Below are 72,089 nucleotides of genomic sequence, written 5' to 3' on the forward strand. Positions count from 1 at the left end.
AAACTGCCCACAGAAACCAATCAAAGCTCCTCTTATATTTTTGCCAGAGCTGAAAGGTGAGCTGTGATTGGTTGCTGTGGGCAGTTTACACCAGGTGTATATTTACACCCTTTCATAAATCTCCCCCTAAGTGCTTAAACTTGCTGTGCTTAAGGAGGTGCTGGAGGAGTAGAAGAGTAGTGACGTAGTTGTAGAGAAGAGGAGTTTGTCAGAGGAGCTCCAACCCAATGTAGCTGTGTTCTCTGCTGGAACTTGAAGATATACATTATAGTGAGAAGTTTACTTGTAATTGTGTTTAGACTTTGGTCTGACCAGCTTTTGCCCTACAGTGTCGAGCTACTCGTCCTGTCAGGATACTACAAGCCCCAGCCGTGGTTATCTGGGCGTAGCTAAGTGTCCGGGGGTGTCCCAGTTACCTGCACTGAGAGATAGGATACCTATACAGTACCTTCTTTACACTAGTCCTATCCTGGATAGTTCCTCTTGTGTTCAGGATACTGCTCTGCTCCTTGTAGACGTGTTCTCGGCATGGGTTAGGGTGTTTCTTGATCCCTTTCGCTTCGAAAGTGCTTAGCACTACATACTGAACATAGTGGTAGTAGTAAAAAAACTGGTTTTCTCTAGCTGCATCTGTACACACTGGTGTCTGAACTAGACTAGGCTGCCTGTGTCCCTGACAGGAGTCCTGGCATCAGCCAGGCCCTGGCTTACCTACTGCAGTAACAGCTGTTTTTGCATCTTCCTTCTCTGAGAATCTGGATAAGACTGAACGTGCACGTCCTCCACCATGTAACTCCTCCTACAGGGGCCCAAAGTGAACCCCACTGTGAGTGGTGGGGATGAGTGTGTGCATAAGAAAGGAGAAAAGAGAGAGGTCAGAAGTAGAGAGCACCTCCTATTGGTCAAAAATAACACATGGTACACATAAAACCTTAACCCAATACTGACTTCAGCTGTGTAACACATATAAATATAAAATACTGACATCTAGTAGCGAAACTTCAGACTACCTCATCACCACTTTTTAATCTGAAAGAGGAAGCTTTTTGAGAGGTGCACAGAAAAGATAAAAACACCTGTGGTGGGATACCACATGTACATTTGTACAAACTTGGTCACCGGCTATTAGAATACTTACCTGATAGTATGCTGCTTATGGGTTTTTAACCTGAAGTCTGTAGTCCCCAAAAGCTGAGCTCTGTGAGCTTAACAGCCTGGACTCGACTCATACATTGTACTGTACATAGCTAATCCTGCTTACAGCTGAGAAGTGATACAGTTGTATCCAGTGTAGACAATGCTCTGTGAGCTTAACAGCCTGTCCCCCCTACATGCCATCCATCAGTGAGGAGCCATCTGTAGAGTTATCTTTATGGATAGAAACACAATCTATAGAACTATTCATTGTAATCGGAGGCGTCTGATGCCTCGCACCTCGGCACGCTTGGTACTCACTGGATCATTTCATCCCGTCCACAATGAGATGCATTTGGCAGAATCTGACTGTATATATGGCTTTTTCTCGCTGTATACTGCTTGTTATGATGACTCATGGATGTGATGAGAACATTGTGTATTGAAATAATGATGAAATGATTCACAGCATTTCGAGTGTATAATGTGAGCCTCAACTAGATTACAAAATTACTAAGGGAGCGGGAGGGGGGCACAAACATAGCACTTGCCAACATCCACAAATTTAAAGGGGACATTACATCTGTCATTGTTGTATCCAGTAATGGGTTTCGAGGATTATATTTGCACTAGGAGTAGTCCGAACCCTCCGAGGTTCGGGTTCGTATGAACCCGAACGCTCGGCATCAGATTCCCGTTGTCTGCCCGCTCCGTGGAGCGGGTGGATACAGTGGGAGGACCGCCTGGAAAACTGGGATACAGTCTATGGCTATGGCTGTATCCCAGTTTTCCAGGCGGTCCTACCGCTGGATCCGCCCGCTGCATGGAGCGGGCAGACAGCGGGAATCATTACCGAGAGTTCGGGTTCGTACGAACCCGAACCGAACTCGGTTCGGACCATCCCTAATTTGCACCCCTCTAATCAATGATGTTAGGTGGGTGGTCCGTTTCACAATAACAGCCACATAATACCAGGACACAAGGTCTACAGCAGAATATTCCCCATCACACTTACCCTGCCATCTTATCTTCTTCCCATAGTGCATCCTGGGGCCATCTCCTCCCTAAGTAAGTGACGCACACACCTGGCCGCCCAACGTGACCCATCAGACCAGATTTCTTCTTCCATGTGTAGTACCTCAGCATAGGGTGCTGTCCTTATGCACCTGTGTAAAGTTTTAGGAGATGGTGTAACTGTATTCTGTGTTTTCCCCACTAGGTGTCACTACTGTGTTTGTATGTAGCTTATTCTGTGCACAGCTGAGGAAAGTACTGGGTTAATAGTTCTATGTCACATGTTGTTCTTCACCCACTCACAGGTGCACGTGCTTTCTCTCTTTTTTATACCCTATCCTCTGTTCTCTTTCTCCTTATACAGACAGCCCCCACCAATCACAGGCAGAGTTATTTGGACCCCCTGTAGGAAAGACTTAGTTCCTGGTGGTAGGAGTTAGTCAGCTGTTGTCTGGAGTGAGTCGGAGAGAGGTACAACCAAGCAAGTCACAGTTCTTCCTTATGAGTAACACAACCAAGATGCAGTGTAAAGGAAGTACCAAGGGGAGAGAAACCAGATAGGGGACACCTTGTCAACGCCAGGAACCTCTCTTAAAGTGCAGGGCAGTTACCTCAGCAGTCACAGGAACTGACCCCAGTGGAACAAAGTTACCATAAGAGTCTAGGTATTCCACTGCACAGTGCAGGACGACCAGGACTGGCCTAACCTTACGCACCCGCACCCACAACCACACACACCTGTACACTTTCTTACTGTGCTGCTGCGGTGCCAAACTATCCAGGGTGGGTCCTACACCACTCCAGGCTACTGTGACAAGTGCCAAAGTGACCCTAGACTCACTCAGCTACCACACCACCGAACCAGCTTACCTTTCAGGGGGAGACCACCAAACCTCATTGCGGCACCGCACCACACATGCTCTAGTCCTGAGACCAATTGAAGATAGGGGTCTGGTGGGTGGGGCCCCATACACACCTTTCTATTATAGCCAACAGGAAGTTTTTCAGCACTCACACACACCAGGATCTGAAGGAGTTAAGTAACTATTATAATCAGGGGGGGATTAACTTTACCATGGGCCCCGGGCTGTTCACCAACCCTGGGCCCCCCCACCCCACTGTAACTATGGCGCCACTAGCCTGGCGTTCAAATTACAGTATAGATAATGTCATGATGTCCTTATTTGTGCAAAATTGCCATAAAAAAACTGTGATTTTCTGCAAATCATGGCGGAAGTGTAGCCAGGAGACAGTACACCACTGAAAGTATAAGTCTTTTTGGGTGGTCATGGGCCCCCAAGAGCTCAGGGCCCCTATTATAATCCGCTACTGATTATAATCCCAGTCTGTATTATCAGTCTCCCCTTATTTGCTCTGTATCCAAAGTCGGCAGAATCTTCTATATATCTGGGTTTGTTCTAGATAAGTATAAATATCCGTGCGGATCCTTCTAGACACAATACAAGGAAATCATATTTACATAAAGTGTTTTCCGAGCTGACTCATTAAACAAATTATTAATCCTTGTCATCCCTGCCGCCCCCTAACGTGATTCTCAGCGTCACAATGTATCTCACTTCAGTAACGCGCTCTAATTAAATTTACACTGCGGCGCGGCGTGTGAAATATGTAAATACGATATAAATATTACCGCATGTTTTCTATCACATCCACAAACGCTATTCCCTGAACATACGCGCAGACATAGGAAGAGTTTACCATACTAGGATTACCCATGTCTACATACCCCATAAACCTCCAAAAGGGGAGGCCCATATCCCACCTGGGAACCCCCTTTTCTCTATTAGCTGCAAAAAGCAGATAAGGCTAACCATATATTATATTCAATAAAGTATACTGCATGTAATACCATACTTCTCCTGTAGAGGCCACTACATGAGATTTGTCATCTCCTGGCAGTATGACACTATGGCTGAACAAGCAATATATAATAGTATTATTTGGATACTATAAGGGGGTATTATTTAGGCCCTGTATGGTGGAATAATTTTTTTCACTGTCTGTAATATGTTTTTAGCTATATGACAATGTTATCTGGGTAATATGTGACAGTATTATCTGGATATTATACAGAGGCATTACTTACCGTATGGCGGTATACTTTTTTTTACTGAATGGCTGTATTGTGCGTGATGAGGGCAATATAGTATATGGAGGCATTCTTTAGGCATTGCATGGCGGTATCATTTGAACACTTGTGTGTGGGCATTATATAGCAGTATCTGGCTATGAAAATTTAGGTTATGTAATTATATATAAACGAGAATGAACTTGTAGAGTTAATTCTAGAGTTCATTCTAGAATTCATTCTAGTGAACTAGTATGAAATTGGAGAGTGTGGGACCTACTGAGCTTCTTCCTAGGGTTTCATATTCTATAAAACTGGCCATCGATGGGGAATAGTGGATTTGTGTATTCTAAAACCCCCCGCTTATCTCAGAAACTTTCCTCAAATAGCCCGTAAATCCCTCTTTTATGTAGACATGCGTGAACAACCACACTTTTGAGGTATGTTCTTTCTTGTCCTGTAGAAAACTTACTTTGCCAGTGATCAGGAGCCTCAGCGATGTCGATAGATAACTACAAAACATAGATCAGGAACATTTAGTATTTAAAGGGTTAATTAATATTCTAGCTCTATTGGGAGCCTGTAGAGATTATTCTTGGAGGTCAGAGAACACCCATAATATCCTGCAGTCCTGGTGTGTAATAACATCCAGACTGTAGATCCAGCTCCTGACCAGCAGATGGCAGATTTCGCCAACTCTGACACAGAATTTTGGATGTCTGACTGACGTCTGCCTTTCAAACGTAATAAATAAAGGAATTTGCTGAAAACTGTAATTTTTTTTCTCCCTTTGTCTCCTACAGTCATCCGTCCTTCACCGCCACACAGGATATTTATAGATGGATGGGAGAAAATCTGGGGATATTGTCTATATAGGCCTGTACCCTGTAGATGGCGCTATCGGTGCATCAGTCTATAGAGAGGATGTTATGAGATTGGGAACATTTTGTACAAAACCCGGAATAATTATAGTCAATCTTCATTCAATACCTGTAAGTTCAGATGTGGCCTCAGTTTACCCCAATATCCCGGTTCTCGCCATGTCAAACTTGTATTTGTACAGGTAGCTGAGATATGAGGAGCTGTTTGCACTGTTATGCTTCCAATATAGGGTAGTCATATTTCCCCAAATGGTCACTGTAGGGTCCAAGCAAATATTTTTAACCCTTTGAAACCTAGGAAATTGCTAAGTATTTGAAACAGCAGACTGAGACCTGGGCCTCTGGACATTAAAGGTCATGCATTGATTCACGTCAGCAGAGGTGCCCCACAGACTCTAATGACTGGTTTTGACATATTGTTGATTATTCGCTTGTATAGAGGCAATATTTGTATGCACAGTATATACAGCAGATCTCCTTATATGTACAGTATATGGTGGTATTAAAAGTACAGTATATGATGGTACTACTTATATGTACAGTATATGGTGGCATTATTTATATGTACACTATATAATGGTACTATTTATAGGTACAGTATATGATGGTACTATTCATATGTACAGTATATGAGTGTATTGCGGTTTTATTTACATGTACGTTATATGGTTGCATTATTTATATGTTCTGTGTATAGTGGCATTATTTATATGAGCAGTGTATGATGTTACCATTTATATGTACAGTATATAGTGTTTTTATTTAGATGTACATTATATGGTGGCATTATGTGCACAATGGTATTACTTATATGTACAGTATATAGTGGTATTATTTACATGTACAGTATCTGGTGGTATTTGCATGTACAGCATATGGTGGCTCAATTTATACATACAGTATATGATGGAAATATTTTTATTCACAGTATATAGGTATTATTTATATATACAATATACGGTGGTACTATTTCTATGCAGAGTATATGACAGCATTATGTTTATGTACAGTATATGGTGGCACTATTAATCCGTACAGTATATAGTGCCATCATATGCATATTTGATACTGTTATATAACACTTTAATTTATGCAGCATCTGGCCCTATTACTTCTTGCAGTATAGGGACCAATGCCAGTCACTCTGTTGGGCCTAATGAAATCTATTCCAACATTGCCTGGGCACTTATGGGCAGCCTTAAAGGGGTAGTGCGGCGGTAAAGAATTATTCACAGACTAACACACATTACAAAGTTATACAACTTTGTAATGTATGTTATGTCTGTGAATGGCCCCCTTCCCTGTGTCCCACCACCCCCACCCGTGTACCCGGAAGTGTGGTGCGCTATACTCACCTGTCACGTGCTGACACCCGTCTCCGATCTTCAGCGAGTGACGTCTTCTTCGGGCGGACGGCGAACAGCTCCGACTGTCCCGAATGCCAGACGCCCTCTGCAACGTCATCCGATGCTCAGCTGCGATTGGCTGAGCATAACTGTGCCTTCTTTTAGGAGGGTCCCTTCTACTCAGCATTTAGGTTATGTGCACACTAAGGAAATCAAGCAGATAACTTGCCGCTGATTCCTTTGCTTGCCCCCGCTTCACTGTCCTCCCGTCCCATAGACTCCTTTCTATGGTCAGGCAGATTTCGCCATCTGCCCAAAGAATGGACAAGTTCATTCTTTAAGCGGATGGCGGAATCTGCCTGACCATAGAATGGACTCAATGGGATGGGTGGACAGTGAAGTGGGAGTGCATGGAGATGAGCAGCGGATTCTGTGGCATGTTATCAGCGAGAATTCCTTAGTGGACGTACCATTACTGGTAGAGCACCCATTTTCTATCAGATGCATTCCCCTATATAATATACAAATGCAGAAATTTTTCTACCACTAGGTGGAGCTTTAGTGTACTTTGCTAGTTCCAAGTGTACCATATGGTCAGACAAGGTATAGCAAGCAATTTATTTTTTTAACTGGGACTAAGATCCTGTTCAGTACACTCAACTTGTGTACAAACTGAGAAATCAGGGCACAGGCTTTGCCTTCCTCACTCAAGACTGGTTTTAGCTGGTAACATATTGGGAAACTGACCAGGACCCTTGTTTTCTAGATGGCCTTATTACAGGACAGGAACCTCTGAAGCAAAAAAAGCAACTAAGCATAACATGTGAATCAAGCGGCAGCCTTATTATTTGATTACTATCCATTAAGACCGTATTATATTGGCACTAAATGGTGGTATTATGTAAGCTAAATTTAAAGGAACTAATGCTTAAAATGAAAATACTCTGCATGTTGATTAATGCCTACTTGATCTACAATGTCCGAAATTGACCAGACTTAATACTGTATCTCAGTGTAATTATATCACTAGGGTAGTGAGGAGTGCGATAGGACCCCATTACTGTACCATAATATTACCGCCTAACATTTACACCCACTGCTATCGATTCCAACACAATTTTAAGATGGTTCAAGTCACTTACCGATACTATAAATTATAGAGGCAAAAGTTTTTCTAGCAGCGGGATAAGTTCAGGCTGGAACATCTCCAATTCCTCTGCACGTTATAATCTCCAGACAGTGGATGAAGTTGATTTATCCTAAATTTACCTAAATCTCCATTCTAATCCTCTGTTTGATTTAGAATTTCAATTGTCGAACAGCATTTCTATAATTGCATTTGTGTGCTGGCAGGATGGGTCTAATCCTTAGGATGATGAACCTTTCATTGCGATGTCTGCGTTATTCTGGGCCTCGCATTGTTCTAGATAGCGGCCGGGTCGCCTCTCTCCCCGGCTTCTCATAGCAATTATACAAATGCAGCCCGGTGATTATTTTGTCTCTTTCTCTTGTTTGACTTTGATCTCCATATAATTAGAGATTGATAAATCTAGTCCGACTCTAATGCAATTTATCAAGAGGAAATTAGAATGTTCTGCATATTAATGATGATAATAACAATAATTACAATGTCAATAATAACATATTATACATGATAGCAGCCTATTATAATAGAATTATGATCAGGGAGGGAGAGGAGGACGATGACGGACACATTTCTAAATATACAGACGAAAACAAATCTGCTCTAATAGAAATGTAATTGCAGACAAAGGCTTTGATCCTGCATCAAAGATTAACCAGATTATCAGATATTCCAGATTACAGGATGGCCATCGAAAGAGAGTATAAAAGGCATTGATGAATAGGTGACCCAATTCTCTGTTGGAAACTCGGATGATAAGAATTTCTGGATTATCAGGTTGTGGAACAAAGGAATTTTACCCTAACGTTATCTGAACCATATGGTGGCATGCCTTGCATGGTGCATGCCCTTGGGGCCACAACCCTACTGTGTGCGCCGTTGCTCCTTCCTCCATGCTTTGGTTTGTTGGTCTTCACACCCTCTCCTTCCTGCAGCTTTTCTAGGTCTTCTCCAGCTGTCTCACACTCATATGGGCATTGACTCACAGTTCTTAAAGGGCTGGCATTAACTAATGCACCGGTTCTCCAACCAATCTTCTGCCATGGACTTCAAAAGGGCTCTTCTCATGACCTTATGTGCCTGGTAATAAGATCTATTTGGTTCTAAACCCTGGAAAGGCCTGATCACTGTCTTTGACTAGTTAGTTTCCTGACCACATCTTGCTGTCAGCTGCCTGTCCTAACCTATCATCTGTATATAATTTTTGGCACCTATGCCTGTCCTGACCTATTACTTGCATACTGTCTTGGCCTACACCTGTATACCATCTTGCAAGAATTCCACCTGTCTTGACCTACCGCTTGTATTCGATCATGCAAGAACACCTCATGTCTTGTCCTACTACCTGTATACTATTTTGGAAGACCTTCACCTGCCCCATCCTTAGGCTGGGTTCACACTTCGTATATTTCAGTCAGTATTGTGGTCCTCATATTGCAACCGAAACCAGGAGTGGATTAAAAACACAAAGGATCTGTTCACACAATGTTGAAATTGAGTGGATGGCTGCCATTTAATGGCAAATATTTGCTGTTATTTTAAAACAACGGCTGTTAAATTGAAATAATGGCCGTTATTTACTGTTATATGGCAGCCATCCACTCAATTTCAACATTGTGTGGACAGAGCCTTTCTGTGTTTTTAATCCACTCCTGGTTTTGGTTTCAATTTGAGGACCACAATACTGACTGAAATATACGTAGTGTGAACCCAGCCTTAACCTGTATACCATCTTGCAAGAGTTCCATTTTCTACGACCTTTTACCTGTACACCATTTTGCCAGACTTGTGCCAGTCAGTAGATGGAATCTATAGACAATCTCATTTGGGTCATGTATCCATCATTGTACCAGGTGTTACTCAGAATATTCAGTATGTAGGGACCAGGCCCGGATTGGTAATATGGCAGACCGGGCAAATGCCCTCTAGGCTGCCCAACTGTCGATCCAGGGGCCGCCTAGTTCGCATTTTAAAATTCTGTATTAACATAAAACAATATTGCAGCGGCTGCACGCCACTGCGCTGCTTAGAAATCTTCTGAAGAGGGCCGCTTCCTGACACAGAGGGCCGCGGCTGCTGACAGTCTCATCCTGTCACAGCAGTGATGGGAGCACGCTGCTGGAAGCTGCAGAGCAGTCGCTGGTGGCTCAGAGGAGGAGGGGGAGAGGATAATCTTTTGAATGCAGTAAGGCAGCAGACAGCCGGCCCTGCGCCACTAGCACTGAGTGACTACTCACATGTCTGCAGGCAAGCAGGGGAGAAGAGAAGTGCTGGCTGGAGCTGAACACTGAAGCAGTGACCTCCCCTGCAGGCAGATTCCCCAAGGCCGGTTGGTAGGTCCCTATAGGGGCTGCTCTCCTCTGATTCCCAGCCCCAGACAGGTGCAGAAGGCGGGACCTGGGAATTGCCCAGGGAAGTCCACGCATTGGTTAAGAGTCAAGAAACACATAATACCTAAGATAACAATATGTCCCTGGTTTAGCCCATGCTTCTGGCAAACACTGTGACATATAGTTTATTTAGAGTGAACTGTTTAGCATACATAAAATAAAATAAAAGTTAAAAAAAAAAAGTTTTGTAGCCTGTAGATACCAATATGTGGAGCTTAGGAGCTAACAGCATATATATATATAACTCCATGATACAACAGTATGTAGAAACCCCATGAGCTCCCCCTAGAGGTGGCTGCAGGCAGATTTATTTTTTTCATAACATTCTATAACTATGCAGGTCACAAAGTGCTCTTTATAAGGGAGACCACCCCCTAGGTTTAGGGCCTTAGGTAAGGGCTCTCTATAAGGAAAACTGCTATAAAATGAATCAGCACAGAATATTGAAACTAGAAACATCAATGACAAACAATTACATAAAGCCCTGATCACAGGGGATCGGCAGATCTCTGGTCTTTTCATTTTTCCTTATTCCTAAATTCTTGATACATCTATAATACATGAGAGTCGTGCAGCCTCACAGACCGTGCTGCACTATGCCTCAGATTGTAAAATGTATCCTTCAGCGTCCATATTACTGGAGTCATCCTGTGTCATTCTGTGGCACAGCTATAAGGGACTGTGCATAGTATTAATATTTTATATATAGCATAGCCCAGGGGACAGCGAAAAGATCATTGTCCCTGTGGGGGGGTTTTGTGGTGAAAAGCCAGAGGAAGGAGGGCCGAGAATCCGCATGACATCCCCCGGCTCTGACATTTATCACATTTTTACTTGCGACCTTTGATAAGGTCATCATGGAGGATCGTGGAGCTCGCAGTTCTGTAGGAGATGCCGCGATTGGCTTTTACAGTGGACATTTTAGCTTCCAGGCTCCTTGATTCCAATCCTAAGGACAGGGATATTATTTATATGATTAAAGAGTGAATTATTCATTCTATAGAAAATTTCGAGGAATTCGTCATAAATGATACATGTGTCCTAGACAAAATAATTTTAGAAAAAACACTGATACAAAAGTGGGTGTAATACTGAATTGTAAAGCTATATAGCTATAACACACTTGTCTCCAGTCTAGGATTGTCAGGGAATCTTATAAAAATAATAGATAAATCCCAAATTCCTGTCAGAACAATTCTACCCAAACGGCTGCTGACACCCACCGCCAGAGGAACTGGCTGAATATGTATTCATAGTGCAACGTATCTGTATGATATGACCTAGGTGGCCAGCTGAATGTTATCTTTTTACCCCTTCCTAAAATGACACCTATGTATGTCAAGATGTTGAGTTAGGGTGTATGGAGAAGGCTGGGGGGGTGCATTATATGCAACAAGGACCAGGCTAAGGAGCTGAGAATGCTCTATATAGAGTGGGGAGCAGGCTAAGGAGCTGAGGATGCTCTATATACAGTGGGGAGCAGGTTAAGAAGCTGAGATTTCTCTTTATAGAGTCGGGAGCAGGCTGATGAACTGAGAATGCTCTATATTCAGTGGGGAGCAGGCTAAGAAGCTGAGAATACAGTATATACAGTGGGGAGCAGACTAAGGAGCTGAGAATGCTCTATATACAGTGAGGAGCAGGCTAAGGATCTGAGAATACTGTATATTCAGTGGGGAGCAGACTTAGGAGCTGAGAATGCTCTATATACAGTGGTGGGAGGAGGATTAGGAGCTGAGAATGCTCTATATACAGTGGAGGAACATACTAAGGAGCTTAGAATGCTCTATATACAGTGGAGGAACATACTAAGGAGCTGAGAATGCTCTATATACAGTGGTGGGAGGAGGATTAGGAGCTGAGAATGCTCTATATACAGTTGGGGGAGGAGGATTAGAAGCTGAGAATGCTCTATATATAGTGGATGAACAGAGAAAAAAAGACAAATTTGGTCAGCTCTCCTAGAACACCATTCACACTAGGCAGGAGCACGTTGCTATGGCTGAAATTGCAAACACACAAAAACACAGAAAAATGCAAGAGCTCACCGCAATGGCAAGATATAGACCCACTACAGACATGAGAAATGTTAAAAGCAGACTGCTAAAAAAAAAAAATTCCCACAAAAATAATAAGGCTCTTGGTTACCATTTGTAAACAGTGTAAACTACCCCACCATAATAAGGTGGCCCCATGCCAGGGTGGACCTACACTGTACTCTGACCTCTCCATGGCATGTGATATGCCTAGGCTTTGGGCATGCAAGATCCATCTTATACCGGCAAAAGTAATTACACCACCTGAGTGGGATAGGTGGAGTACACGACCAAGTAAAGGCAGCCACTCCCCCATCTGGAACACAGAAAAAAAGACAAATTTGGTCAGCTCTCCTACAACACCATTCACACTAGGCAGGAGCACGTTGCTACGCTACATTGCAGGATGAGGAGCTGAGAATGCTCTATATACAATGGGGAGCAGGGTGAGGAGCTGAGAATCCTCTATATACAGTGGGGAGCAGGCTGAGGAACTGAGAGAATGCTCTATATACAGTGGGGGAAAGGGCTGGCGTTCGCACAGGGCTTACTTGGGCAAGTGCCTGGGCCAAGAGCGCCTCTAGGGGCCCAGAGAGGATGAGGGGCCCGATGTTCTGATGTTCAGCCCCCTCACTGTAGTGCAGGGTAAGTGCTGAACATTAGAAGACATGGGAGCTGGAGCAGGACCTGCACAGAGAGAGAAATGGTAAAGGACCTGATCACATGACCCGAAGGTCCTCAACCTCACAGTGTGGAGATCAGCCAGACAGAGAGGAAGAGGGAGAAGTCTGAGCTGTAAGTGCTGTGTATGTGTCTGTGTCAGTCAGTGTCTGAGTCAGTCTGTCAGTGTCAATAATGGGCATTTGTGTATGTTAGTGGTGTCTCAAGTGATTATGCATAGTGGATGGATGATGGGTGCATAGTGGATGCATGGGGCCCAATGAGGTTCTGTCACCCGAGGGCCCACAAAAACCTGGAGCCGGCTCTGGTGGTGTAACAGGCTAAAAGGCTGAGAATGCTGGATATACAGCGAGGGAACAGGATGAGGATCTGAGAATGCTCCATATACAGTGGGGAGCAAGACGAGAAGCTGAGAATGCTCTATATACAGTGGGGAGCAGGACGAGAAGCTGAGAATGCTCTATATACAGTGGGGAGCAGGACGAGAAGCTGAGAATGCTCTATATACAGTGGGGAGCAGGACGAGAAGCTGAGAATGCTCTATATACAGTGGGGAGCAGGACGAGAAGCTGAGAATGCTCTATATACAGTGGGGAGCAGGACGAGAAGCTGAGAATGCTCTATATACAGTGGGTAGCAGGACGAGAAGCTGAGAATGCTCTATATACAGTGGTGGGAGCAGAATGTAATGTAGTGTTTGTAATATACATTTAATATTTTTTGTTGTTATCATGCTGTCAAACAAAGCTGAACTTACCAGAAATCCAGGTACAGTCTCCTGAAGGCAGATTTTCTGACTTGTGCTAATTGAAAAAAAACAGACTAAACACACGAATTCCGGCCAGTACAGAGAGTCACAGCTCAATGTGTCCGTCAGTCACATGACTGCCTTCTTTCTGTGAGCGCTCAGATGGCCTGGGATATATAGGACTTCCTGTTTTCTGACTCTTCCAGAAAAAAAGAAGTGCTCTGTTTTCCATTATAACAAAAAAAATGAATGTATATTGCAAACTTGCTTTATTTCACATCTATTTTTAATTTAGATTTTGAGCATTTTAAGGACAGGTACACTTTTAAAATGCTCTATGTATGATGAAGAGCTAACTCCGGAGTTTAAGGGGTTATCCAGTGCTACAAAAACATGGCCACTTTCCTGAAGAGACAGCACCACTCTTTTCTCCAGTTTGGGTGGGGTTTTGCAATTCAGTACACCTGAACTGGAGACAAGAGTTGTTCTGTCTCTGGTAGAAAGCGGCCATGTTTTTGTAGCGCTGGATAACCCCTTCAAGAATTCTGCAAGACCAGACCCCTTTAAAAACACTCTGGAACTAGAACACTCGAAAACGGAATATACTTACTCTGTTTGAAGACTACTACCACACAGGCCTTCACTACCACCTATCTTATACTGCAGGGAGAGGTTCCTATTGGTGGAGGACACCTGATGCAGCTTGTGACAGGATTGGACAATACAAAGGGAGACATATGGAAAGAGATGCCCCTCTGTCACACAATCTAGCAACCTCTCACCTCTCTATCTCACCTCTGCTACATCACTGACTCACCTCTGCTACCTCACTATGTTTCCTGTACTACCTCAACTTTGCTGTATCATGTGGGCATTAGCTCTGCTACATCATGGCCCAATTATACATAAGCATTGCATGATGGGAAAAGTAATTTTCTATCATGGATATAGACCATCTTTTTAAAAAACTTGTAACTCAGGAACAGCCACAGCTAGAAAGACGGGAGATGGCTAAAAATACTCAGGGGAATACCCCTTTAATCAGCTTATTGGTTATTGCTGATTCTCTATGTGAATGGAGCTGGAATCGCCATGGCTTTGCATCCTGAGATCTTCCTGTGATCTCCTCCTCATCTCCCGTCACCTTCGATACAACAATGGCGTGAGACATCATTATCTCCCCGCGTGCAGATTTTATTATTTTTTTGGTGATACTTAGTAAAGCTGGCAGATCCCAAGAATGTTTTGACCGTTCCTAATAGGAAGCCACAACACAGAGACTGTGAGACGTGTTATGATTAATTGCTAGACAGTAACACAAATGGAATATATTAGCGGAGAGATGACAGGAGTGACAGCCGGGAATGGGCCTGACGGCTACGAGACACTTAAAGGAATGCACAATTAGGGGATCTTGCTGTAAATAGAGAAATGAGGGATGGCTGGAGATACTATATCGACATAGCAGAGCTAAGCTAGTCATGTAGCACAATTTATAACGTCAGCACACTATGCCTTTTCATAGGCAAAGAAAGCCTCAGTGTGTCCTCATATATCTGTCGACCAAAAAACCTATAACAAAGTCAGTTTCCAACATTTATAATATGACTAATTGTTAAATTGATCTGTATGCTAAGTGCAGTGTCCTGGTACCCATATCCTTGATAAAGTTGTCATGTGGCTGAGGAATATCTTACTTTGTGTATCTTAAGTTGTGTCTGGGTATTGTAGGTCACTTTTATGTACTTCTATTTTTGGTTGTCACGCTGCTAAACCAGCATACACCGAGGTTTAATGAGATTGCAAGGCTGAACACTATTCTTTGGTATTCAAAGCCAGTGGTCAAATGTTAAGAAAGTAAAGATTTTGGTCACATGACCCTACCACAGGCAGTTTACATAAAAACTAACAGCCGGTTAGAAGCATCAAACCTGCTGCTCTGTTCCCATAGGGCTGTATCAATATGCCTTGACTTTATGTAATATGCAAATGAAGCGGTGTGGTGCACTGGGAAAGGGTGGATTGATGCGGTGTGGTGCACTGGGAGGCATGGTGGATTGATGCACTGAGGATTGCAGTCCTGCCCCCAGTACACCAAACCAGTTAATTTGCAGGTTGATTAAAATCAGAATTTATAGAGTAAAAAAAGGGTGTGGTGAACTCAACCTAGGGTCAGAGGGAGTAAGTTGGTTGTGTTGTGTTTTGAGTGCACTGCCTGGTTCTGCATCCTACAAAACCTGTGTTGCAATAAGGGGTTATTGGAAAAAGTTGGTAGGCTCTCTAAAAACACATATGTGACATATGTGTAGATTAAAATTCTCATTTGTAACGATTAAAAGCAGTTTATAGATGTACATTCACAAAATATAAAATCATATAAAATCATACAAAAAGACAATAATATAGAATAGAATTGAAGATGTCTCGTCACGGTATATAGCTGTACATGTGGTTTAGCAACTTAGTATAAATATTCCGTTGTGGTGCAGGGCCCTTGCATGCTGCAAATAAAGGTTTATTAACCGTTTACTCTTATACTGTGTTTACACGGAACGATTATCGTGCGAATTTGCACGATAACGATCGAATTCGAATGATAATCGTACGTGTAAACGCAGCAAACAATCAAGCGACAAGCGAGAAATCGTTCCTTTTGATCTTACAACATGTTCTAAAATCGTCATTTGTTGTTCGCAAAAAATTCGCAGATCGTTCCGTCGTTCACAGATTTTACCTATGTGCGAGATAGGCTTAAGCGATCGCAAAACGATTTTTCCGTACAATATATCGTTCCGTCTAAACGCTGATTGTTCTAAAGAAAACATTGTTCTTTCGATATAGTTAATCGTACGATCGGGCGAATTATCGCTCCATGTAAACGCAGCATTAGTCTAGTATATATAACACTCTCTTATGTTTGATTTGAGATAGTATCATATAATAATTGTGTGGTGAACTAGTCACCTCTCACCAGTCTCTGCTGTTGTGCGGGCTGTGGCAAAACGTTCTTTTTTCCAAAGCTACTGGTGGTATTGTCGCCCTCTGTAGTTTTGTAGGCTTTGCGGGCTCTCGGTGGCTCGGCGTCTGCTTGCTGGGAGTTGTGGATTTGTTTTTTACCACTCACTGTGTTTAGATCGGGATTGTACTTGCTCAGATATATTGCGGGGTCCGTGCCTGGATCTACTGTGTCCCGTGTTCTGTTTGAAGCTTGTGCATGCACATTGAAGTGCATAGGAGGCGTCCCCACCCCCTGCCATTGGGTAAGTTCTTTTTGCGTGTAGTGCACTCATGTGCCCTAAGTTTGAGAAGTTGTGCAAAGTTAGGGCACAGATACTCCCGTTTGGCAAAGGGCTTCAAGGTTAAAAGTATTTTTTAGGACAATAACTGCATCACCTGCCGAACGGACTGCAGGACAGATCTTGGATTAAAAGCAGCTATCTGAAGTTTTCCAAGATAAACAGCCACTATTTGAATAAGAAAACCGTTACTCATTTGAATTTCACGCGTGGATGAGTGCATAAGTGCAATACACGCAAAAAGAACTTACCCAACGGCAGGGGGGGGACGCCTCCTATTGACTTCAATGTGCATGCACGAGCTTCAAACAGAACACGGGACACAGTAGATCCAGGCACGGACCCCACGATCTATCTGAGCAAGTACAATCCCGATCTGAACACAGTGAGTGGTAAAAACCTAATCCACAACTCCCAGAAAGCAGACGTAGAGCCGCCGAGAGCCCGCAAAGCCTACAAAAACTACATTATATTTTATGTGAATGTACATCTATAAACTGCTTTTAATCGTTACAAATGAGAATTTTAATCTACACATATGTCAAGTGTTTTTAGAGAGACTACCAACTTTTTCCAATAACCCCTTAAAATCAGAATTTAGCAATAATGGTACTGACAAGGAAGGTAAGAAAATTATCTTCATTCCCAGCATCTCCCACCCTATGGGAACAGTTAGTTTCCTTTTAAGCTGCCCATGGGAAGATCATGTGACCAAAATCCTTACTTTTAGCGATCCACAATTGTGCTCTGCGGAAGTAGGGTGATGTGTCTTTAAGACTATTAAAAAATTTATATATATATTATTTCCAGGAGAAAATACATAGTGCTTGAAAAGCGGCCCCTTTAACAGTGACTTCCACAATGCCCCTTTAAGAGAAACTTTAAATATGCCCTTTAAGAGCGAATAGAGCGTTTTGATCCCCGCTGGGATGTGAGTAGTGGACTCCTGGGAGGGAGAGAGAAAGACAGCAGCGGCTAGGAAAGTAAGTGCTGGGTGCCGGCAAGTTTGAGCAGGAGGGTCCTGGTGGGGAGCGGCACACTCGGGGAGAGCAGGGGCTGTCCCGATAGGGAGCCACACACTGGGGAAGAGCTGAGGCAGGGAGACCAGAAGGAGGACAGAGCTGACACCGAGCATCCCTCTGCCATCATCCTCTTCAGCAGCCACAGCCCGCACAGCTCTGGGAGTCGGGTCGTGATGTCACCATTTTATCCAGGAAGTGAAGCCTTGATGCAGTAGTAAGTGCAGGGAAAAAGCTAAACAATGAGGCCATACATTGGCCTTTTGGGCACCTAGGAACAAATCTAATTAACACACTGACACATTACACCTGGGCAAGGTTAGGTACATTTTCTACTATTTTATATATTAGCTTATATTAGCTACTTCTTCGCCTATATTCACTGTTGTTCTTGTATTATATTCATGGATGAATAACTCTATAATGCTATACAGAATTGTAAATTTAGACAACTAAAGTATATTTTCCTTTAAGGGGTTGCCCTATTTTTTATTGTTAACAAAGTAAGGTTAAGACCCATAAAAAAGGTCACATTGGCGGTCTACCTGTGCAGGAATAAATGGCTGATGACATAGACTATACACACAATACATCCATTCTTTCGCTGTCCCCCCAGGCTCAGATTATCGGCTGCTGGTGGGTTCATGTTGATAAATGGGGCTTAATAGATTAAGCGGCTGCTGACAGTAATCCCATTATAAACTGGGTCTGTGAACGATTTGTGTGATATCATCGTAGCCATAAATAAGACATAAAGAAGATAAAACGTCGTGGTCACCAACAATGAACGGGAACGGCAATAATCAAAACTGTCACCATGCAAAGTCTATTATTATCTCTGTTATATGGGGAGAGAAAAAGATCAGCAATTCAGGAAAAAATGGAATGGAATTGTGTGTTGTTTCAGCCATAGATTGTTGCCTAAAATTCAGAAAATATGGATAACTGTTTTGGTTTTCTGGATGGAGGACATGAGCGGTGGAAGGTCAGGAGATTGGTGACAGATCTGGTGTAATGGTTCATACATCAACCACAAAATATTGCACCAAGTAGAAAAACATACCTGTCATAGAGACATGTCAAAAGTTTTGACCGGCCCGGGTCTGAGTGTTTAAACCCATACAGATGGGGAGAACGGGTGGAAAAGGATGCACTGACGCTCTTTGTCACGTGATATCAAGTCGGACACCATAGACTTACACAGGCTATCAACACTTGAAACTGGAGTTAGCAGCACCGATAGACCCTGGTGTACCAGTAGTAGATGGATGCACGCTGAAAGGCCCATCATCCCCAAGTGAGTTTAGGTTACTTGTCTAGAAGAGGTCCAACAGTTTTCAATGATAATCTTCAATCTTTTTTTGAAAGCCAAGCTTACATAGATATGACGTTTCGACCCCTGCTGGGGTCTTTGTCAAGTATACAAAACCCTAGCGAAAACATTTAAACCTGTATTTTACTAGGGTTTTGTATACTTGACAAAGACCCCAGCAGAGGTCGAAACGTTGTATCTATGTAAGCCTGGATTTCAGAAGGGGGCAGAAGAGAAGCTGGGGGGCAGGGGGAGAGGCTGGGATTCAGGGGGAGCAGTAGGGGGGCAGAGGAGAAGCTTGGGTTCAGGGTGCCTATAGCAGCAGAGGGGGGTAAAAAAAAAAAAAAAAAAATTGTTCCCTGCGGGTACCACCCTTCCACAGGACGCCGCCCTAGGCACCAGACCACGGGTGCCTAGTGGCTAATACGGCCCTGTCTGTAGGGGCTCAGTGTCTGGAAGTTACCTCAGAATTATCAATATTACCAATAATAATACCTGCATACAATATAGGAAACAAATATTATTATTTGTGACTAATACCACCATACCTTTACTAATATCCAGTATACTAAGACCAACAATACAAATATATATGTAACAAATATTATCACACCTTCACCGCCACCTCCATGCCATTACTAACATCCACTCTATAAATACCAATATCCCCCCATATACTGATCCATTTAGAGTTAGATACAAATGGTACACAGGCTCTGCACACCATGTAGGTGATTAAAGTACAGTTACATCCAGTGACTCACAGGGGGCATCTTTTATAAGTGACTCACAGGTGAGGTCTTCTCCGATTGCAGCCGCTCACTTTTCACTTTCCTCTCCATGTTGATGGGCCATCATGGAGACTTTGCCTGGACACATCTCATCTCCACAGAATCTGCCAAACATTTTAGACTCCTCACCCCAAGATCATCTTCATCTCTATACAAACTCCACATCTGCTTCACACAGTAACCACGCTTCCTCTGTGCCTCCATATAAAAAGTTAGCCCAAGTGTATGCTTCCAAATAGTAGTCTGTCCCTCTGTGCCCCATATAATAGGCTTTCACTTGGTTGTGTTCCCCAAATAGTATTAGGCAATTCTACTTTGCTCTCCTATAGTCCAGATTGCTCTCATTATAACCCGCCTTTGGTCTAGGGGCCCTGCCCAGCAGTCAGTGTGTGGGGATGGGGTTGGTGGTCACCAGAGGATCCCTCGACTCAGTCATCCACCTCATCCCTACACATTGAATGTCAGGCAGGGTCCACCTAAAGTGATACAATGCTGCTGCTGGCCTGCCTCTGCTTCCGATGCTGGGGCCCAGTCAAATGATGATAGCAGCACTGTATAAGTGTCTGGGGGCCCAGCCACTGGACGGTCATTGTGTGGGGGGAGAGGGGGAGAGGCCCACTGTAGGATCCTCTGGTGGCCCAGTCCAACACTGTTGCCAAATGGTATTAAAAAGCAGACTGAAAAGCAGTCTGAAAAGCAGACTTTAACCAATGTATAGCGATTTATACTAAACACTAACTGACCATATCTACATGACCAATACACAGTTCCTCTTATATCTTATACCCGGTTTTGCCAGGACTGTCCCAATTTTAAGGAGACAGTCCCAGCAAAACCATGTCCTGGGTATGTCCCGGGAAGCTCTGCACCCACTACTTTAAGCCACGCCCCCTGACGCCCCCACACCTTTAGCTATAAGTAGAGAAGAGCGAACCTCGAGCATGCTCAAGTCCAGCCGAACTGCATTGTTCGGCATTTGATTAGCGGTGGCTGCTGAAGTTGGATAAAGCTCTAAGGTTGTCTGGAAAACATGCATACAGCCACTGACTATATCCATGTTTTCTACATAGCCTTAGGGCTTTATCCAACTTCAGCAGCCACCGCTAAACAAATGCCGAAAGATCAGGTTCAGATGGACTCGAGTATGCTCAAGGTTCGCTCATCTCTAGCTATAAGCACTAATGCTTATAGCTAAGAGTTTACTGACACATTAGGGAACCATAAGCTCCTGCTGTGACAGTATTTCTTTTGGCTGCAGACAGTATCTGCCTCCAGCCACAAGGGGCCGCTCTCTCCTCCCAGCAAACAACATCATCCATGCAGAACAGGGAAAGTCGCTATGGTACTAGATTAACCATACAAGTGAGTATAGCTTTTTTTTTTTTTTTTTCGAATTACAGATGAAGGGGTTAGAAGAATGATGATGAAGGAGGTAGTAGCATGAAGATGGAGGAGCAGGGGGAAGAAGAAGTAGGGGGTAGTAGCGTGATGGAGAAGCAGGAGGATGAAGGGGTAGAAGTATGATGATGTAGGGGCAGGGGGATGATAAAGGGTGCAGTAGTATGATGATGGAGGGGCAGGAGAATGAAGGAAGTGGTAGTATGATGATGGAGGGGCAGGAGGATGAAGGTAGTAGTAGTATGGGGTTCATCTGCATCATATGGGCACAAACAACAGTCAGTCAGTAGAGTGCAATCTTTTGGCAACAGCCTGTATGCTGCTCTGATTTGTGTAATACACAGGGGATCTGACACTGGGGTGTGTAATGTACTGGGGACCTGATACTGGGATGTGTAATATTTTGGGGTGTGTAATGCTCCTTTTGTGTTTTCCTGACTGAAAAATTCTAACTGGAAAATTCTGGGAAAAAACACTGATGACAAGCCACACCCTGCAAACCATACCCACAATAGGCCACATCCCACAGAGACCACATCCACAATAAGTCACACCCCTTGTTGTTAACACTAAAGTGCCCCTGGAAAAAAAAATGTTGATAACTATGCTCTTGCTCTTGTACAAATATTTCTGGGGAACTGGAAGTTTTATGTTGTGTCTAGAGCCAACACAGCTGCATTTACTTCAATGCATCTGAACTGCATCTAGACATAAACCAAGGACAAGAATGGCACTGTTTCTATAGAAAATAACCACTTTACTATTCAAGATTCCAAGAATCAAAGTACTGTACTTTTTTTTCTCATTGTGCCCACTTATATAGTTATATGAATCATAGGTTAAGCAGATCCTGTTCCAAAGGGAAATATAGGAGACATCTCATACTCAGGAGTCCCCTGTGACATTAAACAGCTTATCTTAACATGGAGACAAGTGCTATTCCTGCATCATAAGAGGCTTTCAGTAATTGTGTAAGATTTTGACTATTGGATAAAGTCATTTCGATACTAAACAAATGTAGGTCATCGAATCACAGCTATCCATCTGCCTGCAGAGAACAATGCAATGGTCATATCCCTCAGCTGTAAGATTAGAGCCGGTAAAGTAGAGTATGGGTTATATGCTATCTACTATAACCTAGTATAAAGGAGATTATCAAGCAGCTACATCTGGCAGAAGAACAAAGTCCACCAAAGTTCCACGTGTTTGTGTAAAGGTCAGCATTGAGTATTATGTTTTACAGGGATTTCTATGGGAAGGTGTCTTACTACTTTTTGTCCACAAGATGACACTAACTATTTCTTTACAGTGAAGTGTGTGTAAGGAAGGTTGCCAGTGTAGTGTTGCAGAACGAGTGTCCACTGCTCCTTTTCTAGCAAGTATAGGTTGGTATCCTGTATATGGGCCTTTGCACATTGAAGAATAGGCGAGGAATTGAAGAGGAAAGTTTTCTGCTTGAAATCCGGCCTCTATTTAGCCCTGGCAACATTGGAGCAGAAAGCAAACGGAATTGACGCAAAATTCAAGCCTCATTGATTTCTAAAAGGATTTCTCTAGGGGAATCTGCCCCCAAAAATTGGCATGTTCTTCTGATGTTCCGTGGTAAAATTTTCCATCAAAAAAGCCAAATAAAACCTATGGAAAGGACCAATGTTCATATTTTACGGGCAGAATTTCGAGCAGATTCCATCCGCTATAGAACAGCAGAAGGGAACCTTTTCAGCTGAAAGTGCCATGAACGCCAAACTTTTTTTAATTTAATTCCGCGCAAACCATACAACATGTTTATAACTAAAACAAAAGTAAATGTGTGCATTTTATGCAAGACCAAGTACAATAGGTCTCTGAAGCCTTTTAATAATGTTATGCAGTTGCTACCAATGAAGAATAAAGAACTTGTTACGACTAATGTGACTTCTGGTGCACTATTCAAGCAGAGAGCCTGCATCCCTGATTGTGTGTCAGTCAGTGCCCACAAAATAGCCACCGGCAGTGTTATCGTTTGGCTGGTCTCCCTGAGAATTAGAGGGCCACTTAATATGGTGGTTTCCTTACAGAAGCCACCCCCTGGCTGGGTCCTTCCCGGAGAGATATCTGGCCAGTCCTGTGTTTTGAGACTCTTCAATGAGGCTTTACAGGTTCTTCTTTTGCACTCATGTTTCCCAGGAGGTAACGCACCTAGAAGTGGTCAAAGCCTGTTCTATCAAGTAGCTACACTACTCCAAGCTAAAGTAAAGTCCTATATATACGCACTTAAAAGCGACTATTTGTAACAAACCAATTCAAATATTCCCAAAGAACAACCCCCATCCAAGGGATCTTAGACAGCAAGTGTATCTAATATACTGTTAACACTTGCATTCAAAAGACTGTGTTAGCAGTGCTGCACTACAAGCTCCTCAGTAAAAGCATTAACTATTTAAGTACTTGGAATCTGTCTACCATGACAAGTGCCTGTGTAGCACTTCCTACATTTACCCCCCTGAGTTGCTGTGCCCACCCAACTCCCTATTTCTGAGCCTACCACAAGCCCTTCTAGAAGGTTCTCATTAGTTCTGTCCTATCAGGTACCTCTCCATCAATGGGAAACAAGGCCCAGGCTTTAGCTATAAGTCTGGTGAAAGAGATTGGGAACTAATCTGAGCATAACCAAGCAGGCACATACAAGAACAGAATTCTTGAGGCAGTAATTTCAAGGGCCTGGTCCTGTGGCAAAGAGCCTGAGTAACCTAGAGACTATCCCTACTTTAAGAAGTGGTTCAAGAAGTTGCGTCCCCCTCATGCACCTTATTGCCTACGGCTCTGTTCCCTTGGCATAAGCCATTGGGCTAGTCCCCCCCCCCCCCCCCCCATACAAATTCTCACTGAAGACTTTTCAAAATAGCCAAGTATACCCATCTACAGTCTAGATAGACTTTTAACAGTACTGTTTAAAGGGGTTATCCAGCGCTTAATGTACCATCAGCCCTTGCAAGTAAATAGCACCCATGGGTGACCACATTTAATATAGCAAACTGAACCAGTGATCCACAACAGGCTGTGTTAAAGGGGTTATCCAGCACTACAAAGACCATGGCCACTTCCTCTCCCCCCCCCCCTCTTGTCTCCAGTTCAGGTGCGGTTTGCAATTAAGCTTCATTTACTTCAATGGAACAGAGTTTGAAACCCCACCCAATCTGGAGACGAGAGAGGGGGGGGGGGGGAGTGGCCATGTTTTTGTAGCACTGATAACCCCTTTAAAGTATTAGAAATACATTGCCGCTTTCTCCTTAGCAACAGCACTACACTTGTCCTCAGTTTGTGAGCAGCTCTATTCTATTGAAGTGAATGAAGCCAAGTTGTAATACCACACAGGGGTGGTGCCAACTTCGCAAGGAAGTGGCCATGTTTTTCTAATGAATATGCCCTTTAAGCATTTCTCAGATGGGGCTGTAGCTAAAGTACTGTAGGGCTAGTATAGGCAGAGCCAATTATCCCCCAGTTAGTGGCTCTATGGTTGGTACACAACTACCACTACCAAGACAGTCTACAGCAGATGGATGATTAGAATTGTAGTTGTGAAAGCTAGAGACCTATTAGTTGGTTGAATTTGTGGCCTCCCAGCTGTTGCAAAATTACAATTCCTAAGATGCCAGAAAGCCTTGTCATTATGGGAATTGTAGTTTTGTAGCTGAGGCCACAGGTTTCCCCAATTCCTTCTTTAAAGCATAACATTTCAAAGGGAAACACCAACCATATGTTAGGACAAGAGATGAGCAAACCTTGAGCATGCTCGAGTCGATCCGAACCCGAACTTTGGCATTTGATTAGCTGGGGCTGCTGAAGTTAAATAAAGCCCTAAGGCTATGGGGAAAACATGGATATAGTCATTGGCTGTATCCATGTTTTTCAGACAACCTTAGAGCTTTATCCAAGTTCAGCAGCCCCCGCTAATCAAATGCCGAACGTTCAGGTCAACTCGAGCATGCTCAAGGTTCGCTCATCTCTAGTTAGGACCTCTCTTCCTGCAATGAAGATGTCATCCATTTAGGGCAACATGCACAAGGGCCTTCCCTGCTCCAGACCATGGTCATAGCCAATACAATACTGTTGGGTCCCATCTACCCATAGAACCACTTTAGATATGAGACGCCCATTGGCTGTAAATCAGCAAAGCTCAGACACATTAGAAGTCTCCAGTCCATTTATTGACACATTTCTAGGAAGACACTTCATGGATCCTCAGACATTGTCCCAGCTGACTTAGAGGTCAGGATACCAGAGACCTGATTGAAGTACTTGTCACAAGCCACCTGGACATCCTCATTGAAGTCACTGGAGAGTTTCTCTTTGATGAGGTCTCTGATAAGATTCAGCAACCACTAGAGGAGAGAGAAAATGTTGTATTAAGCCAGAATCTCATCTATAGTGTATAATGGATGGAGGGAGCTGGCCCTGACACAGGGGGAAAAAAAGGAGCCAAGTAATGGAGTATCACCTACCACACATCCTGAAATCTGACAGTGACCATCATGAGCCTTGGGCACCATGACAGACCAGAGTCTAATATGACATGTTCTCTAATCTCACTAACCCATTAAGACATATGGGAAATCCATCAACTGGACCATGTATGGAGAGAACTGCCCCATCTGTAAGAAGACTAGGGACGGTATATGAGGAAGCTTGGTTATGGTAGAAATTATCAAGATCCTAGAGCCTCACCATGACTTGTTCTTGACGCAGTTTCAACTCATTTGTTTGCCGCTATTTTTTGCACTTCAAGGATGTCCCCGTTGTTTATGAAAGACATAGCAGGAAGGATTCTGCGCAGAGTCTGCAGATGGGGGTTCAGAGCAGAATCTCTGTACCAAATCTGTAGTGTGAACAGGCCCCAGGGGGAAGCAAAAGGCTAGAATGGAGTCTTGAGTTTGCAGGTGCCAACAGTACAGCTCCTATAGCTTCTTATTACATCCAACTCACAATTTAGAGACTTAAGGCCCTATTACACCAAAAATAATTAGCTGTACTTTGCTTAATAGGACATAGTAAAAGGCTATGATCAGCCAACCTGCACAACGTCAGTTGATCATGGTCTTTCAACATGTTGAAACAATGATCATGCCAGCACTGGTCTACTGCTCATCGCTCCATGTTATAACTGCAGCAGTAGACTGCTGATATCAGTGGGAAGCCCAGGGTGCCTTTACACTGACAAGATTTTTTTTTTACGCCAAAGCCAGGAACGGACTAACAGAACAGGTCATAAAAGTAGTATTTCACCTCTTCTCAAATGCATTCTTGATTTTGGTTTTAAAAAAAAAAAAAAAAAAAAAAAACTCTGTAAAGCCACCCTAAGGATGATACAGGCTGCCCCTGCCTCCAGCTCACTATGTGCATTGAATAGCACAGGCAGGGAAGGAGGAGGAAGAAAGTGATGACCAGATAGGTCAGCACATGTTTTCCCTTCATTACCATGCACATGATATCTCCTTTTGTAGCAGCAAGCAGCAGCCTAAAGCCTCAGCTCTGCTATGCAAGCAAATGGCATCATATCAGAAACACAGAAATAAAGACTAGTTCTAAACCATCTACCTAGTGAAGGAGAGTACCTGGTCACAGCCTCACATCCAATGTTCACCTTGATCTCCACTACTTTGGCCATCACTGGAGTCAGCAAAGCCTTGTCAGCATTTGACATGGCCATGATGTTACGCCTCTACTTCTGATCAATTTGCAGTGATTCCCCCAGACTCTATCAGCCCCTTTATATAAGGAGTAATGGTGGATGATCAGCACATCTGGGATCATACAGGATCTCCCTCATAACCCGGCCTGGCTGATATCTTCTGGGACTGGAGTCTGAATATTATCATGAGATCATATGAAGATGGATCCAGGGACTTTTTCAGTCAGGTTTGCACTGCATTATATGCTTGAGTCTGCTTTAGGGCGGGTTCACGCTATGGAATTCTCGCGGACAATGTCCGCGGAATTCCATCAGCTGTCCGCCCGGACATCTGGGCGCCTTTCCGCCGGCCCCATAGACACCATTCTATGGGCCGGCGTATTCCGCTATACGCTGAAAGAAGTGTCATGTCACTTCTTTTAGCGGATCGCGGAATACGCCGGCCCATAGAATGGTGTCTATGGAGCCGGCGGAAAAGCGCGTGCCCGTGCGGGGGGACAGCTGACGGAATTCCGCGGACATTGTCCGCGAGAATTCCGTAGTGTAAACCCGCCCTTAGGGTGCGTGCACACTACGGAATTGCCATGTCACTTCTTTCGGAGGAACGCGTAATCCGCCCGTGCATAGAATAGTGTCTATGGCACGGGCGGAAATGCGCGCCGCCGTGTGCGGGGACGACCTATGGAAAACGCTGCGGGTTATACGCGGCAATTCCGTAGTGTGCACGCACCCTTATAGGGAATACCCAGGCTTAGAAAAACATGGCACCTTTCTTCCATAAACAGTGTCCATCTCGTCCCTAGTGTAGTTCTGGTTTTCTGAAGAGCTGAACTGTAATGCCACACACAACCTGAGGACAGGGGTGGTGCTGTGTTTGCAAGAATATCGCTGAACTTTTTAATCCTGGGAAAACCCCTTTAAAGGAGTTGCCTGGCATTAGACAATTTTTACGATATAGCTGTTGTGATATAGAAAACAAAAAAGAGCCTATGCTTCCCTGTCGTCCCACAGCGGCACAATAACGGGGTTTATTGCCCCTGTGTACTGGGCAGGACAAAAAGGAATATTTAATAGTACTAGCCAATTAAAGAAAGGCTCCTCCCCTCCTGGAGTATAAAGACACTCTCTCACCCAGCAATCATCAGTTTTTTATTTTTGTCCTGGTGTAGGGCAGGTCTGAATCCCCCCTCCTTCCCACCCTTTTTAATACCTTGCTTCCAGATCCTGGCGCTATTGAAGCAGTTTTCTAGTGAAACTTTTTCCGTCCGGGACTCCGGCGGCGGTGGAACGCTGTTTGCGTTCCACTTCGTCCAACTGCCGGAAGTGACGTCGATCGCGTCATCCTGCCGGCGCATGCGCAGTTGCGTTCCTCCTTCGTCCGGCTGTCGGAAATGACGTGATTCGCGTCATTCCTTGCCGGCGCATGCGCAGTTCGCCGGCGGGGACGCGATCCACGCCGGACTACTGTTTTCTCCTACAGGTATCCGGAGTTTTGTTGTTTCTCTTTCAGCTTATTTAAGGGCGCCAGATAATCAGTTGCTGTCTGTCCTTGTGGCTGACAGTGTGATAGTAGAGCTGTAAGCTTAAACTACCATTTTCCCACAGTAGCTGGTGATTTCAGGTGGGTCCCTCACCTCTGAGCTGCACCGCTAGTAGGATCTAGCATGATAAGTCCTCTTCTGTTTTCAGTATGTCCTCCCGGGAGTCTTCAGGAAGAAAATCCACATCTAAAAGACATCACCTTCAGTGCAGAGCATGCGGTATGTACCTTCTACTGCATTTAGAGTTGGAATTATATGAGCCTGAATGTTGTCTCTCTATTTAGAAACTCCACTGCCAGATGACAGTGATTACACTACCTGCCTCTCCTGCCGTCCAAAGATTCAGGACAAGAATGAACCCAACATACAGGATGTAGTGATCTGGGTCAAGGATCTGATGCAGTAAGCAGCTGGAATGAGGTTTGGAATTTCAGATTTATCTATTAGAGACTTATACTGATGTCTCTTAGGTCTACTATGAAGGATATGCGTACTTCCTTGAAGGAAGAGATGGCGGCTATGATTCCTAAGAAAAGGGCCAGAAGAACCCATAATTCCTCTCCTTCTGTATCTATGGAGGAGTATACTGTACTTGATGAAGTGTGCTCTTCACCTTCTCATAAAGAAGATGAAGAGAAGGAGGACAAATTTGTGTTCAATCCTGAAAGGATTGCTAGACTACTGAAAGCAATTCAAGTAGAGAATCCTGAGGATTATGGTGATTCCCCTGAGCCTTCTAGAGGCTCTAAGGGCTTTAACATTGATAAATTTTTGATGGATTTAATTAAGAATGAATGGGAGAAGCTGGACAAGGCTCCTCCCATAAGTAAACGATTTTGGTCTCTCTTTCCCTTGAACGAGGAACAGTCCAAGTCCTGGATTTCTCCTCCGAAGGTGGACAGAGCGATATCAAAATTGTCTAGGAACATATTAGTTCCTTCTGAGGATGGGTCTAGCCTCAAGGACCCCATGGACCGTAGGATTGAGGCCACACTTAAAAGATCATACACTACGGCAGCGGGTCAGACCGCTATTGGTGTGGCTAATCACGAGGTAACTAAAACTCTAAAGAAATGGGTAGCTAAGGTTCAAGATGACATAGACTCCGGGATCAGTAGAGACACTATTCTAGCTTCTTTCAAAAACATAACACTAGCAGTGGATTACTTATTTGATTCGGCCTCCCATCTTACCAGGTTGGGGTCCAGAGCTATGGCTTTGTCTTCTGCTTCACGCAGAGCCCTATGGTTGCGTCCCTGGTCTGGGGATAACCCTTCTAAATACAACGTCTGTAACCTAGAATACACGCCTGGAAAGCTATTTGGGGCAGAGCTAGATACACTCATGGAGGAGTTGTCTGATAAAAAAGGTAAATCTTTACCAAGCTCACGTAACTCCTTTCGGAGGAGACAACCTCGATCTCCCCAGAGAAGCAGACAGTACCGCTACAGAGGCAGAGGTTATGGAAATTACAGGAGAGGGGGCCAGTCTAAGGGTGCCAAGTCCCCCATCAGAAAGAAGGAATTCTGACGCCATCTTGGAGGTAGGGGGTCGGTTAGAGCATTTTCTCCCAGCTTGGGAAAATCTTGTGTTGGACCCATGGGTGATAAATATAATAAAGAGAGGCTATGTTATTCCTCTTTATCCCCTGCCTCCAGAGCGTTTTCTTGTTTCTTCCCGTCTTTCTCCCACAAAGCAGGTCATCTTGGAAAAATCCATCCTCGACTTGATCAGGATCAAGGCCTTGGAAACCGTTCCCCTCAGCGAGAGAGGTACCGGAGTTTATTCACCGGTATTTCTGGTACCGAAGCCATCGGAAAGATGGAGACTCATCATAGACCTGAGATACCTAAACAAATTTATTACAAAGAACAAATTCAGGATGGAAACGATAGGATCGGTAAAGTCACTCCTGAACAGAGGCGACTATATGGCATCACTGGATCTCAAGGACGCTTACTTCCATATTCCGATCTTCAAGAATCACAGAAGATTCCTGAGAGTGGCAGTTTACATCAAAGGTCAGTTACACCATCTCCAGTTCAGGGTTTTACCCTTCGGGATTACCTCTGCCCCCTTTGTTTTTACGAAGGTAGTAGCTGCGGTCGTTGCAACACTCAGGCTACAGGGAATAAGTGTTATCCCTTACCTAGACGATTGGCTTCTCCTGGCAGGCACAGCCAGGCAGCTAAGCCAAAATGTGTCAAAGACATTGACTCTCCTTTCTTCCTTGGGATGGATTGTCAATTGGGAAAAATCAGATCTAACCCCCTCTCTGACAAAGAAGTTTTTGGGATTTTTGATAAATTCGGAAACCATGAAAATCTCTCTATCTCCAGAGAGAAAGAACAGAATTCAAGAGGGGTGCCGTTTTCTGAGAGCTCCACGTCTGGTATCTCTCAGGACTCTAATGCGATTTTTAGGTCTTCTTTCCTCCGCAGCAGAGGCAGTTCCTTGGGCCCTATGGCACATGAGAGCTCTGCAGACGGAGGTTCTTCAAGCCTGGAACCGGAGATCTTCAGATCTAGAAAGAAAGATCAGACTGTCTTTAAGGACAAGAGCATCCCTTCAATGGTGGTCCCAGGTGAAGGACGGTTCCCGCATAGAAGAACCCGTCTGGGAAATTTTAACAACAGACTCCTCGGGCTCAGGTTGGGGAGCACATCTCAGAGATCTAACTGTTCAGGGGATATGGTCATCCTTAGAAAGAACCCTCTCTTCCAACGAAAGAGAATTGAGGGCGATTTTCAAAGCTCTGCTACATTTCTCGCCTCAACTTCAGGGGTTAGCGGTGAAGATAAAGACAGACAACATGGCGTCAGTCTTTTACATAAACAAGCAGGGAGGCACTCGATCAAGACCACTTCTTGCAGAAGTGGGAAGGATCTTAGAGTGGGCGGAGAAGAATATACCTTGCATAATGGCCATACATATCAGAGGAACACACAATGTATTAGCAGATCGCCTAAGCAGACAGATGACGATCCCAGGAGAATGGTCATTGAACAGATCCATTTTCAATCAGATCATCAGAAGATGGGGACAACCAGAAATAGATCTAATGGCGACTCAGAAGAATACAAAGGTTCCAAGATTTTGCTCCCTGTATCAAGCGGATTGCCCGGAGACCACGGATGCGATGTCAATTCGGTGGAATTTCAACCTAGCGTACATCTTCCCGCCCACTGCCATGATCCCCAGAGTCCTGAAGAAGATCAGGCAGGACCAGGCTTCAGTGATTGCGGTCATACCCTTTTGGCCAAAGAGGTCTTGGTTTGCCCAGCTCATCTCAATGAGCAAGGGAGATTATTGGGAATTACCGATAATACACAACCTGGTGTCTCAGGGCACCCACTTGTGTCAGGACCTACGCTCCCTCCACCTAACAGCCTGGAGATTGAACGGTCCATATTGAAAGGTAAAGGTTTTTCCAATAGAGTGTTGGATACACTGTCTCATACGAGAAGTGATGCCACCAACAAAGCTTACTCTAGAGTCGGTAGAGTATTCCACTCTTGGTGCTCTTCCAGACAGAAAGACCAGGATAATCCCTCTACTCCGGACATACTGGAATTTTTGCAGGACGGATTTGATAGGGGCCTTGCACCTAATACCCTTAAGGTTCAATTGGCAGCCATGTCAGTATTACTACAGAAAAAACTTCTTCAGATCCCAGAAGTAAAGAATTTTATCAAGGCTGTCTCACGTCTACGTCCTAGAATATCGAGACCAGTTTGTCCGTGGGATTTGTCGTTGGTTCTCAAGGTCCTGGCGCTCCAGCCCTTCGAACCTATAGAGGAGATTCCTCTTAAATTTCTAACTTTAAAAACAGTACTGCTGTTAGCCATAACATCAGCTAAAAGAATAGGAGAACTCCAGGCTCTGTCCTCTACTGAGCCTTATACTACATTTCTAGCAGATAGAGTTCTTTTACGTTACTTACCCTCGTTCGCCCCTAAGGTGCCTTCTTTTTCCAACCTTAATCAGGTAATTTCTATCCCTATTCTTTCCCAAGAGGCCATCGCTGAGGATCAGACTCTGGAAAAGCTGGATATAGTAAGATGCTTGAGGATGTACTTACAACGCACAAGCGAATTCAGAAGGTCTGAGAATTTATTTATTTCTCTAATGGGAAAGAATAAAGGTCAGAAGGCTTCCAAGCCTACAATATCTAGATGGATAACGGAATGTATCAACAAGTGTTACCTACTCAGTAAACTGGAGCCTCCAGAGTTCACAAGGGCACACTCCACTCGTTCGGTGGCTTCTTCGTGGGCCGAAAAGGCACTGATACCATTGGAGCAGATCTGCCTATCGGCATCGTGGTCTTCTCCCAGGACCTTCTTTAAGTATTACAGAATTAATTCTTTGTCTGCTCCAACATTTTCTTCTTCTGTGATACAGTCTGCTGTACAATTAACCCGCCCATAATGGGTTTGTACGTGCTAAATCCCCGTTATTGTGCCGCTGTGGGACGACAGGGAAGTGAACATTATGCATGTTAATGTGTTTTCCCTAAGTCCCATCAGCGGCACAAGCTTCCCTTCCCTATGATGTACATGTTGTTGTGGTTAATTTGATCTTTATAATAAACTGATGATTGCTGGGTGAGAGAGTGTCTTTATACTCCAGGAGGGGAGGAGCCTTTCTTTAATTGGCTAGTACTATTAAATATTCCTTTTTGTCCTGCCCAGTACACAGGGGCAATAAACCCCGTTATTGTGCCGCTGATGGGACTTAGGGAAAACACATTAACATGCATAATGTTCACTTACCTCTCCATGCTCCTATGGTGTCCCCCACTGTTGGCAGTTGCCTCCACTTCCAAGACTAACTTGTTTTGGGAGTGACAGCCCGCTCAGCCACTGACTGAAATGGAATAGCACAGTGGCCAATGATTGGCTGAGTGGGTTGTCATGACATGGGAAAACTGATCTCGTTTCACACACTTAACCCCTCCCCTTTAGTACCACTAACTACCGAGCCACCTTTTCCCCGTAAATAAAGGACACCTACAACCGTTTCTTTGGAAAATGATGGCCACATCAGCCAAATATTTATTCAAACACACAAAACATAAATAACATATAACATTGTCAAACCAAACAGTGTATAAATAACATTGACCTGAGAATTTTCCTAACTGGGAAAAGGGGGTCCTTGAAGCTAAAAAACCTAATGAGAAAAACGGCCACCAGAATTCCTCAACCAATACCCGTATAGCCAACACATTCCCGCCCCCAGCCGGTTACCCCAGGCTCAGGAGCCCCCGTACATTCCAACCCCACTGGCCGATTTTCAATTACTAATTCCAATTACTCCCCGGGACACCACCCAGACAGGAGCCCATACTCTCTTCCATTATCGGATGATCCACCAGTTAAAGTGGGGTGCATCTCTCATTCCTTTAAAACCAACCCCAAGGACCCCCTAACCCGCCAAAGCTGCCATGACAGAAAATAACGCCAGCGCAACCCCCCCCCATCACCCTAAAAAAAAGGAAAACTGTCCCCCCACTCACAGGAACCCCCATTAGGGAGGGCGGGTGGGACTCTCTGGCTGCCGCTCCACGTGTGGCTGCCCGTGCTATTCCCGGAAGAGGTTTATCACCTCCCCCAGTTGTCCTCTTGCTCCCCCTCCCAACCCCATACCAACGGCCCTATGTTAACCCCTTCCCCGCCAGTTTCCCTGTCATGCCGGCCTCCCTCCAACTCCGTTTCGTCCGGCCTTTCTTTCCTATGATGGAAGTGGTGGCGGCTGCAGTCAGTGTAGGACACCGGATACCTGTTGAAGGACAGCAGGGGAGTGTGGAGAGGTATGCATTGGCTTTTATATTTTTGTTTTATTATCCTGTAAAACTCTAGTAAAATAAACATAAAGGTGGAGACTTATCAAACTGGTGTAAAGTAGAATTGTCTTAGTTGCCCCTAGCAACCAATCAGCTTCCACTTTTCATCCCTCACAGACTCTTTGGAAAATTAAAGGTGGAATCTGATTGGTTGCTAGGGGGAACTAAGACAATTCTACTTTACACTAGTTTGATAAGTCTCCCCCAAAGGATACAAACACACGTACCTGATCTGCAGTGGATTTTTCCCCCCGCCGGCCGGAGCATCCATTACCTGCTCCACACTCTGGCTTGCTTGGGGGGTTCGCATCTGGACGTCCCGGTCAGCCAATCAGTGCGGTTGGCTGAGCGGGACATCCAGACGCTGGGAGCCCCTGAAGCAAGCCGGAGCGTGGAGCAGGTAATGTATGCTCCGGCCGGCGGGGGGTTAACAAGGCTGTCACTTACAGTACATACTTGCAGCGGGATGTCAATGCCGCTGCCAGTATGTCTTCTCATAGAAACTAACAGGCAAGGGATCCGCAGCGGATCTGGTATGTGTATTTGTACTAAAGTCAATTCTGTCAATGTCTGTGGGGTTCTGTTCGAGTCCATTGGTGCAGCAGTCTGGTGGGCTCTGTTTTCCAGTACTGAACGGCAAACCCCTTTAAAGCACACATATTCATATGTTCATTGATGAATAAGTCAGATTCTTCACTGCAGAGTCCATTCGGCTCCGTTTGTCACTGCTACACCTTCGGACACCAGCGGAGCCCGGCAAACTCCATTGATGGGGTCCCTCAGGTTTTCCACTTGTGTCCGTCATTTTAACAAAAACTAATGGGACAAAATGATGCTGCATGCAAAGTTTTATTTTATTTATTTTTTTCTGTCTGGTAAATTGGAGGAGTTTTTCAGGCTTAGAAAAACATGGCTGCTTTCTTCAGCCCCACTGTTGTCCTCAGTTTAGGTGTTGGTTTTGCAGCTCAGTTTCATTGAATTGAATAGAGCAGAATTGTAATACCACACCTAACCTGAGGATGGAGTGGCGCTGTTTTTGCAAGAAAGTAGCTGTGCTTTTTCTAATCCTGGGTAACCCCTGGATAAGGCTGGGTTCACAATATATTTTTACAATCTGTTTTCTTTCCATCCGTTTTTGCAAAAAACGGATGCATTTGTGTGAATCCGTTTTGATCCGTTTTTCAATTAACTTCCATTATGGGGAAAAAAAACCCAGATCCGTTTCTTTTAACGTACACAAAAACATAGTTGACCTCATTTTTGTGTCCGTAAAAAAAAAAAAAGCATCTGTTTAGATCCGTTTTTTTTTTTTTTTATAATGGAAGGCAATGGAAAAACAGATAAAAAAGAATGCACATAAATGCAAACGTGCAATCTGTTTTTCCATCTGTTTTTTTGCAAAAACAGATGAAAAAAAAAAAACGATTGCAAAAACATAGTGTGAACTCAAGGGATTCAGAGATGGAATTTCCAATGAGTGCTAAATTTGGCCCAAAAATAAAGTGTGGACCCAGCCTAATGCTGCGTTTACAGGAAACGATAATTGGCCCGATTGTACGATTAACGATGTCAGAGTAACGGCGAAGGACGATTTTAGAACATGTTGTAAGATCAAAATGAACGATTTCTCGTTCGTCGTTTGATCGTTTGCAGCGTTTACACGTACGATTATCGTTTGAATTCGATCGTTATCGTGCAAATTCGCACGATAATCGTTCCATGTAAACGCAGCATAAGGCTAGGTTTACTCTGCTTTTCAGCATCCGTTTAACAGATCCGTTTTTTGCAAAAAATGGATTGCAAAAAACGGACGCATTTGTGTGCATCCGTTTGTGATCCGTTTTTCCAGTGACTTACATTATAAAGAAAAAAGGATCAAAACGGATGCGTTTTTTTTGACGCACACCAAAGTACTGTTGACACTACTTTTTTGACCGTTAAAAAAAATGGATCCGTTAAACGGATGCTGAAAACGCAGTGTGAACCTAGCCTTATCTAGTGTTAATTCCCAGTCCCAGGAGATGTTTGCCAGGCCGGGTTATGAGGAAGATCCTGTAAGATCCCAGGTTGGCCGGTCACATGACCTGATCTGCTGCCATTACTCCCTATATAAAAAGGGCTGGTATGGGTTTAGATTGGTTATTGTGTTTGGTGAGGTGTAGAGATGGCATATACCACCATGAAGATATCAAATGCTGAGATGGTGGCTTTTCTGGCCCCTGTGATGGCCAAAGTAGACAAGAGAAGTGAGGAGATTGGATTTCAGGCTATAACAAGGTATCCTTTTCCAATGGGCTGATGGTTTGGGATTGTAAGCCAAGAACCACAGTCTTTTCACTCTTTTCTTGACTGCATTGATATAATCTGTCTATTGACAAGTAGTTTTGTAATGGTGTAAGAAAAGTAGCGTCCGTGTGTCCGTGTGTGCGTTGGTGTGTCAGTGCGTGCGTGCGTCAGTTCGTGCGTGCGTCAGTTCGTGCGTGCGTGTGTGCGTGAGTTCGCACCCCACCAGGATTGCTGATTTTTTTAAAATTATATAGCAGAAACAAAATAAAAAGCAAGGTGGGTAGGTGGAAAAATAAAGCGCTATGGCTCTTAGAAGGCGGGGAGGAACATTGCACTAATTTGACCCAGAATAATGGGGCTATATTTAACTGGGGGAGCACACAGGGGGGCTATAGACTACTGGGGCTTCACAGAGGGGTCTATGTACTACTTGGGTCAGCACACAGGGGGTCTATATACTACTTGGGGCAGCAGAATGGGGTCTATATCCAAGTGGTGGAGCACACAGGAGGTCTATATCCAAGTGGGGGAGCACACAGGGGTCTATATACTACTGGTGGGGCACACAGGGGGGTCTATATACTACTGGTGGGGCACACAGGGGGTCTATATACTACTGGTGGGGCACATGGGGTCTATATACTACTGGTGGGGCACACAGGGGGTCTATATATAACTGGTGGGGCACACAGGGGGTCTATATATAACTGGTGGGGCACACAGGGGGTCTATATATAACTGGTGGCAGCACACAGGGGGTCTATATATAACTGGTGGCAGCACACAGGGGGTCTATATATAACTGGGGGCAGCACACAGGGAGTCTATATATAACTGGGGGCAGCACACAGGGGGTCTATATATAACTGGGGGCAGCACACAAGGGGTCTATATAATGCTGGAGGAGCACACAGTGGTCTATATAATGCTGGTGCAAAACACAGGGGGTTTATATACTACTGGAGGAGCACACAGGGGTCTATATCCAAGTGGGGGAGCACACAGGGGGGCTATATACCACTGAGGGAGCACACAGGGGAGCTATATACTAGTGGGGAGCACACAGGGGGTATATGCAACTGGGGGCAGCATGCAGGGTATATACGACTTGGGGCAGCACACAGGGGGCTATATATAACTTGGGGAACACACAGGAGTCTATACACTACTGGGGGAAGCACACAAGGGGTATATACTACTGGGGGCAGCACACAGCGGTCTATTGTTGTGGAGTGCGTGTCAAGGGGGGGGGGCCCAGACATAACTTCAAGGGGGGGGGGGGGGGCCCAGAAATACTAAGACCGCCCCTGCTTGAGACACACACTACTGATTTTCAGCCCACTCACCTTGCACTACAGTGAGCAAGCTGAACATCAGAATGCGGTGTCCCACCACTGGTTTTCTCTTCCTATGCACCTGTCGCAAAAGTTATTTTCTCCAGGTTAAGTGGTGATAAAGAGCTAGGTTACAGTTTCACCACTAGATATCAGTATCTTTTTATATGTATTTCTATGTATGCACAGCTAAAGGTCCTAATGGGTTAATGTTTTATTGTATACCATGTGTTCTTAGTAACCTATAGGAGGTGCTCTTTGCTTTTAACTTTTTCTTTCCTTTTTTGCGCACACACCCACCACCATACTTCCCAACCTTTTTGGATGGCCAAAGAGGGACACTTATGGGTCAGTCTAGGAAAATTTTACAGTTCTATAATTTAAGGATACTCACACATACAGGATCTGCTGCAGACTGATGCATGCAGTTAGTTATATTGATATCTCATGCAGGTGAGTCCCTCTAATCATTTTTTGTCACGGATCATGTCCCTAAAACGGATCTGTAACACCTACAGATGTGTGTAAGGGGCCATATGGATTGCATGTGTGAAAGGGGCCATAATGTCACATGATTCATTTGAATATAACAATTTTTAGGATACAACTTGCATAACATGATAGAATAATATGCAAGTTTAGGTCTGTTATACACTAAGAAACCAGACACTTTCTAGAGCAACATAGAAAGTTTATTAATGGAAATCTAATTCCTAGGTCAAAAAGAGGGACAAAGAGGGACGTATTGGGCAAAGAGGGACGTGGGTCAAAAGTAGGGACTGTCCCGCCAAAAGAGGGACACATGGGAGGTATACCCCCACTCACAGGGTAGATTACTTGGCCCCTGTAGAAGTAGTTACTTGACACTGTAGGGCACAAGGTGGTTAGACCAAAGTCTATACACGGGTACAAGTAAACTTCTCACTCTACAAGTACAGTGGTGCCTTGGATTATGAGCATAATTCGTTCCGGGACTGTGCTTGTAATCCAAAGCAAAATTTCCCTTAAATCACTGAAATGCAGACAATTGGTTCCACACCCCAAATATAATTTTTTTTTTCTGAATAACATGTGAAACAAAGATTTAGAAATCACTGAATGCTATATTAATTTACTGTACAGTATAGCAATCAGCATGTGGAGTATAATGTATATTAAGTGCATAAAACTGAAAAACAAGAGCAGTTTGTAGATACAGGTTGGAACTGCAGATCCCCATAATGGCGAGGATGGGGAAACACAAGGGCTGACAGACTGCAGGGAGTATGAAGGAATGAGCAGAACAGATGTGGGCACAGTATAGCAGCGCTCTCTGTCCGGGGAGAGAGGGGTTACAGCTATGGAAAGATTACCTCCACAGTCCTGTCCCCTGATGCAAGCCCCAGCTTGGAGTGGATCTGTCAAGATTTGGAAGGTTGAGGGAGACTTCCTGGGTCAGAGTACAGTGCTGTAAGACCCTACTATGCAGACCATTCCCCTCCCACCCAGTACAGGGAGCTCTTAAACCAAGTCACAAATTAGAGAAATGAGCTCTTAAACCAAAAAGTACATTGCTACATTGGGTTGAAACTCCCTCAACAAGATCTCCTCTAATCTCAACTTTACAAGCACTGCTACAACTACCTCTTCTACTTCAAGCACCTCCTCAATTTGAGGGATACAGCCAGCCACAACACAAAGCAGGTACCACCATCATACCTGTGTGCTGAACTAGCACTGGTGTCACAACAATACAATCTCTGGCTGAGCTGATACAACACCTATACCTCACCACAAGAACACGAGGTCCCTCTACCTCTGGGCCCCTGGAGGAGCTGGTACCCCCTGCACTTGCCTGGGTAAGCCCTGTGCTGACACTGGCCCTAATTTACCCATCTGAAAATCACAGGGTTGGGTTTATTGGCTTCCTATAATCCTTACACCATTGTCAGAGGTAACTAGATCCTGAGCACAGAGACTTATGACTGTCAATGTCTGTATCTTTCCAGGCTTATTAATGATCATGTTGAATTGATGTCCCTTTTTTATGGCTTAGACCTAAGGACTCATGGAGGAAAGGTCTGCCATGCACTAGCAGAAGGACTACACCATGTGGCCCACCTAAAAGAGTTCCTGTCCAAGCTCCAACACCTGCACACATTCACTCTGAAATTGAGCAAAGAACAAGTCATGGTAAGGCTCTAAGATCTTGTCTGCCACCATAGTCTTCCCCATATACCCTCCCTAGTCTTGTCACACATATGGGGCACTTCTTTTCATACACGGTCCAGTTGATGGTTTTCCCATATGTCTTTGGTGAAACGGCCATAATGGATACATGATATAGGAGAACAGGTCCTATCAGACTGTGGACAATTATGTTGCCCAAGGCTCTTCTTGACACATGATGGCCACTGTCAGATCTCTACAAACAGAATAAAAGACAGCACTCCATAGCATAATTCTGACATAACAATGGTGAGTCAGTAATGGAGGTTCTCACCTAGTGGAGTTGTGCTAACTGCAAGGCACAACTCTTGAGTAAGCATGCAAACAGGACCGCTGCCACTCCCATATGATCCTCATAGGAACAAGCATACGACAATAACTCTCCTCTCCAAGTATGGGTCAGCTGGGCGCAGGTCCAATGGAAGTAAAGATATTTACCATAAGGTAAAAATAAGCACATTTATTATTCAGACACAAGGCGTTTTGAGACCGGTCTGGTCTCTATGAAGTGTGATATACAGCAATGAATTCTACTAAAATATATAGATGTCCCATGTATCCCAGCACCACCCATTAGCTGGGGGGTGGGGCTGCAACTGTTAACTCCAGGTTAACCAACACAATAAAATGTACAAAAGAATGAATTCATACACACATTTAACATTAATCAGTCATTACATCCTACAATAAAACATCACTAAAATATGAATCGATAGTAATGTGTATAACAGAAAAAAAAACTGCACTGATGTCTGAATACAGCCTAAAAAACAGCCTCCCCACCCATACTGAGTAGGGACTCGTTACTACTTTGGATTCTCTATTGTTTCATTTAAAGGGGAACTCCAGGTAGAGGTTAAAAAAAAAAATGAAACCTAACATCCATTTGTTTGGGGGGGTTTGTTTTGTTTCTGTTCCTGGTTTGGCATTTCCCAGAATGCAATGCTTTCCCTCATGTGATCATCACAGCCCCCACCCATTATAATCAGTAAAACTAGTGCAGCAGCTGCTTCTGGCTGGTTAGAGATGGTGAATCAGTCAGGGGATTGGGTTATCCAGCCAAGCCTCCTGTGACATCACACCCTGCCCCCTGTCTGCATCATCAGCAAACACACACAATGTGAGACAGAGGCAATGCCTCTAAGGGGGGAGAGCAGAAGGAGCAGGAGACAATGTGAATTGGCACAGGGGCCATTTTTTTCACTTCCTGGATTTCTATAAGCTACCAGTGTGGCAGAACCATACAGATACAGTAATACATTGTATAGACACATATATTTATCTTTTAAAAGAAAACAAGTTTGTTTGTTTTTAATTCGGAGTTCCCCTTTAACCCTTGAGGGGCCAATGTGCACAATTTAAAAATCCAAAAGAACTCACGGTTTATCAACTGCTTATACCTGTTCTCTCTCAATGGGAATATGTTTCAGGATGGTAAGTTTCAATGAAGTAGGATCACTATGATGTTTTAATAAATAGTGTTTAGACAAGCTATGTAATAAAAAGCCTCTCGATGATAGAACAATGTTTGTTCATGCGTGACCGCACAGTCTGAACTGTGCGGCCCACGTACTGAACCCTGCACAGATTTTCTATAAACTACATATTGGAATGAACAATCATATTTATCATATACTGATTCGCCTGTAACCTGTGAACTGAAAGATGAACAAGGTTGTTCTGATATCCGATTGCAGCACAGACAACGACTAATATGATATTGGAACGTCCCCACGTCACTAGAATTCCCTGTTTTTTTTGTTTTTTTTTTGTTTGTTTTTTTAGTCTAGTATTTTTGATCACTTAATCTACTAGGTGCGAGCTGGTTGCAAAGGCTTAGGGCCCTATTCCACCGGACGATTATCGTTCAGATTATCGTTAAATCGTTCGAATCTTAACGATAATCGTTCGGTTGAAATGCAGTTAACGATTAACGACCGAACGAGAAATCATTGATCGCTTTATAAGACCTGGACCTATTTTTATCGTTGCTCATTCGCAAATCGTTCGCATTGAATAAGACATCGTTCGGTCGCTCGCAATAGATACGAACGCAATAGCGAAGAAATACGCAATTACGATCATAAGTAACGATTATCGTTCCATGGAAATGAGTGAACGTTTTCAGGTCTTTCGCAATAGCGGTCGTTTAAGATCGTTAATCGTTAACGATTATGCTAACGATAATCGTCTGGTGGAATAGGGCCCTTAGTCTTTCTAAAAATATTTTGATTTTATGATTTTTTTTGGGAGTATCTGTTTTAAAATCGGATCATTTAAAAGGATGGGCCAGTTTTTCTGTAGATATTTCTTAATGTCATGAGCCCCAATTACATTCAGTTTTAAAACAGATATTAAATCTATCTCCACATATAGTTCTCATAGTCTCACTTTTTTCATTTATTTTACTTGTTTTAATGTTTTTTGTGTAGTTTTTTTATTTGAATTAAATGCTTTTTTAATTAATGGTTGTGGATATCATTTATTGGCAAATCTGGTTTAATTCAGACTGAACAGTGTAATCTTTATCCTCACTACAATTTTTCCTTATCTGGTATTGTCCAAAGGGGACATTCCTCAACCACTGGGGCAAATGACGACTATTATAGTCTAGAAAGCTATTTAAATCAACACTTTTAAAGTGTTCTAGTTGTTATAGATGGTCCATCCACTTTCATGATCTCTAGATCCAAAAATTCTATCTTATTATAGCCAAAATTCAGAGTCTCTCCTCAAGTAGTGCAAAACTGCCTCAAGTACCAATTTTATACCAATATTCGAATACAGTGACATCCAAAGTAACAAAGGAAAAAATGCTCGCTTAGTGTAATGACTGTAACTCAGATTGTGTGGAATCTTTTAAAAAGGAAAGAAGTGACCATACATATTTTTGTAAAAATAAATCTAAATCGTGAGAGATAGAAGTTGATGGCAGAAGTTATGCCAGATAGTGATCTCCCATACTTCTATTACCTGCCTAAAATTCATAAGTCTCACTAGCTCACTGGGGTGTCCTATTATTTTGGGGGTCGGGTCATTAACTTCTAATCTTTCTCACTATTTAGATTTATTTTTACAAAAATATGTATGGTCACTTCCTGGCCCATCCTTTTAAATAATCCGGTTTTATAACCGATACTCCCAAAAAATCCAAATATCATTTTTAGAAAGACTAAGAGCCTTCGCAACCAGCTAGCACCTAGTAGATTAAGTGATCATAAAACTAGACAAAAAAAATACAGGAATTCTAGTGACGTGGGGACGTTCCAATGTCATATTAGTCGTTGTCTGTGCTGCAATTGGATTTCGGAACAACCTTGTTCATCTTTCAGTTCACAGGTTACAGGCGAAATGTTTTCAGTATATGATAAATATGATTGTTCATTCCAATATGTAGTTTATTTATTTGAATGTCTGTGCAGGCTTCAGTACGTGGGCCACACAGTTCAGACCGTGCGGTCACTCATGAACAAACATCGTTCTAACATCAAGGGAGGCTTTTTATTACATAGCTTGTCTAAACACTATTTATTAAAACATCATAGTGATCCTACTTCATTGAAACTTGCCATCCTGGAACATATTCCCATTGAGAGACAGAACAGGTATAAGCAGTTGATAAACCTTGAGTCCTTTTGGATTTTTAAATTGTGCACATTGGCCCCTCAAGGGTTAAATGAAACAATGGAATTCAAAGTAGTCACGAATCCCTACTCAGTATGGGTGGGGAGGCTGTTTTTTAGGCTGTATTCAGACATCAGTGCAGTGTTTGTTTTGTTTTTTCTGTTATACACATTTCTATTGATTCATATATTAGTGATTTATTGTAGGATGTAATGAATTGATTTATTAATGTTAAATGTATATGTATGAATTCATTCTCTTGTACTTTTTTTTTTTTTTGTGTTGGTTAACCTAGAGTTAACAGTTGCTATGTATGTATGTATGTATAATATATATATATCACTCACCGGCCACTTTATTAGGTACACCTGTCCAATTGCACGTTACCACTTAATTTCTAATCAGCCAATCACATGGCGCATGGTGCATTTATGCATGTAGACATGGTCAAGACAATCTCCTGCAGTTCAAACCGAGCATCAGTATGGGGAAAAAAGGTGATTTGAGTGCCTTTGAACATGGCATGGTTGTTGGTGCCAGAAGGGCTGGTCTGAGTATTTCAGAAACTGCTGATCTACTGGGATATTCACGGACAACCATCTCTAGGGTTTACAGAGAATGGTCCGAAAAAGAAAAAAACATCCAGTGAGCGGCAGTTCTGTGGGCGGAAATGCCTTGTTGATGCCAGAGGTCAGGAGAATGGGCAGCCTGGTTCGAGCTGGTTCGGCAACAGTGACTCAAATAGCCAACCGTTACAACCAAGGTAGGCAGAAGAGCATCTCTGAACGCACAGTACGTCCAACTTTGAGGCAGATGGGCTACAGCAGCAGAAGACCACACCGGGTGCCACTCCTTTCAGCTAAGAACAGGAAACTGAGGCTACAATTTGCACAAGCTCATCAAATTGGACAGTAGAAGATTGGAAAAACGTTGCCTGGTCTGAGTCTCGATTTCTGCTTGAACAGGACAATGAGTTCACTGTACTCAAATGGCCTCCACAGTCCCCAGATCTCAATCCAATAGAGCATCTTTGGCATGTGGTGGAACGGGAGATTCGCATCATGGATGTGCAGCCGACAAATCTGCGGCAACTGTGTGATGCCATCATGTCAATATTGACCAAAATCTCTGAGGAATGCTTCCAGCACCTTGTTGTATCTATGCCACCAAGAATTGAGTCAGTTCTGAAGGCAAAAGGGGGTCCAACCCGTTACTAGCATGGTGTACCTAATAAAGTGGCCGGTGAGTGTGTGTGTTATAATATTTTTTTTTGTAGAATTCATTGCTGCATATGACACTTGATAGAGACCAGACCGGTCTCGAAACGCATTGTCTGAATAATAAATGTGGTTGTTTGTTTTTACCTTATGGTAAATATCTTTACTTCCATTGGACCTGCGCCCAGCTGACCCATACTTGGAGAGGAGGTATATTGTCGTATTGTCAGTATATTGTCGTATTGTCAGATCTCAGGATATGTGATGGTTGATACTATTACTCAGCGCTTGACTCCTCACTGTCCTGTCAGGCTCGCTACCTCCATCCATTATACACTATATATAGATTAGATTCTGGTCTAATACAATGTTGTCTTGTCTCCTCTAGTGGCTGCTGGATTTATTCAAAGACATCATTAAAAAGAATTTCTCCATTGCCTTCAATGAATATGCCCAGATGGCTTGTGACAAGTACTTTGGTCAGGTGTCCTGTATCCTGACTGGGACAATACCCAAGGATCTATAATGTATCTTCTCCTAGCTTTGTCTCAATAAAGGGAAAGAAACTTCCAAAATGTCTGTGCTTCTTTCCTAAAGTAACCTAGCCAAAGGGTGTGTATTTAATGGGTATAGATAACTCCATGTTGAGGTATTTTCACACTGCGGAATAGGCGAGTATTCAGTGAAGAATTCAAGAGGAAAGTTTTCTTCTTGAAATTTGTCACCTATTTATCTCTGGCGGAATTTCAAGCAGAATTCAAGCCCCATTGACTTCTATAGGATTCCTCTAGCGGACATGTCAATTCTTCAAAGCGGATCCACGAGGGAATTTTCAGTGCCGAAATTCTGCCATGTGAACAAAGAAGCGGGAAAGCCCATGTACATTCACAATGAATTTTTATGGGCGGATTCTGCATGTATTGATGCAGAATCTGCCTGAAATTCCACATGTCTTCCTCAGTGTGAACATACCCTAATATGGACTTGGACAGATGGGCCATATCTCTTTACAATGGCGCCACTCCGCATAGTGTGGAGCAGGAATACTTGTGTCCAATGCACTCCGTTGATGAGGGGTGAGATTCTATCTATTTTCCTTGTCTTTAGTGCTCACCAGGTAAAAAGATAGTTATCAGATATTTGGTAAAGCTAAACTTACCACCAAGTGGAGCGAGAGACACGACTGGTGCTTGGTTGGCTATGTTTTCGTCTAAGGGTATGTTTCCAGTGCGGAACAGCACGGCAGACCCCACTTGACTTTCCCCCTGTCCCGTAGACTCAATGATATTCTAAAGCTTAATCCACCATCTGCCCAAAGAATTGACATGTCACTACTTTGATGCATGTTCTGTAGTGGGAACATACCCTTAAAAAGAAACCTGTCCATGCTGAAGTCAAAGCAATGATGGGCTCCCCTGAATACACATTTGCCTAAGGAATTTTCAATCTTGGCATGTTCCCTATCCTCTACTACTATCACTAGACCGATATCAAAAGGCAGACCAGGCAGCTGCTATGGGACCTGAGCCAGAGTGGAGCCCTGGGGATGCACAGGGAACATAGGAACCATTCTGTGTCCTGCTGCTTAATCCCTTATGTACTGTAGTGTCAGTGGCCCGAAGTTAATTTATATGCTGCAACACACAAAGTTAAACAGAAGAAAAGGAAATCTCTGCTACACTGCTCTAACCCCTGACCTCTGTTCTCCAGAGCTCCTGCAGAGGTCAGGGGTTATCAATGGGTGGCATCACATGACAGGTGTTCTCTCCTTTTGCACCTCTCAAAAAAGCTTCTTACTCCAGGTTAAGTGGTGAAGTGCACTAGATGTCAATATTTTTATATGTATACCTATGTATTGCACAGCTGAAGTTGGCAATGGGTGGTTTTGTGTTCAGTGCTAGCCTATGGGAGGTGCTTTTTTTTTTTTTTTTTTTTTTTTTTTGTAACCTATCACTTTCTTTCTCTTGCACACACTACTTTACACTACTCAGAGTAGATCACTTAGCTCCTGTAGGAAGTAGTCACTTAGTGGGGGAGGTGTAGCTTCAGTCTTATCCAGGTTCTCCTGGGAGAAGGACACATGGAGCAGAAGTTGCTGCTGTAGCCAAGCCAGGGCCTAGCTTCTGCCAGGACAAGTGAGGTCAGTTTGGTTGAGTAAAAGACTTGTGTATACAGATGCTGCTAGAGACAATCAGTTCTTCCTATACTACGCAGTGCTAAACACTAGGGAGAAGAGTCTAGAACATCCTAGCCCATGCTGTGAACCAGTCTAAAAGTGCAGGGCAGTATCCAAATACACAAAAGGAACTAGCCTAGATAGGACAAAGCTACCAGAAGGTCTACATATTCTATCTTGCACTGCAGGTAACTGGGACATCCCCAGGAGCTTGGCTTCACCCAGGTAACCACGACTGGGGCTTGTATCAACTGAGGAGGATGTCACTCAACACTGTAGGGCAGAAGGTGGCCAGACTAGTCTCTACACTGGTACAAATAACTTCACACTCGAAAGTATTCTCACGTTCCGGCAGGGTGCATTGCTACACTGGGTTAGGACTCCCTTCTCCTCTACAATAGTCTACTTCCAACTCTATAAGCACTCTATAACTACCTCTACTCTACTTCCTCAAGCATCTCCTCAGCACAAAAGAGTTCAAGCACTACAGTCCGTGTAAAGATTTATCTATTTGCTACAAAAGTGTATTGTACAATAGATACTGTACAGTAAAGGTGTTATATTTTTATACCACTGGGACTCATCTTTGCTGCCGCACCTATACATACTATCTGCACACCTTGGGTTATTTTTTTTTCCCTTTTTTGTGGGTGGTGGTACTGATAGTCCGGATGGGTCAATTGCCACTCAGGTCTACTGTAACAAGAGCCTAAGGGACCAGTCATATCCCAGGAGGTCACTGACCATTTGGGGAACTCTACAGACCGGCCACACTAAAGCAGGCACCAACATCATAACTGGCATTACGTTACTATCACGGTCTACAACCGCCGAGCCACCACAAGCAGTGAATCACATATCTCCTTGTCATTTATTTTCAACCCTTTTTGTGCTGCTGGATGTAAGTGAGGTTTGTGTCACTTACACACTGTGGTACATAAAGGGTTAAGTAGAAGGTAGTCTACACCTGCACCTATGGATCCTAATGGGCCCTTATAGTTAAATACAGGGGACTGACAGAGTAAGCAGCCATTGGCTCTCTGCCAGTCACTCTTGTGGCTGCAGGCAAGATGCTGCCTCTGGCCACAAATTTTATATAGATATATGCAGTGCTTTTTGTTGGGGGGAGGCCTGTACAGTTTTTTTTTTCTTTCTTAAATCTATGGGGTCCCATGAATCCTAGCTAGGCCCCTGTGTGTGTGTCATCCAGTCCTGGACTACAGGTGGCCATTCTGGGGGCTCTTTCTCAAAGTAAAATAATGGCAGCTTAGGGTCCATTTACACAAAGATTATCTGACAGATTTTCTGCCAAAGATCTGAAGCTAAAGCCAGGAATGAATTTGAAAAGAGGAGAAATCCCAGCCTTTCCTTTATGACCTGATCTGTTTGTTTTATAGTCTGTTCCTAGCTTTATATTTGTTTCTAGCTTTATATTTAATAACAGACATCAAATTATTGTTCATCAAAATGATTGGCATCAGCTGAGTATGTGACGTTGCAGCTGGAGGAGCTGCAGGAGGCCGGTGGCTATTGGAGCTGTTTCTGGGATAAGGTTGTGTTTACACAATGCGTATATCTGTTGCATTTTTAACATACATTTTGATTGGTGAACTTATTGAGAGACTTAGGAGTTCACCAACCAAATCGCATTATAAATATCAAGGTAGGGATCTCCTCCTCATCTATTCATTTCAACAGCTTTATTAATTATACTCTTTGGAAGCCCTTTCAATATACAATTAAATCAGATTGTCAGCAGTTTCCTTCATGTTCACAAATCCGCAGTATATGGCTATGTTCTCACAATGTACCTCTTCGTAAAAGTACGGCTGTTGTAATCAGCAACAACGGTCGTACTTTTCACGAAAAGATATGTTTCCTTATGTTCCTACGCATAGTATACGCTCCGGCCGGGATTGCTCGCGGCGCCATATAAAACTGACATGTCGGTTTTCTGCAGCCGCAGAAAACACTGTCAGTGTACTGTCTCCTGTGCTGTGGGGAGTTTTAATGCGGGGGCGCACGAATGCGCCCGCATCAGAACTCTGCGGCTGCAAAGATCATCCGGCCAGTACTGCAGTACCGTCCAGGGCAGTTTCTAGGTAATTTTGACTGCAGGGCGAATCTTGATAGACGCGCCTCCCCCCCAATTCAGTGATTCACAGGCGTCACTTTCCTTTTCCTCTCCATCCGGCCCAGGCCTCCATGATTTCTTGCAGCCACAATTCATCCCTTCTGAACCTGCCAGACAAACATTTTAGGGTCCGCACTTACAACAACTTCCTTCCACATTTTTGTGTCATGTGCAGTAGAGTCAGTAGGCATGTAGGTTGCCCCCTGTATGTAGGATCCCCTGCTGTGTCCCCATATAGTAATAATGCCCCCTGAGATCTGTCTCCATTGTAATACTGTCCCCTGTGCTCTGTCCCCATTGTAGTACTGTCCCCCTGTGCTGTCCCCAATATAATACTGTCCCCTGTGCTCTGTCCCCATTGTAACTCTGTCCCCGAAGTCCGTTTGCTTTCAGGGGCTTGTCACGTCAGGATGTAGGACGTTCCGCTCCGTGCTCCTCCCCCCGGCCTCTGAGAGAGCCTCCCCTTCCTCGCTCAAGGCACGATGATCTGGGCCGGTTCCCGGTCCTGAGGCCCCCCGGGCATCTCTGTTGCCGCTGGACTAAAGCCTGTGGGTATCCCGAGATGGTAAGACCGTGGAGACACAGCGCACTGATGGGAGTTGGATCACGCCGCAGACGGACGTCTCTTGTTCGGACAAGGTGACACTGAGTGCTGGCGGCGGGCTCAGGCAGTGTAGTGGCCAGCTCGGCGTGTCACGTGCCCCTTGCATATAAGCCCCTAGCAGTTCGGCGTCTGCCGTACATCCTCTGGAGGAGCGTTGCTGACACTGGGACCCAGCCTGAATGCCGGCTCTTCCGGTGATTTTTATGCTTGGTGCCCAAGAGTGGGGTGTGAGAGACTGACTATTGGAAGTTGCTCGCTGGTGGACTGGCTTAGCAGATCAGCAGTGGCAGTGTAAGGCCAGCGCATAATGGCTGGAAAGGGGGCCCCGAAGAAATCCAGAAGCAATGTTTCATCTCAAATGGACAAGTTCCTTAAATCTCCGGGCGGGAGCGGAAAAGTGAGCAGTACTCCTTCTGCTTCCCCTACTGTTGTAAGAGCGGGGCAATCAGGCCCAAGTGATTCAGGATTGCAGGAGGAGGAGGATCACTCGCTGATATCAAATAACCAGGACCCTGCATCTAATATTATGCTGGACGCTATATTCTCTGAATTAAAAACATGTAATAAGTCCCTCTCTGATCTGACTCTTACGGTGGGCGCGCTATCTGCGGACATTGGCTTTATCAGAGGGGACATGAATAACCTAAGAGAGAAAATTAGTTCTTTTGAAAAATCTATCCCAGCATTAGAAAGCGAGGTGGGGGAGCTGAAGAATAAAGTGAGTGACATCAGCCATCAGCTGTCCAATACTAAGGAGAAATTGACTGACCTAGAGGACCGTTCTAGACGGGCGAATATCAGGATCCTCGGCCTCCCAGAGGGGGTGGAGGCAGGTGATCCAGTCAAGTTTTGTTCCTCCTGGCTTCTGGAGACCTTTGGGAGGGAGTCGTTTTCTGCCCTCTTTGCGCTGGAGCGGGCACATCGGGTCCCATTAAAGCCTCTCCCTCCTGGAAGTGCCCCAAGGACTATGCTCATAAAACCGGTGTGCTCAGGGGATAGAGATGTTATCCTGAAAATGGCCAGACAGAAACCTATTATGTATAATGGTGGTAGAATTTATTTTCTCCCTGATTTTTCAAGGGCCACCCAGGCTAAACGGATGTCATTCAGAGACCTTAAAAAGAGACTGCATCAAGCAGAGATCTCTTTTTCTTTCTTCAGGGTGTCCCACAAGGACACGGTTCATTTCTTTGCTAGGTTGGAAGATGCTTTGTCCTGGATGGAGAGCGAGGGAATATGAATGTGAAATTGTGTTTATGTATTGCTGTTCCTGGGGGGCGGCAGAGCCAGGTGTCGGGCGGGCGGGGGGGGGGGGGGGGAGGTTTGTATGGAGTGGTATGGCGGGCAGTATAGAGCTTTCCTGGCTTCTAGGAGCTTGGAGGGGCACTGGGGGGGGGGAGGGGAGGGTGGTTTCTGGAGGGTGGGGAAGGGGGACAGTTTTTTTTTTTTTTTTTTTTTTCTCCTTTCTGAGTTATGGGGGAGTTACTTAAAGTTTTTTTTCTGGAATGTGAGGGGCCTGGGGGACCGGGTTAAGAGGCGGGCTTTTTTGATGACGTACAAAAACATCTGCCAGGTGTGGTAGGCCTGGTGGAAACACATTGTACTCCTGACTCTTTGAATAGGATGAATTGCAGATGGGCAAGTCATGCATTTCACGCTACTTTTTCAAGCTTTTCTGCAGGTGTATCCCTTTATATACATAATAGAATCCCTTTCCAACTTATTGGGAAAAAAAATGATTTCAGGGGCAGATATATATTCATGCTTTTTTATACAAGGTGGAGATGATCATAGCCTGTCTGTATACCCCCCCCCCCCCCCCATACTCCTCACATTTGTTAGTTGAATTGGTTAAGTTTAATTTGGAGAGGGGAGATATTCCGCTTATTTGCGGATTTTAATTGTGTTAGATCCTGCTAAGGACAGAAGGGAAAGACTTCAGTTGAACTCCCCACATTGTTCTCCGTTGGCTAAATTTATAGCTGAGAGTGGTTGGAGGGATGTTTGGCGATGCCTACGGGGAGAAGAGCAGGCCTTTTCGTGCTTCAGCTCTTCCCACTTAACAGCGCCACAAATTGATCTTGTACTGTGTAATAAGTCAATGCTGGGTTGGATAACTGGAATGGTCTACGAAGCCCGGTCCATCTCTGATCATTCTCCTCTTGTTGTTTCTGTTGGTGGTCCTTGGTATAAAGGGCCTCCCAGCAGAAAATTTAGGCTTAACCCCTATTGGTTAACTATTATAGATCGGAAGGATAAAATCAGAGATGAGATCAAGCAGTTTTGGGAGGCTAACAGGGGCTCTGCACATTTCCATTTTGTTTGGGACTCTATGAAAGCCTTCTTGAGGGGTATTCTTTCCCGAGAGATCATTTACAAGAGGAAAATCTTTCGTGAAAAAGAACAAGGTTTAAAGGCCCGGGCAGATGCTGCAGAAACAGAATTTGCTAATGATCCATCCCGTGAAAAAGGGGAGAGAGTTAAGGCTGCTCAGAAAGAGTATTCCTCCTTCCTTTTGAACAAAGCCCAGCATAGTATGTTTTTTAAGGGTCGGAAGTGCTTCATAAACTCCGGAAAACCTGGCAAATATTTAGCTTCTGTTATTCAGGAGCGGGAAAATAGGAAGGCTATTGTTGCTTTGCATAATGGGGATAAAGGGGTTACTAATGATCAAGATATGATTAGACAGATTATTTATGATTTTTATGCAGGACTATATAAAGAGGATTTGGCCTGCTCTCAGGAACAGATTGATGGCTTTTTGAGGGATCTTCCATTTCCTAAATTAGATCCCCTTCTTAAGAAGGAATTGAATGCTCCAATTACGGTAGGAGACCTTAAGTTTGCATTAGATAGTTTTGGGGGCCAGTCGGCTCCGGGTACTGATGGTCTCCCTTTTGAGGTATATAAGGACTTTGCTGAGGTCCTTCCCCCACTAGCAGAGATATGTAATGAATCCTTGGGTAATGGTGCCCTCCCTCTGAGAGAGGCATCTATAGCTTTAATTGAGAAGGACAAAGACCCGCTTAAAATAGAATCTTACCGCCCAATTTCTCTCATAAATTGCGACTGTAAGATCCTGGCGAAGGTCCTGGCTATTAGATTGGGGAAGATTGCCCCCAAATTGATAGGTACGGAGCAGACTGGCTTTGTGCCAGGGAGGGTTATTCATGATAATATAGCCAGGGCCTTCGCGAATTAGCAAATAGAGGATGATGCCCCCGCTCCATCCAATGAAGGCGTTTGACAGGGTGGGGTGGGGGTTTCTTTGGCGGGTATTGAACGCCTTTGACTTGGGTGAGACATTCGTAGCTTGGATAAAATTATTCTATGTCAAACCTATAGCTAGAGTGTCAGTTAATTCTGAGTTTGTTTGCCCTTTTTTTAGAACCCCTGGCTATACTTCTCAGAAATTCGCCCAGGGTGGAAGGGTTTGGGTTAAAGGGTCCAAATGAAAAATTTCTCTTCTACGTGGATGATGTCCTTCTCTTTTTGAAGGGTGGAGAGGGTACTCTTCAGCATGTTTTTGAGATTCTCTAAGTTTGGGAAGTATTCGGGCCTACAAATTAATTGGGAGAAGTCCTCATTGATGCCAGTAGGAGAGAATAATTACTCTGTCTTCTCTGGTGCAGGTTCTCAACCCGGAAGAGCCTTTAGATTATTTAGGGATTAAGATTGGCACTACTATAGATGGGTTCATTTCACTTAACTTGAATCCTTTGCTTACAAAAATAAAAATAAAAATAGACTTTTGGCTTAAATTACCCATTTCCATGGCCGATAGAATGGCAATAGTGAAGATGACCCTTCTCCCCCAGATTCTGTACATACTATATGCCTCACCAGTGTGGATTCCAGAACGATGGTTTAGGAGGTTCTCAACTACTGAACTGTTTTATATGGGGCAGGAGAAGACCAAGAATAAAATACTATATTTGAACTCAATCTGGGGGAGAGGGGGGCATGTCCCTCCCTGATTCTCAGCTTTATTTTTTGGCAATAGGGGCGCAGGCCCTGAAAAATTGGAGAGTCTCTCCGGTAATTCACTATATTATGGAGCATGTCAAGTGGGGATATGATGGTGTGTTTGTCGGCTTAGAAGCAGGGTTTGGGGGGCTTAAAACACTTTCACAGGCTGATTTATATTTAAAAACTTGGAGGGTTTTAAAACGTATCTGTGGAATAAATTTTGGTTAGTTAAGGGAGTAAAATATATGGCACAGAGTTACACTTTATTGGATACACAGGGTTTATGGTTTTTTCAACTTTCACATGCATTTAAAGCAACAGATCCCAGTGTGAACTGGAGAGTGGAATCACACTGTTTAATAGACTTTCTCAGGGACCAACCTCAGGGAAGCAGACACTTAGCGAAAATTTATAAAATGTTAATTGGTGAGGGGATCACTGTTTGGATTGCGCTAGAGAAAAATGGGCACTTAGGATTGGTAACATTTCAGATGAGGTGTGGACACACGCGGTTAGCAATGCACAGCACATTTCAGTAAATCCAGCACATAGATTGGTTCAGTATATGGTTTTGTATAGATTATATTTATCCCCACTGTTTAGGAGAAATTGCAGGGGAGACTCTACCTGCCCGAAGTGTCAGATTGAAGATGCTGACTTTTTTCACTTATTGTGGGAATGCTCAGCAGTACGGAAATTCTGGGACTCAATTAAAAGTTATTTAGAGAGATTTAAAAATATGGAGATAGGGGAAGATGTTAGTAGGGTACTGTTGCTGGGATACGACCATGATGGAAGGATGAATACTCTTCTGAATAAACTAACTGCACTGGCTAAGGTAATAATAGCGCGAAAGTGGTTTAGCGACCGGGCTCCCAAGTTGGAGGAATGGTTAAAGCTCACAGAAAGAATTTGTAATTATGAGGAATATATGGCTAAATCTGTTTCCCCTAAGGCTGTTATGAAACATCGTAATATTTGGGAAAAATGGAAATCATTTCAACTGTAATTCTCCGTTTTTTTTTTTTGTTTTGTTTTTTTTGTGCTCTCTGCCCCTTAGTTCTCTCTTTCCCTATCTCTCATGGGTTGGGTGGGATTGGGGTGGGAGGGGGTTGGGTTTAGACATTGTTGGACTATGGTTTATATTTTTTATGGAAATTCCTTTTTTATTTTGGACTTTTGTTAGGTATAATGAAATGTAATGCTTATATAAGATAATAAAAAGTTTAAAAAAAAAGAAAGAAAGGAAAACTCTGTCCCCCTGTGCTGTCCCCATTGTAATACTGTCCCCTGTGCAATACTGTCCCCATTGTAGTGCTGTCCCCTGCATGGCCCAGCTCAAAAAAAAATTATACTCACCTAATCTTGGCATGGATCGGGACGCTCTGTGGGGGTGGGGGGCGTCGGCAGCAGAAGAACGCGGTGGGCGGTGGCCTGGCAAGCTATTTACCGCGCTGGGTGAGGTCCCGTGGGATGGCCACTAGCGCCCCCTAGCTGGCGGCGCCCCGTGCCGTCGCCTGGCCCAAGAAACGGCCCTGGTACCGTCCTGGATGATCTTTTCAGTGACTGTCCGGGTCACGGAACGGCGGGTCTCTTACATGGGGAAGCTAGCTGTCATGTGTTTTCAGTCATCATCATCAATCATCATCATCAACTTTACAGCAATGGAGCAGCTTTATCATACTGCCAGAGACAAAACACAGTCTGATTGCCTATAGCAACCAATCCCAGCTCACCTTTCACATCTTAACAAGCTCTTATAAAGTTAAAGCTGAGCTTTGATTGGTTGCCATGTGCAACTTAGACTGTCTAACTTGCCTATAGCAACCAATCACAGTTCAGCTTTTATTTTACCAGAGTAATTTGAGAAACGAAAGCTGAGCTATGATAGGTTGCTATGGGCCACATCAAACCAAATTTAGTGTTCTTAGTGTGACCTAACCATAAGCTGTTTGCTTGGTCTCGTGTGTTTAGTGACCTCTGCAGTAAAGCACATAGCCAGTCATTAATGGGTTAATGCTTCAGATGTGTTTACCTGCAGTAACCATGGCAACCGCACACTGTGATGACAAGCACTTATGTCATAACGAAGTTTCCATAAAGCAATGCACCGTGCCCTGATCAGTGCCATCTTGGATGCGCCAGAGGACCTTGAGCTTGACTACTTTACTGCCCCTACCCTTGATGTAATTTGGAGGTTCTAGCAGGGAAAAAGGGGTGGTCTGCAATAAACTACCCCTTCATCAAGTCACCACCATCTTGAGAAGTGGACCTGGATCTGTGAGGGAGAAGAGAACCATCCGCCTAGCCATCAATAAGGTGATAGATACTGAATTTCTTTCACATCCAGCTTATTATATTTATAGTATGGTATTACCCTCTAAGCCCAGGGGAGGGGCAACTCTCTAGCCATGGCTCCTTCAAGGTTTCCCCCACAGGGGTTTTTTCCTCGCCTGAGTGCTGGAGGGTTGCTCTTTGTGAGTCGGGGGTCTGCCATTTTCAGTGTCATGTAATTTTAAATAAAATTGGAACCCTTTGACACCTGATTACAATGTGTTGTCTTTATTTTGTGTTTTTTTGTTTAACCTTTTATGCTTGGGGGTCCCTTTACATATTGCAGAGTCATAAAGCTGGACATCTGCCTGCTACACAGATCTATCACCTGCACAATGAGCAGAAGTAGGATGGAGCAGTGGATAGTAGAACTCCTGCATGTAAGTGTCTATCCCTGGATTAAAGGGGCGTGTGCGTGGGTGTTCTATGTTTGCATAAAGCTAATGTGCATTTCTTTATATCTGTGTATGCGTGTATATATTGTCCATATTTGTATGTAATATGTATGTACACATTATGTTCACTAATTTGTAACTCCCCCTCCCATACCTAAACCCGCTGGGGACTCAGCGTTCCAAGTGTCATTTCAGCAGGGAGGGGAAGAGAGGAGACATTCCAGGTTGCAGCTATTCATGATCTTCGAGAAGCCTCTTTGTACCAGAGAATAAAAGCATTTTCTATGCTATGGAAGCATAGACAGATATTTTTAAGGTACCACGTGTCATCTTGAACTAACAGTGTCGGTAGTTTGGAGTTACAGCTGACAGATTCTCTAAAGAAGAAGTCTTGAGAAACTAACAAATGACAGGCAGTCAAGGGGGTGCGGGAAGATAAAGTATACTTACCAGTCCCTGTATCTCTCTCACAGCTGCCAGATGTCATTTTCACCCAGGTTCGATGTATGTCTTAGCCTTGGCTCCTTCAGCTGCAATGTCATGGAGTGGCTGATGGATTGCCTGCTCAGCCAGTCAGTGACTGCAGTGGTGTCCCGTCCCAGTCAGTAAATACCTTAGTGGGTGATCCATCGGCCGAGTATGTGACGTTGCAGCTGGAGGAGCTGCAGGAGGCCGGCGTCTGTCAGATTTCTTTAAGGAACTACTACGAGGGCATGGGAACAGGTAAGTATACTTTTGTTATGTTCCCACACACCCCTGCCTGCCCGAGATTCGTTACTTTTCATGAAAGTAGAAGTGCCATAAAACTAAGTGGGGCGCTATGCTGTTTGCATAGAGTGACTGACAAGTTACTAGCAGTGAGCTAGCATGACTGGTCACATGCCCAGCTCTGTACAAAGTCGCTATAGTAATGTGAAAGATTTGATGCTGCTTATATCTAGTATATGTAGGGTGGGCCCCTAGAATAAAATTCCCTGGTGGGCCCAAGGTACCCTAGTCCGACAGTGGTTTTATCTACTCTAAACAATCCTCAGTGAGCTAAACTTTTGCACTCCAGGCATTTGTCTGCACTGTTACACTGTAACAAAGTGTCAGAACAGAAGGGATATTGGCGTTACAGCTGTGCTTAGGAGTGACTGATACACTGTAATATCTAGAATATAATGTGACTTTTAAGTAATGTAACCAGCTCTGCCTGTAGCCCTGCCAAAATAGTTCCTTACGGTGAAGCATGGAAGGTTCTAGGTTCTCTCTATGGCAGTGTTCACATATTGTAGTTATGTCCCAGGTGTCAGCCCCAGACTCTGCCCACCTGAGAAACCTTTCCTCATCTGCTCCATTGTGTGACTGCATCTACACAACATAACCAGTGCTTGTGTCATATAGAAACTGTCAATCTCCACAACTGCACAGATACAGGAATTTTGTGTAGCTGCTGCTTGATTTGTTGTTCCGTGAAAAAGTAATTCAAGTGACCACCAATCTCACTCATCTGCATCCATGCATGGCCCCAGGTCAAGCCATGTAAAAGAATCTTAAAGGTGGGTTCACACAACATATCCGCAGCAGATTTGATGTCGCAAGTTTGCAGCGAAAACTGCTGCGAATCTCTTCCCTGTCACTTTCACTGTGATAAGGCTAGGTGATGTGATTTTACATGCTGCCACTGTGACCTGTGGGATTACATATATACACAGCTCTCTGAATTAGAAAGTGAACTCTCCCTTACAGTGATATATTCCAGGAACTCTGACACATGTTAAGTTTGTAATACTTGAATACACTGCGCATGATTAGTAACACCCCTTATCCTGTCTATAAAAGCTAATTGTGCGTTTACATGGAATCATTATCAAGATTATCACGAGAAACCATCCTGTGCTATGTTTCTGTCCTTCCTGGTTAAGCAGTTCCCTCAGCTGATCATCACAGTCCCCCACCCATCACAATCAGTAAAATCAGTGTAGCAGCTGCTTCTGGCCGGTCAGAGATGGTGAATCACTCAGGAGATTGGGGGATCCAGCCAAGCCTCCTGTGACATCACTCTCAGCAAACACACACAATGTGAGACAGAGGCATGGAATATTTGTCTCCTAAGGGTGGGTGTAGCAGAAGGAGTAGGAGACAATGTGAATTGGCACAGGGGCCATTTTCTTTTTTCACTTCCTGCATTTCTATGAGCTACCAGTGTGGCAGAACCGCACAGATATGGTAATACAATATATAGATACATCTATATAACTTTTAATGTACTTTTAATAGAAAATAAGTTTTTCTTTTCCGGAGTTCCCCTTTAAGCGATCTTAAAAACAATTTTTCTAACTATTTCTCTCCGTCTAAACGCTGATTGTTCTAAAAACCAAATCGTTGCTTCAAAATCGTTTAACGATTGATTGGGTAAATTATTGCTTCGTGTAAGCAGACCATAATGGTGCGTTTACACGAAACGATAATTGGCCCGATCGTACGATTAACGATGTCGGAGTAACGATTTTTTTTTATAACGATCAGCGTTTAGACGGTATGATATATCGTACGGAAAAATCGCTTTGCGATCGTTTTGCAATTGCGCACCCACAGCCCGGCCCCGCCCGGCCCCCTACGCCGGCTCGATCGCCACCCCCGCCGCTCCAGTCGCCCCTCCCCCCCGCCGCTCTGATCGCCACCCCCCGCCATGAGCATACGTTACCTGCTCCGCGCAGCAGGTCTTCCAACATCCCCGGCTCCCCTCTTCAGTGCACTGATTGGCTGAAGAGGGGAGCTGGGAATTTCAAACGGCTCCTCTTCAGCCAATCAGTGCTGCCTTGCATTGATTGGCTGAAGAGAAGCCGTTTGAAATTCCCGGCTCCCCTCTTCAGCCAATCAGTGCTGAAGAGGAGCACTGATTGGCTGAAGAGGAGGCGTTTGAAATTCCCGATCGGAGCGGCAGCGGGGTTGTGGCAAACGAAGCGGCAGTGGCGGGGGGGTGGCGATCGGAGAGGCGCGGGGGGGGGGAGGGGGCGACCGGAACGGTGGCGGTGGGGGGGCGATCGAAGCGGCGGCGATCAGAGCGGGGGTGGCGATCGAGCCGGCGCAGGGGGCTATGGATGAGCTGCGAGCGGCCGGACTGTTGCGCGACGACTGTTTACACGGAACGATCAGCGAGATCGCGAACGACGAACGACGATTTGATGACATGTTGAAAGATCAAAACGAACGATTTCTCGTTCGTCATTTGATCGTTCGCTGCGTTTACACATACGATTATCGTTCGAATTCGATCGTTATCGCGCAAATTCGCACAATAATCGTTATGTGTAAACGCAGCATAACACAAATCAATAAAGAGGCACCTCCCCAACAACTGATGTTACTGATACGTACATCAGCTGTCTGACTAAGTTGTAAGCAGAACTGCAGCTGCTGTCAATTAGGAACCATCCTATCCTGGGGAGAGTCTGACTTCATAAAGTCAGACAAAACAAAAGTTAACTTTATCAACTGAGATTACACACTTGCAGCAGAATAGTAAGGCTGGACGGGACCACCACCACTCCCACCCCCAGTGAGCAGGAAGCCGCCATGATGAGGAAACAGGCCTGACGGGGTTAATATAAGTGGTGTAAGTTAGGGAGCGGGAGTTGCTAAGGTGTTGGTAGGGGGAGGGAAGACGCGGGGCTTAAGTTATAAAAGGGGCCGGCTCTCTCCTCATGTACCACTCGTGAGGAGAGCTGCCAAGGAGCTGAGTGTGTTGGTACCTGTGCGTAAGATGTCCCTGTCCACGCTACTGGATGACCTCCAGGAGGCGGCTGCCTCCACCAACGATCGGCGCTGGCTGGAACAGCAGGTCCTGGCCATCCTCCCACCGATCCCAACGCTGGTGAGAGTTGCTCCAGCACCCACCACCCGCTCTCCCTCTCCTCACCCCCTCCGCCGTCTGAGCCCGGACACGGCTCTTGGATGTCGGCGACAGCGTGGGAGCCCTTCCGTGGACCCTCCAGGCTGGGCGCTGCCTCCCACTTCCCAGGGTCGCGGGGCCCGGTCTGGGAGGAATCCCAGGAAGCGGCTGGATTCTGCGGAGCGGGGCAGGTCCAGGCTGCGGGCCCGTGGCCCCCATCCCCCCTCTAGTCTGCTTCCCAGTGGTTCTTCGGCTGGCTCCCCTGGTGATGTGCTTCACGCCGGCCTCAGTTAGGGGCCGGGCGCAGGGATGGTGTCAATGGCAAGCAGAGCCTCAGGTCCAGGCTCGTCCTTCCAGGCGGTCCTCCCCTGCGATGCAATCGGTGGGGGATGCTGGAGCCCCTGCTCTGGCTCTGCTTGCCCCTCCCTTGGGCACCGACTCTTCTGCCGAGTCGGATGTGAATGAAGTCATCGATGAGGTGGTTGTTCCTGGACATCGAGGAGTTCCGGACCCTCCGGCTGGCGGGGACACAGCACCTGGGCAGCTTGGTGAGTTTTCCCTTGTAATGTATTCTGGGGTAGATGGTTCCCGGGGAGGGGGGGTGGGGTAGGGTGCCCTCTTTCCCTGTTGCTGGTGGCGCTGGCTTTAGGAATAGTGCGGGGGGTGATAGTGTGGGTTGGCAGGAGTTGTTTGCATGTTTTCGGGCAGTTATGGCAGCGGGTTGCCGGGGCGGTGGCCTCTTCCCCGTTGTCAGCTTGGGTGGATGCTGGGACAGGTGTTGCGGCAGGCGCAGGGGCGGCGGGGCCTTCCGCGCGGGTTGCTGTGGCGGTGCAAACGGAGAGAGATAAGGAGGTGGATTGGGTTCAGATGGACAAGAGGACCCGGGGAGAGGTCTACGTCTGCTTTGAGGGCCCCTTGGGGGCCCATATTAAGCAGGAGGTTCGGGATAAGATTTGGAGCGACGAGTACGTCAAAATTGTTTTGCTTCTGGAGAAGTTTAATCTTGATAAAGGAAAACGTTTTGAGAGTAAGAAGGAGGAGGAGGAGAAGCGTTGATGGCGGCTTATCCCTCAAATGTTCACCAATTGGCTCCAGGCGTTCGCCATTTTGGCGAGCGTGGTGGGCGAGAAGGCGCCGCAGAATTGCTCCGCCTTATTCTGCTACCTGGACTCAATTGGCAAGGCTCATCGTGTCTATGGGAGCCAATTTTGGCTCCGCTACGATGAGCAATTTCGGCAACGGAAGGCGGTGTGTCCTAGTATACGCTGGGACCAGAAGGACATCGGCCTCTGGTTGCGTGTGATGGGGACGGCGCGTTTTGGGCACCCCTTTCCCGTGAAGGGGGGGGCAGCTCGGGCGGCCAGTCCGGGGCGGGTGGTCAGGCCCCTCAGTCTAGTGGTGGGAAATCTGGATTGTGCTGGTTTTTTAACAAGGGCCAGTGTAAGTGCGGATCGGCCTGCAAATTCAAACATGCTTGCAGCACTTGTGGGGGTTCTTCCCACGGGACTGCCCGGTGCTTCAAAAGGGGAAAGGGATGTGGTTCCGGGGGCCCTGGTCAAGGGGGAGACTCAGGGTGCGGGTGGCCGCGATGCGGCTGTTCCTCAGCAGGTTTCTGGATAGGGCTAAGGCATTTTTGTTGTTAGACGGTTTTGTTCACGGTTTTGTTATTCCAGCCCCTCCCTACGAGGTGCCTTTTTTGGTGCAGAATCTGTGGTCGGCCCATCAGTATCCCTCAGTAGTCCGGGAGAAACTGGCTAAGGAAGTGGCTTTGGGCAGGATGGCGGGCCCGCTTGATTTGCCCCCCTTGCCTCGTCTGGTGGTCTCTCCCTTGGGAGTGGTCCCTAAGAAAGAGCCGAACAAGTTTCGGCTCATTCATCACCTGTCGCATCCACACGGACGGTCGGTTAATGACTGTATAGACCCTGAGCTTTGGGCCCAGGGACATCGAAACGGCTTTTCGCTTGCTTCCAGTGCATTCTGACAGCATGCGGTTATTGGGGTGTTTTTGGGAAGGGAGTTTTTATGTTGATAGGTGCCTTCCCATGGGTTGTTCCTTGTCATGCGTGTATTTTGAAACGTTTAGTTCGTTTTTGGAGTGGGTGGTTCGGGATGTAGCGAACTTTGAGTCGGTCATCCACTATCTGCACTTTCTGCTCATCGGTCCCTCGGGTTCCCCGGTGTGTTACCGGGGGCTATGGAGTGGGTGGTGGGCAAGTTCGGGGATAAAACGGGAGGTCCGGCGACTGCGCTGAAGTTCCTGGGAATCACTATTGATTCCTGTAGGATGGAGTGCAGGTTGCCTGAGGATAAGGTTGAGGCCCTGAGAGTTGAGGTGCAGCGGGCTCAGGTTTTGTGGAAGATTCCACTGAGAGAGTTGCAGTCCTTGTTGGGCAAGTTGAATTTTGCCCGCAGGATTATGCCCATGGGGCGCGTTTTTTTTGTCGCCGTTTGGCGGGGGCGACGGCGGGTGTGCGGGTGCCGCATCATTTTGTGTCTGAATCTGGACCATCATGAGGATCTGGCCATATGGGCAGGTTTCTTGGAAACCTACAACGGCCGGTCCTTGATCATTGCCCCGGTGGTTGTTCACTGACACAGCGAGTTGTTCACTGACACAGCGGGCAGTGTGGGGTTCGGGGCGTATCGTAGCGGGGAGTGGTGCGCTGGGTCGCGGTCGTGGGTCGAGTCCAGTTTGGTGCGTAACATGGCCCTATCGTTGTGGCTGTCATGGTCTGGGGGGCGCAGTGTGATAACCTTGCGGTGGTTACGGCCATTAATTCGGGGTCAGCCTCTTCCCCGCCCGTTGTGCGTCTTTTGCGGCAGCTGGTTTTATGTTTGTCGTTGAATGCGTGGGTGGTGGCGGTGCATGTTCCCAGGGTTTCCAATAATGTGGCTGATTCTCTCTCAGCAGTGCGAGCGTTTCCGGTCCTTGGCTCCGGAGGTCGCCGTGGAGGAGATCGCCTGCCCTCAGCATCTCTGGAGCTTGGTTTGTTGACGGTGAGGGATCTCATCCGGTCGTCTTTGGCAGCGAGTACTTGGAGGTCCTATTCCGCTGTTTGGGCGGATTGGGAGGCTTGGCTGGCGAACTGGGGGGCTGTTCAGTCTGATGGAGAGCACACTGTGGCGCTGCTGGGTTGGTTGGGTTGTGCAGCCGCTGACGGCTGGTCGGTGGCTAGAGTCAATCGTTTTGTGTGTGTTGTGTTGTGCTGGTTTTTTGGTTTCGATTGAGGGGTTTTCGGGATGTTACCGTTGTTGCAGCACGAAGGTGGTACCTATTTGTCTCACTGCGATTTTTTGGCGGTGTTTGTCGGCGTTGGGCTTACAGGAATCAGCGTTTGCCCCGCATTCATTTCGGATCGGGGCGGCGACGGAGGTGGCGAGCTGGGTTCTGGGGGTTGACGTTGTGCGGTGCATAGGAGGGTGGGAGTCGGGGCGGTACAGGTCTTATGTACGGCCTTATCTAGCATAATGGTTAGTTTTTTTTCTTGCACTTGTGTTTTTTCTCTATGTTTTTGTTTCTGATGGGCCTTATCTGGTGTGGATTATGGGCCACTCCTATGTGGCGCGTGGAGTGCAGTGGGTGGATATCCGTCCAGACGGTCGTCAGCTGGGCTTTGCCAAGAATGTGGCAGTGGTTCGTTGGCTGGGTGTCAGTGGCATGTTTCGGACTCGTGTCTTGCCCGAATTTTAACGTTATGCCGGTTTGGATAGGGCCCTGGACCTGTTAGTTTTACACATCGGGGGTAATGACTTGGGGATACGTCCTTTTCGGGAGCTGATACGGGATATCCGTTATGATATTCTTCGGTTGTGGGTGGCTTTCCCGGGGGTGCGGGTTGTTTGGTCCAATATAGTGCCACGCAGGTGTTGGAGCAGGGCGCGGTCAGTGGCGGGTTTGAACAAGGCACGGGTGAAGGTTAATCGGGCGGTTGGGGGTTTTGTGGCTCGCAATGGGGACGTTGTGGTGCGGCACTTGGATTTGGAGGACGGGCAGGGGAATTTTTGGCTTGGTGTCGCAGTGGTTACTGACTTGTGGGCATTGGCTATCCAGGATGGTATTGAGCGAGCTCTGGCCTTGTGTGGGGGTTCGCATACTTAAGGGGGTCAAGGCATGCTCCTGTGGCGGGTTTGGGGTCCTTGGGGTTGGCTTTTAACCTGTGATAGGGGGGAAACATTGGATTTAATCACCAGATAAACTTGGAGCATCCGGTGAAAGTTTGGGCTCCTGGCAGTGTTGGGTCACGGGGAGTGGTGTACCAGTCAGTTAATTAGCCATCTTCCGGTCATATTAGAGGTGGTGCGCTGGGGCCTCCCGCTGAGGGAAGTAGTAGGTGGTAGTACTGGGTAGGACCCGGGTAGCCAGTTGCCAGATGTTAGGTCACGGTATTGGCACGAGGGGAGCTGACTGACTCACGGGAACCTGACCATGCGGGCCCCGGGCAATTCCTCGTTGTCCCTAGTCAAGGCACCAATAACTAGACCAATGCCAGGGTTCAGAAACAACGGTAGTTGTGCGTTTATTGCAACGGTGGTAACCAATAGCAACAGTCTCTCTGGATGCAACCAGCAATAAGGCAGACTTGGATATAACTTGAGTATAACGGAGTAATGGGTGATGCTGCAATAGGCTGTGATGATAGCGTTACTTGTAGTAAGGAGAAACTGAATGATGGGAGTAGTAGTGCTGAAGCTATGATACTGGGCGGAATGAGTTGAAATGAATACTTGCTGTTGATGATAATGAATGATGACGAGAATAGTGACTGAAGAGCAACACCCAGATCTTTGGTTAAAGATGAAAATCTTGAAAAGGAGAAACAGGTCCCGACTAGACCGGAGCACTTCTGGTCAGTACAGGAGCAGGTACCGTGGGGTTGCGGCCTTGTGACACAGGAGTAGCAGCAACACACACCCTTCTCCCCTGAAGGTGGAGAGAAGACTGAGGTAGACAGGAAGTGACATACCATTCCTTAGCCAAAGCTCGACGGCTATTGGGATTACTATGGCAGCCGGGGAACAGTCACGTGACTCAGCAAGCCATTGCATCATCACACCATTAGGCACTGATAACTGAATATGCATGAGAAATAAATGAAATAGCAGACCTGAATACTGAGAGGGGTGACATAATATACACAGTTTGCAGTGGGCCCATATTTCCAGAACAGAACTGACCACAATAAAGGTGCAGACATAAAGTTACAGAAAAATACTCTGTTCTGGGACACTGCAGTGGGGCTCCTGAGCCAGTAGCGGGCGGCTGGGTGTCACAGTATAAGGTGGGGGCAGATGGTTTTTGGAATGTTGGAGCCTCAAGGACCCCTCCCTGTTTTGGGTTTTTTAGGAAGTTAGGATGTGTTTCTGGGGTATGTGTATATATATATATATATATATATATATATATATATAATATGTATGTATGTATATTTGTGTGTGTGTGTGTGTGTGTGTATAAATAAATATATATATATATATATATATATATATATATATATATATATATATATATATATATTATACACTGTTTATATTATGTTTGTTTAATATTTGTTTTATGTTAATAAACTGGCTGCTGTGGCCACTTTTTTCCAAATAGGTCTCAGTGACTTTCTCGGGGTGGCCCACCGGGTGGCGGGTGGAATTAAAAGGGGGGAGGGTAAGCGTTTGAGTCAGGATCTGTTATACCTGCATCATGTGACACCACTACGAGTATGTAAAAGTCAGCCTCTGATTGGTTGAGCGAGAACGCCTGAAGCACAGACCCAATAGGGCATGTAACAGGCCATAGGGGGTTAAGGGGACTGCCTTTTACATACTCACAGTGGAATGACAATTCCACTGCGAGTATGTAATCTTATTGAAAGTGACAGTGAAGGGACCTGCAGCGGATATATTGTGTGAACCAAACCTAAGGGTCCTATTCCACGGGCCGAGGAGGGCCCGATCAACGATGTAAACGAGCGGCGATCTGCTAGATCGCCGCTCGTTTACTGGGCCTATTCCACGGCCCGATGATCGTTGAGCGAGGGCTGCAAGGACATAGTTACCGATGTCCTTGCATCCCTTACAGCATCATACATTACCTGGCTGCAGGGCTTGTCCTCCGCTCCGTCTCCTCCCCGGGTCCCCCCGCGCTCTATCCTCTGAATGGCCGGTCAGCTGACAGGCCACACTCAGCCAATCACAGGCCGCAGCGGTCCCGGCCTGTGATTGGCTGAGCGCTCCGTCAGCTGACCGGCCATTCAGAAGATAGAGCGTGTGGGACCCGGGGATGAAGACAGCGCAGAGAAGAAGCCCTGCAGCCAGGTAATGTATGATGATGCTGCTGTTTCTTCTCAAATCGTCGGTCGCCCTCCGTGCACCGCTATTCAACCGTAGCGATGCGCGGTGGGGGAACGATGATTTTAGGTCTGACCCTAAATGAACGATCAGCCGATGACACGATCATCGGCTGATCGTTCTCTCTATTTCACCGAACTATAATCGGCCGAGTCGGGCCAAATGGGGCCTATCCGGCCGATTATAGTTACTGTGGAATAGGGCCCTAAGGGTCCTTTTGAGATATAGCGATTTGTGGGCCACAAACAAGTACCAATCGGCACTGATTTGCAATGCCTTTACATGGCCCGATAAGTCAAGGGACCCGCACTGCACAAATTGTATTATTTGGGCAACCTGGGAAAATGACTTGAATATCTGTTCTGTCAGTTTAAAGGGGTACTCCGGTGAAATAAAATTAACCTGCAATGAAAGGGTTATGTAAAGTTATATAACATTGCAATATACTTACCTAATGGATTCCTGCAGCTTGGTCTTCTTTTTGGTCCCAGCTCCTCCTCACAGGAAGTTGAAAAGCTGAGGTCCTCCACTTGACTGTCGACCCCCGTTTTCCGCCGCCATTTTGTGACAATGCGTCACTAACTGAACCTCTGTCTCCCCTGAATATGCCAATCATTCTAGATCAGTCCGGGTCTTCCTGGTTCGATCTGATTGGTCCGCAGTTGCAGCCAATCAGCGCCCTGCCTGCTCTGTTCAGAGAAACTGCGGCTGCTCATACAAAGGTGTCAGCTGGGAGCCGGTATTGCTAGAGAGTGTCTCGCTGCTTCGGTCTCCAGGAGACTCTCCCCTGATTGACTGAACTGCCCCCGGTAAGCAATCAGAGGAGAGTCTCCTGCACATGACCGCACTGCCCCCCGGTAAGTATAGAAGACACCACTCACATGGCCCCCCTTCCCCCTCCGGTGTGTGCAGCATAGATCAGAATCCCTGCACTGCCCTTGCTCACATGGCCCCCTTCTCCCCGGTCCGGTGTGTTCACCATAGACAGAATCACCGCACTGCCCCCTGTCAGGAAGAAGCCGCTCACATGGCCCCCTCCTCCCCCGTCCGGTGTGTGCAGCAGAGATCAGAATCAACGCATTGGCCCCTGTCAGCAAGCAGAGGAGAGTGTTCTGCACACTGTCACCCTGCCTTATGCTGCACACGCTGGACCGATGAGGATCACAGCAAGCAGCCGGGCCATGTGAGAGATGTTCGCACTGTCCCCCGGTAAAGCAGCCTCTCACATGGCCCAGCTGCTTGCTGTGATCCTCATCGGTCCGGCGTGTGCAGCATAAGGCAGGGTGACAGTGTGCAGAACACTCTCCTCTGCTTGCTGACAGGGGACAGTGCGTTGCTTCAGATCTCTGCTGCACAGTGCACACACCGGACGGGGGAGGAGGCACGAGGCTGAAGTTGGTTTCTTATTCGGCCAGTTTCTTATTCGGGGCTGAAGTTGGTTTCTTATTCGGCAGTTTCTTATTCAGAGGATTTTTCTTTTTCCTGTTTTAGCTATTATTCTTACAGAAAATGTATAATATTCATACCCTACCGTAAGTGAGGGGCCCTGAGAGGACTGGTGATAAAAATGGCAAAAAAGACCCCACGGTTGGCATAAAAATGGGCATGAAAGTAAAACCACAAAATTATTATTTAAAAATAAAATTGACTTTGGGCCACTGATCTCACAATGATAATACACAGATAGGGATCCCGCGCATCACATCCAACAGAGTCCAGCCTTGCCCAAAGTGGTTCTGGGTATAAAAACTGGCATCAAAGTGGGCAGATTGGCATTTTTCCTAATTTGAATAAGTAACAGGTATTTTCAAAGGGTTAAATGAGTTTGGGCCACTGATCTCACACTGATAATACACAGAGAGGGATGCCCCGCATCACATCCAACAGAGTCCAGCCTGGCCCAAAGTGGTTCTGGGTGTAAAAACTGGCATCAAAGTGGGCACATAGGCATTTTTTTCCTAATTTGAATAAGTAACAGGTGTTTTTAAAGGGTTAAATGAGTTTGGGCCACTGATCTCACACTGATAATACACAGAGGGGGATGCCCCGCATCACATCCAACAGAGTCCAGCCTGGCCCAAAGTGGTTCTGGGTATAAAAACTGGCATCAAAGTGGGCACATAGCCACTTTTCATGATTTGAATAAGTAACAGCTACTTTTAAAGGGTTAAATGAGTTTGGGCCACTGATCTCACACTACGTACACACAGATAGGGATGCCCCGCATTACATCCAAGAGAGTCCAGCCTTGCCCAAAGTGGTTCTGGGTATAAAAACTGGCATCAAAGTGGGCAGATTGGCATTTTTCCTAATTTGAATAAGTAACAGGTATTTTCAAAGGGTTGAATGAGTTTGGGCCACTGATCTCACACTGATAATACACAGAGAGGGATGCCCCGCATCACATCCAAGAGAGTCCAGCCTGGCCCAAAGTGGTTCTTGGTATAAAAACTGGCATCAAAGTGGGCAGATTGGCATTTTTTCCTAATTTGAATAAGTAACAGCTGTTTTCAAAGGGTTAAATGAGTTTGGGCCACTGATCTCACACTACGTACACACAGATAGGGATGCCCCGCATCATACCCAAGAGAGTCCAGCCTGGCCCAAAGTGGTTCTGGGTATAAAAACTGGCATCAAAGTGGGCAGATTGGCATTTTTCATGATTTGAATAAGTAACAGCTATTTTCAAAGGGTTAAATGAGTTTGGGCCACTGATCTCACACTGATAATACACAGAGAGGGATGCCCCGCATCACATCCAAGAGAGTCCAGTCTGGCTCAAAGTGGTTCTGGGTATTTTGTGAATAAATGTTTAGCGCCGCACTACCCCTTTAAGCAAACAGGGCTAAAGTACTCAGGAGGCATTTGTCAGCATAACAGGATCCCAGAATTAGCTGTCCCATCTCTTCTTATTAAACATTTCTCCGCTAACCCTGAATACATTTCTATAATAACAATACCTACAGCAATGTTTTCTGCTGACAGGTCTGCTTTAGGCTATGTTAGGCCTCATTCACACATCCATAGTTCAGCCAGTGAATATGGACCTGTAATGGTGGACCGCACTATGAATGTGCAGTAACAGTGCTACGCAGTTTACGGAGCACTATGTAGAAGACAATGATTCGTGCCGCAAATGCAAGTCCGCACTATAATCTATCCTTTATTTTTTTTGTAGCGCGGGACGTGGACCTGAACACTTGTACAGATGTGTGAACAGGGCCATTGAAATATATTTGTCCTATGTGTTGCCTGCAATGTCAGGGTCCTCTTGTAGCCATATAGGACCCCTTTGTAGCCAGTAAGACCGCCCTTGTAGCCAGCAGAACCTGATTACGGGAGCATTGATGTCCCTGTACCCAGTGGGATTAGCAGATGCATGCTGCAATACTAATGATCGCACTGCGCACGTGTAGGAAGGCCGTTCTGGGTACGAGAGATGGCTTTGCCCCCAAGTGCTGACGTCACCATACCCAAGAAGATGAAAGGAAGTAGGACATCACTGTAAGAAAGGTTGCATCATGTGACTGGACCAGCAATCTCCGAGTAAAGCCAACAAGGAATATATAAGTTCTTTAGTTAAGGGTTAATTTTGTGGAGGGAGCACGTCCCTGCTATGTCAGATGACACGTATGAGGTTTTATTGGAATCTCACCTCCATGTCTCACCTTCCATAAATAACAAACTTACACAATTGTACATTATCCATCAAAGCTACCTAACCCCTATCAGACTTCACCGTATGGGCAGAATCCCAGCCCCAACATGCCCCAAGTGCCGAATGGAACCGGCGGATTTCTGGCATATGGTTTGGGCATGTCCCAGGCTGCAGAAATTCTGGAGGGAGGTGGGTGACACTCTTACATCTATATGCACCATGCAAGTTCCACTGGACCCAACGGTGTGCTTATTTGGGTCACTGAGTGAGGAGGTGTGGACACACTACAGCATTATTTTTTTACGAGAAACATTATTCTTAGCGAGAAAGGCTATAGCCAGGAGATGGATAGATAAAAGACCACCTACGGTGGCAATGTGGATAAACATGGTGAACTCTGTGGTTTCCTATGAGAGAATAATTTATAAACACAGGGGCTGCCCTGCTAAATTTGGGAAAATCTGGGACGCCTGGTGTCGCTCCCCCCTGACGCTTATAGACGACATCGAATTCCTTAGATAGGGATAAAGAATGGTGCTGTGTGTGGAAACACTTTCGCTTCTTTATAAATCTGATGTGTGGTGCTTACAGAGATGAGACTTGTTACAGTTCTTTTGTTAGATATTGTTGTTTATTTGGCTACTATAATTTGATGCCATACCTGCATGGAACAACGATGTTAATGAAAATACTAGTTTATTTCTCTTCTTACTGTTTTTTTTTTTTTTTTGAAACATGTCTGTACTATGATATTACTGTATATTCATCCATGCACTGTCTACTCTTTACTTCTCCTCAATAAAACGAGTTAAAAAAAAAAAAGGGTTAATTTTGGTTCTTTTTTTTTCAATTTTTCCAGGAATACCCCTTTAGGCTATGTTTAAACAAAGTAAAAATAAGGGCAAATAATGACCATTATTAAAGGGGAACTGTCAGCCAGTTAGATTAATCTAAACCGCTGATAGCTCCCTATTGCACCAAAAACACCATGGATAAAGGCGTGTTTTACCTTAATCCTCATTACCGTTTCAGTAAAGTTTGGCATTTGCTCCAAAGTCTGGTAAGGACCCACAGGGCATCCCTCTCTGTGTATTATCAGTGTGAGATCAGTGGCCCAAACTCATTTAACCCTTTGAAAATAGCTGTTACTTATTCATTAGGAAAAATGGCTATGTGCCCACTTTAATGCCAGTTTTTATACCCAGAACCACTTTGGGCCAGGCTGGACTCTCCCTATCTGTGTATTATCAGTGTGAGATCAGTGGCCCAAAGTCAATTTTATTTTTAAATAATAATTTTGTGGTTTTACTTTCATGCCCATTTTTATGCCAACCGTGGGGTCTTTTTTGCCATTTTTATCACCAGTCCTCTCAGGGCCCCTCACTTATGGTAGGGTATGAATATTATACATTTTCTGTAAGAATAATAGCTAAAACAGGAAAAAGAAAAATCCTCTGAATAAGAAACTGCCGAATAAGAAACCAACTTCAGCCCCGAATAAGAAACTGGCCGAATAAGAAACCAACTTCAGCCTCGTGGAGGAGGCACGAGGCAGTGGTAGCTATAGAGGTTGCACTTGTGACCCAGCCCGTCATCAA

The 72,089-nt window shown here is 45.2% G+C and overlaps 1 protein-coding gene across 1 annotated transcript; it reads left to right on the forward strand.

The window, feature by feature from the left end:
• The first annotated feature begins 12,798 nt into the window (after positions 1-12,798).
• LOC138774234 (hemoglobin larval subunit alpha-like) lies at positions 12,799-45,553 on the forward strand. Its single transcript, XM_069954932.1, has 3 exons — positions 12,799-12,829; positions 39,945-40,128; positions 45,394-45,553. The coding sequence occupies exons 2-3, from the start codon at positions 39,970-39,972 to the stop codon at positions 45,529-45,531; spliced, it is 297 nt and encodes a 98-aa protein (XP_069811033.1). The 5' UTR covers positions 12,799-12,829; positions 39,945-39,969; the 3' UTR covers positions 45,532-45,553.
• Positions 45,554-72,089: the final 26,536 nt, after the last annotated feature.

Source organism: Dendropsophus ebraccatus, chromosome 15 (assembly GCF_027789765.1).
Source record: "Dendropsophus ebraccatus isolate aDenEbr1 chromosome 15, aDenEbr1.pat, whole genome shotgun sequence".
In the NCBI taxonomy this organism is placed as follows: Eukaryota; Metazoa; Chordata; class Amphibia; order Anura; family Hylidae; genus Dendropsophus; species Dendropsophus ebraccatus.

Excerpts from the sequence above, each read along its gene's own strand:
- LOC138774234 (XM_069954932.1), top strand. The coding sequence starts at position 39,970 with ATGTCCCTTTTTTATGGCTTAGACCTAAGGACTCATGGAGGAAAGGTC. Across the intron at positions 40,129-45,393 it reads TGAGCAAAGAACAAGTCATG|TGGCTGCTGGATTTATTCAA; the intron begins GTAAGGCTCTAA and ends TGTCTCCTCTAG.